The sequence below is a fragment of the Zophobas morio genome, unplaced genomic scaffold, assembly GCF_036711695.1.
Source record: "Zophobas morio isolate AGI-343-1 ecotype UQ-CSIRO unplaced genomic scaffold, CSIRO_AGI_Zmor_V1 ptg000024l, whole genome shotgun sequence".
NCBI classification, from domain to species: Eukaryota; Metazoa; Arthropoda; class Insecta; order Coleoptera; family Tenebrionidae; genus Zophobas; species Zophobas morio.
In genome coordinates this window covers 9,587,451-9,659,219 of record NW_026972129.1, presented here as the reverse complement: position 1 = coordinate 9,659,219, position 71,769 = coordinate 9,587,451, and the positions used below count along the sequence as shown (strand labels likewise).

General features: G+C 32.4%; 6 protein-coding genes across 6 annotated transcripts; 4 read left to right on the top strand and 2 right to left on the bottom strand.

Moving 5' to 3' along the window:
• Nucleotides 1-12,576: 12,576 nt before the first annotated feature.
• LOC135134942 (protein HBS1) lies at nucleotides 12,577-22,558 on the bottom strand. The gene is made up of 8 exons (XM_064063850.1): nucleotides 22,349-22,558; nucleotides 22,125-22,294; nucleotides 21,879-22,071; nucleotides 19,808-20,139; nucleotides 19,195-19,759; nucleotides 13,277-13,344; nucleotides 12,915-13,220; nucleotides 12,577-12,864 (listed from the first exon to the last, which is right to left on the bottom strand). The coding sequence occupies exons 1-8, from the start codon at nucleotides 22,389-22,391 to the stop codon at nucleotides 12,607-12,609; spliced, it is 1,935 nt and encodes a 644-aa protein (XP_063919920.1). The 5' UTR covers nucleotides 22,392-22,558; the 3' UTR covers nucleotides 12,577-12,606.
• A 193-nt stretch (nucleotides 22,559-22,751) lies between these two features.
• LOC135135154 (pyruvate dehydrogenase phosphatase regulatory subunit, mitochondrial) lies at nucleotides 22,752-34,711 on the bottom strand. Its single transcript, XM_064064151.1, has 13 exons — nucleotides 34,308-34,711; nucleotides 34,045-34,257; nucleotides 33,829-33,992; nucleotides 33,541-33,777; nucleotides 33,373-33,483; nucleotides 28,037-28,206; nucleotides 27,634-27,985; nucleotides 27,353-27,510; nucleotides 27,154-27,302; nucleotides 26,633-27,104; nucleotides 26,371-26,571; nucleotides 26,201-26,307; nucleotides 22,752-22,980 (listed from the first exon to the last, which is right to left on the bottom strand). The coding sequence occupies exons 1-13, from the start codon at nucleotides 34,550-34,552 to the stop codon at nucleotides 22,854-22,856; spliced, it is 2,706 nt and encodes a 901-aa protein (XP_063920221.1). The 5' UTR covers nucleotides 34,553-34,711; the 3' UTR covers nucleotides 22,752-22,853.
• Nucleotides 34,712-42,555: 7,844 nt separating this feature from the next.
• On the top strand, nucleotides 42,556-59,830 carry LOC135135156 (sensory neuron membrane protein 2-like). Its single transcript, XM_064064153.1, has 9 exons — nucleotides 42,556-42,681; nucleotides 43,404-43,561; nucleotides 44,972-45,113; nucleotides 49,905-50,171; nucleotides 50,815-51,026; nucleotides 51,462-51,658; nucleotides 58,101-58,219; nucleotides 58,679-58,804; nucleotides 59,042-59,830. The coding sequence occupies exons 1-9, from the start codon at nucleotides 42,556-42,558 to the stop codon at nucleotides 59,189-59,191; spliced, it is 1,497 nt and encodes a 498-aa protein (XP_063920223.1). The 3' UTR covers nucleotides 59,192-59,830.
• On the top strand, nucleotides 56,786-58,157 carry LOC135135157 (uncharacterized). The gene has a single exon (XM_064064154.1). The coding sequence runs from the start codon at nucleotides 56,981-56,983 to the stop codon at nucleotides 58,007-58,009; it is 1,029 nt and encodes a 342-aa protein (XP_063920224.1). The 5' UTR covers nucleotides 56,786-56,980; the 3' UTR covers nucleotides 58,010-58,157.
• Nucleotides 59,831-64,245: 4,415 nt separating the features above from the next.
• On the top strand, nucleotides 64,246-64,700 carry LOC135135586 (lysozyme C, milk isozyme-like). Its single transcript, XM_064064682.1, has 2 exons — nucleotides 64,246-64,634; nucleotides 64,676-64,700. Exons 1-2 carry the CDS (start codon nucleotides 64,246-64,248, stop codon nucleotides 64,698-64,700), a joined length of 414 nt encoding a protein of 137 aa, XP_063920752.1.
• A 326-nt stretch (nucleotides 64,701-65,026) lies between these two features.
• LOC135135160 (lysozyme-like) lies at nucleotides 65,027-65,523 on the top strand. Its single transcript, XM_064064157.1, has one exon. It carries the CDS (start codon nucleotides 65,057-65,059, stop codon nucleotides 65,483-65,485), a length of 429 nt encoding a protein of 142 aa, XP_063920227.1. The 5' UTR covers nucleotides 65,027-65,056; the 3' UTR covers nucleotides 65,486-65,523.
• The last annotated feature ends 6,246 nt before the right edge of the window (nucleotides 65,524-71,769 follow it).

The following is a 71,769-nucleotide window of genomic DNA, read 5'->3' as shown; positions in this document are numbered from 1 at the left end:
ATCTTCAAGTTCAGGAGCTCAAAATACCGCGCAAAACATTAAGCCAAACGTTTTATATTTGCAAACTCTAACAAATGATCATTTACGTTTAAATTCCGACTCTTTTGAAAGACCTTGTGATTTTTTAATTGATTCTGGCGCTGATCTCAATATCATAAAAATTAATGTTGTAACAGACCCTACTGTTGTTTACAGTGAAACCACATTTTTAGCAGGTATAAGTAATGAACCCGTACCGACTTTAGGTTATATCAAAGTAAAAGTTAATGATCAGTCAGATATTGTAAAATTCCATGTAGTAAAACCATCGTTCCCAATTCCAAAGGATGGTATTGTAGGAAAAAACTTTCTCAAGGATAATGATTTAAATTTAAATTTAAAAAGGCAAATTCTTTTTGATAGTAAAAGTCTAGATAAATTGGTCACAAGCAATAATCCTTCTACAATGAATTTTGAAAATGCTGCAGTAAATGAATCGTTTGATGTACCACCCAGATGTGAAAAAGTTTTTAAAATTAACATAGATTTGCCAAATGGTGATTACGTACTAAGTAATAATAATCATGAAAAATCGGTTTTAAATGCAGCCTCAATTGTAAATGTAAAAAATAAAGTTTCATACGTAATTTTATTAAATCCAACGGAACATGAGGTAAAAATTAATGCATTAAATCTACAAGTGGATCCTCTTAATTTATACAGTTGTTTTCCTTTAGCTACTACCGGTAACTCTCATCATAATGACGATAATTTAATTTCCAAAAAGCAAAAAGTCATGGAAAATTTGCGGCTAGATCATTTGAATTCAGAGGAACAGAGACAGATAAGAAATATTTGTACAGACTATTTAGATTTATTCACATTTAAAACGGAGCCATTATCACAAACAGATAGCGTGAGTCATACAATCCCTATGTCAATCACACAAACTCCCATTAAGGTCAAACCCTATCGTCTACCCCATTCTCAGCAATGTGAAATTAACACTCAGGTACAAACAATGTTAAAACAAGGTGTAATCGAACCTAGCTCAAGCGCTTGGAATTCCCCAATTCTGTTAGTACCTAAAAAGGCCGATTCTTCAGGCGAAAAGAAATTTCGAATTGTTGTGGATTTTCGTAAGATTAATGATGCTACCTTAGGCGATGCCTATCCTTTACCAAACATTACTGATATTTTAGACCAACTTGGCAGAAGTCGTTATTTTACCGTACTCGATCTAGCTTCTGGTTTCCATCAAATTCCCATGGACCCCACTGATGCTGAAAAAACTGCATTCAGTACCCCTTTCGGTCATTATCAGTACAAAAGATTACCAATGGGTTTAAAGGGTGCTCCTGCGTGTTTTCAGAGATTAATGGACAGAGTTTTGATTGGGATACAAGGCGTTAAGTGTTTTGTTTACTTAGATGATATAGTAATTTACGCTGAGAATTTGAAAGAACACGAAATTAAACTAAAAGAAGTTTTTAATAGACTTAGAGAGCACAACCTAAAATTACAACCTGACAAATGTGAATTTCTCAGAAAAGAAGTTAGTTATCTAGGTCATCTAGTTACAGATAAAGGCATTCGACCAGACCCGGCAAAAGTTAAAGCTGTTCAAGATTTTCCTGTTCCAACTAATGCAAAACAAATTAAAATGTTCTTAGGGCTAGCAGGATATTACAGACGTTTTATTCCGAAATTTAGTCACATTGCAAAGCCTCTCAATGACCTACTAAAGAAAGACGTTAGTTTTCAATGGACCTCTACTCAGCAATTAGCTTTTGAGGAACTAAAAAACATTTTAACGAATGACATAATTTTGCAGTACCCAGATTTTACTAAAGATTTTATTTTAACTACAGACGCTTCCGGTACAGCGATTGGCTCTATTTTATCACAGAAAACTGCTAATGGTGACCAACCTGTGGCATATGCTTCACACACTCTTAATAAGGCTGAATTAAATTATAGTACCACGGAAAAAGAACTTCTTGCAATTGTGTGGTCAGTTAATCACTTCCGACCCTATTTATTTGGTAGAAAATTTAAAATTGTAACAGATCATAAACCGTTAGTTTGGCTTTTTAATGTTAAAGATCCTGGGTCAAGATTAATGAGATGGCGTTTAAAATTAGAAGAATATCAGTATGAAATAGTTCATAAGGCAGGTAAATTGAACAATAATGCAGACGCTTTGAGTAGAATGTATCCCGTAACGCGTAACGGTAATAATTCAATTTTTAATTTGAGTCCTGATATTGCTATAGTTGATTTCATTTGTGTAAATAATGTTAAAACACCATTATCAAAACAAATATTTGAAAGATATCCGGAAGTTAAATTTCTTTTACATGAATCCTTATCTGCTAATAACAACGACGACATAATTCACTTCATTGAAAACGAAGATTTTAAATTTTTGTATGTTCTTATCAAGAAAAATGAGACGGATAATATCGAAACCGATGCATTAACAAATATTGCTATAAAACTTCAGCAGTACTGTATTAAAAATCGCATCTACAACCTTAGACTTTCCGAAAATAACCTCTTTGCATCAGAGCAATGGCAAATATTTAAAACCAAACTTAATGATGTTTTCCGTAGTCGTTCTTTTACATTGCAATTTTGTGAAAATAATAGGGAATTCTCTAATGAAGAAAAATTGGAAATAATTAGAGAAAATCATTGTTCGTTAATAGGGGGACACAAAGGTATTAAACAAACAATTAGGCGAATTCGTGAAAATTTTAATTGGGTAAATTTAAAAGTTGATGTGAGAAATTTTATTAAAACGTGTGATGTGTGTCAGAAAGTCAAAACAAGGAATAAAACTGTTAAACAGCCAATGATCATTACAACAACTTCAGATAAACCATTCGATAAGATCTTTTTGGATATTGTAGGTCCCTTGCCATTAACACACAATAACAATAAATACATTCTCACTATTCAAGATGATTTAACAAAGTTTTCGTTTGCAATTCCACTACCAAATCAAGAAACCGAATCAGTAGCGAAAGCATTTGTAGAAAATGTAATTTGTTATTTTGGGATACCAAAATCTATTTTAACAGATCAAGGAGCTAATTTCACTAGTCAGTTATTCAAAAACATTTGCAAATTACTCAAAATTAAACAATTACAGACCACGGCTTATCACCCTCAAACAAACGGAGCATTGGAAAGGTCACATCGAACATTAGTTGATTATATAAGATCGTTCATTGATAAAGACACACAAGCTTGGGATATGTTAATAGCGCAATCTATGCTTTGTTACAATACATCCGTACATAGTTCAACAAAATTTACGCCTTTCGAATTAATGTTTTGTCGAAAATTTATAACTCCTTCATCTTTTTCAAAAATTGAACCTGTTTACAATTACGATGATTATTTGTACGAAATGAAAAACACGTTTCAGAGAACTTGGGATATCGCGCAACAAAAAATTCTAGAATCCAAACAAAAGAGCAAACTGCAATATGATAAAAATGTCTATTCTGAAAACATACATGTTGGAGATCAAGTCTTACTAAAAAATAATGCCAGTAAGAATAAACTAGACACCAGATGGTTGGGTCCCTATGTTGTTCAATCCGTAGAAGATAACGATAACTTAATCATCGACAAGAACGGTAAACCATATCGTACTCACATTAATCAAACCCATAAATTCTTTTGATTCACTTTCACCAAACAAGTGAATCCCCTCTTTTTCCCCCATCATTTCAAAACACTTCCCACGTCACAAACAAACTCCACAAGCTCACTTCAAAGTTTTCATAAATTCGGTCGATTTACATTTTGACTCTTTCTGTTTTCGGAATAACCCTTTCTTGGTGTCCAAAGCGAATAACAAAATTCCATTTGTGACCACCCCTTTATACCTTTCGTTAATCTCATTTTTCATTTGCAGGGCCATCGGCCTTGTCATGGGCAATCACTATTATCAAGACGAGCCGTTTGCTTTTCAACCCGGCGTTTATTTTGAAGCCCGTGAAGAAGTTTACATTAGTAACGATAATTGGCAACTAATAATGTATACCAACATTTCTGAACTTCTAACAAACACAAATTTGGATAATCAATGGCACACTATCTCTGCAGTCGCATGCTCTAAAGTCCGTGATAACGTAGCTCTTAATATTTGTCAAACATATGAAAAAATTATTTCTCCTACATTTGATAGATTAAAAGAAAAGGTTAAAAATTTAATGGAACTCCTGGGAGAGAACAATGAACCATCTAGATTTAAGAGAGGTCTTGCAAATTTTGTTGGTGAAGCTAGTAAATTTTTGTTTGGTACTTTAGATAATGATGATGCTGAATATTATAACGAACAAATACGTAAATTTTCGCAACGCGAAGAAACCATAATGCAACTACTAAAACGTGAAACTCACATTGTACAATCAACTTTATCAAATTTTAATGACACTTTGACTCAAGTTTTAAAAAATGAACAAATCTTACATGAAACGTTAGTAGCCACTGTAAGTCAATCAAATAAACAACGGAAGGAAATAGATCAGTTAAAAGTAATCGAAAAACTAAATAGTTATTATAATTCTTTTTCGACCTTGTTATCAATTTATCAGTCAGAAGTAGAAAATTTAATGCAATCTGTTTTTGCTGCAAAATCTGGCCAGTTACATCCATCAGTAATAACACCTACCAAATTAATTGCGGAGTTAAATAAGGTAGTTCCATTTCTTCCTCCAGGTACACAATTTTGTGGATCCCTTGATGCTAACGACATTCATAAAATCGTGAATGTGGTTGACATGCATGTGTACTACAGTAAACGCACTTTAGTCTACATTATTGATATTCCTTTAGTTTCTCCAAATTCTTTTAGGCTATACCATCTAATACCTTTACCTTCAAAACAGACTGATAATCTTTTCTTATACATAGAACCAACTCATGACTATCTCTTAATTGATCAGGCTAAACAACACTATTTGCCAATTACTGAAAATCAAATAAACTATTGTAAGAGATTCGAAAATAACAAGATTTGTAAGCAAGAACAAGCTATATTTTCCTCGCACATGCATGAGTCATGTGAAATGAAATTGTTTTCTTACACCATAAGTATTCCAAAAAATTGTCAAACAAAACTTGTCCATTTAAATTCTAACTTATGGTATAAACTTTATAAACAAAATGTTTGGTTGTATACCACATTATCTCCTGAATATCTAATAATTAACTGTAAGAATCATAGCACCCCATTTAACATCAAATTGCAAGGCAGCGGATTGTTCAAATTAGATTCAAGTTGTAAAGCTTTCACGAGTCAATCAGTTTTAGAACCTAAGGAATCTTTATTGTCTACTGTCAACTTTAATTATTTACCACCTTTTACCTTAGATTTTAATTTGTGTTTAAATGAGACCAATAATGTTAGCAATAGTACAGACTTTTCCCTGTATGTACCTAGATTGTATAATATTCACAATTATCATCAGTTAAATTTAGCTAGCAAAAGTTTACAAGAAGTTTCCAGTTTAATTGAACAAACTGAACGAGAATCCAATTATGTAAATACCTTGTCTCATTACTCATTGTTATTTTATATATTTATACTCATTATAATTGTTTACATATCTTATAGATTTATTTATTGTTACTACAAGAATTGTAAAGAGGATAGGATCTCTAATCAAAATTCCGTTATAAATAATATTGTATCACACTGTTGTAGACGAAAGAGACCAAGCAAAATTCCAACCCAATTCCAGATGACAGAGTTGATGCACCATCAGTCTGGAGAATTGACGACTGATGACGATGACAATGAAAATGGCTGTCAGTCGCATTGTCAGCCACCCTCTACTCCAACTGGACACAGTGGACGGAAACAGCAAGAATTCAGCCCGCAATATAAATAGGATGAATTCTTTTCTAAGGGAGGAGGTGTTACGGACCTCCCATTTTTATTAAAAATATGTTACAATATAATCAATTAATGTTAAATCAATGTAAATCGAGTTCACAAGTTTCCACTGTTTGCATCTAGTATTTGTATTTGATAGCTGTAGTTCTCCGTAACTCATGTGACTGTTATCAGAGATCAAGTATTGTACTTTCTTTGTTTTCAAGACATATAAATTGGTGATCAGTGTGAAGACATTCAGAATATAAATAATTAAAAGTTAATTACTGTCGGTGCTGTTTTTGGTACGCCTGATCTTTGCGATCATAACTTGTCGACTCGTTCCTGAATAAAAGTAGTATTGGTGAAGAAGCTGTCTTAATTACTAAATTTTCCCTACGCGAATAAAAGTAACGTGGTGAATAAAAGTGTCTTCTAACAAATTGGAAGAACCCTTTTGTTGTGACCGAGGTCTACAACACGAATACTTTCGATTTTTTATTTTTAACCTTTTGTTATACAATTCCGAGGCTTTTTTATAAACATTATTAGTAAATATTTTTGTTCGCGTATCTTTACCGCTTAAAATTAAATTCAACCCTTTAACATAAGTAAATATTGTTAAAGAAACCATTTTGTCTATAATTTCTTCTTCAATTTTGTTTTTGTGCTCACAGGTGAATGAAAAATTAATGTGATATCGAAGGACAGTTAAAATTTTTATTTTAATATTATTTGCCGAGGTAATGTTACTTAAAATGATTTTGGAAATATTATATATTTTGTTGAGGTTTTTTATAAACTCTAAATTGCAATATGTTAATTTTCGACGTGTTGGGTTATATTCTCTTGTACTGATCAATTCATGGCATGGCTCATTTTCGGAATATTGACCAACTATGTGAGATTTACATACTGAACACTCTAAATTTTTTTAAGTTTTACAGATCCAACCGGACACATATCCAATAACGCTTTGGTGTAAATTTTTTTCTAATTCAAATGCCGAAAGATTTGATATGTACCTGTTGACATTAAAGGTTTCATAAAGAATTTCGTTGTTTTGATCATTATTATACACTGACTAATTTTATCTATTATTCCACGTACATTAAATAAATCGGGAATATTTGTACTTTCACAATTTGTACCTATTGATTTTGATCCACAAAAATTTCGAATTAAAAGTGATTTAAAATTGTCTATAAATTGTAAAGCTGTTGGATTTGTGGCTCGGCTTCTTTGACTTCGAATTTTTCCAAAATAATTTTCAATGACATCCTGATTTAGAGCACGAGGTCATCAAAATCTTATATAAATTTAAAAATCCTTCCAACGTTTTGATTCAATTCTTTAGAGAAGGGGGTAATGTTTTCTGTCCATTACTATCTACAAAATACATATTGCCCAAGTGTTGAATAGCTTCTTTCCAAAATTTTGTATGTCCCGAATTTCTGTAAACCCCACCAGAAAAAGGCTTTCCACAGCGTGGACGAAGTGTTCCTCCATTTATGCTATCGAATAGTTGGTCAAAAAATTTTATAATCCTTGCAGTTCCCAGGGCTTCTCGACTTAATTTGGTATTACCTATTAAATATATATATATTATACATCAGGTTATTACCTACAGTGATTTTACCAATTACCACTCTCAACTAATAGTTTTATAGTTGACGCCATCGAATGACTCAACACTTGAGTTGCATATGACACTTTCATTTTTGGAATTTTGTCTGGTATTACATGCAGGTCCGTAATTTTATACAGTGCTCTTAATTCGCCACACGCTGAATCATTGACATAAGCTTCCACAATATCATTTTGCTACTAAAATTTCGTCATTTACTTCCCAAACCAAATTCTTCGTTAACATATTGTTTCTTATCCCCTTTATCAAATGAGGCCCGTCATACAATGGTATAATTTCTTGTTCTTGTACTATAATTTTTCTTTCTAATTGCCGACTAGATTCTTCGTTAATTTTGAATGTTTCCTTTATTAACATATTTACACCTGCTTGGTTTGTTGGTCCCTGGTCACAAACTGTAGCGATAACGGTTAACCCACAATTTTGAACTTTTTGAATCAAAAATTTCAATAAACTGGCTATACGCGTAGATTTGGTTGTAGATGACGAAAATCCGCAATAAATAGGTTGCTGCCATTTCTTAAAAAGCCCAGCGAGAAAAAATACAAGAGCGTGATCCGCAATTTCTAAACTTTGTTCCTCACCAAAATCTTGAAATCCATAAAATTTATGACTACTTTTTTCGTAATCAATATGAGGCATTATGGCCATTTCATCAAAAATCATGCTACAAATTTTATCTCTTTCTTTCAATTTTAACACAGCTTCCCTCAAGTTATCAAACACTAATTTATTAAATCCAGGATTAATTGGGACCTTATTCAACATCGACATAACTGTTTGTCTAGTTGGAAGAGGAAAAAACTGTCTTAATTTTGAATAATCCCGCCCTGTGTATTTGTGTAAGCACAGTGCAAAAATTTTCTCTTCAGTGGTGTACCTGCGTCCTCTTGGTTTTACATTTCTTTTTCTCAACTGACTCAAACAAAAATTTATAGCGTCCTGTCCTAATACTTTGCTGTTCAGTTTCATTTCAAATTTCGAAAATATTTTCAAACGTTGGCGGTAAGATGCTGCTCTAATTTTATCTCTGCGATTTGGAGGTTTAAAGTGGGACGAACATGTGGATGAAGTGGCAGGAATCTTTCTTAGTTCAGGAGAAGTCCTGTTTTCTAAATCTAAATTCGGTATTATACTGTCTTCCAATATATTGACTTGTTCACCCGAATGCGTGGGCAAATCGCTTAGTGTATTATTAGCAATTTCTAAAAAAATAATTGTTTTGTATTTAACTACTTGGTTAAATACTTAAAGTTACCATTTGGAATCAGTATACTAGGCACAGCAATGTTCCGTAGTTGTTTACCGTTTAGAAAATCAGATGCGGTAAAGTGCAGACTACAAACCCGGTGTGATTTATAAACCTGCGTTGGATCTAGTGTTTGGAGCGCAGGATTTTGGATCCGTTTCAGCCATTCCCTGAACCGTGTTTGGTCTTTTAAGGGATTAGGAAACCTGTGCCCCTTAGCACCAACACTGTAGCACTTGTGGACGCTACACAGCCTCATTTTAAACAGCTAGTTACTCAAATAATAAATAGACAGAAGCACTGACAATGACAGTATTCAAACATTTTTTTGAATAAAAGTCAAATTCCCGGTTGCGCCAGCTATTGGCGTGGTGACGGTGCGCAAAAAAATTTCTTAGGGACTTTGCGTTCTATATTATGGTTTTATTTTATCTATGTACCTCTGCATAGATAAATAATACTACGTAAATAGAATGCAAACTCCCACTTGATTTTTGGTCCCAATAAACGCCCCCTGGTGCCTTGTGGCCGGTGCTAAAGCATGAACTACTAGATGCCTCATTGCTGCATATTTTATAATTAATATTTTATTTTTATTATCACTAATAATATCAAAAACACAGAGTAGAATAATATACAATTTATTAGTATTGTCTACGATTTTTTGACTTTAATTTTTTTTGGTACATTATACAAGCATTTTGATATAATGCATTTTTATGTGTGGAAACTCTTGTATCGCGACCGCTTAAAATTAAATTCAAACCTTTTACAAACGTAAAAATTGTTAAATATATAATTTTATTACATATTTCACTTTCAATTAATTCCTTATGTTCACAATGAAACGAAAATTTGACATGATGAGATACTATAAACGAAATTTTGTTTTTGATGTTGTCGAAAGATGTACAATTGTTTAAAATGATTCTTGAAATATTATAAATTCTGTTAATGTTTTTTATAAAATCTAACTTACAATATTGCAATTTTCTGTTATTACAATTGTATTCTCTTATACGTATTAATTTGTAACATTATTCGTCTTCCGAAAAATTGTTTAAAATTTGGGTTTTACAATATTCACACTTCAAATTTCTTAATGTTTTCGCAACCCAGCCAGACACATAACCAACAATACTTTTATGAAGATCTTTTTCTAAATTATATGGAGACAGTTTTGAAATGTACATATTCACGTTTAAAATTTCGTAACTCGTTTCATTTACTGAAGGTTGATTTATGTTTTTATCCACAAGTCCTTTAATATGAAATAAATCCGGTATGTTCGTTTTCTCGCAGTTTGCGCCCACTGAATTTGAACTATAAAAATTCCGTAATAATAGAGATTTGAAACTTTCCTTAAATTGGGCTGCCGTTAGATTAGTTGCTCGATTTCTTTGACTTCTGATTTTGCCAAAATAGTTTTCAATAACATCTTGATTTAAACATCTAGGTAAAAAATATTTGCACCTGCCCTGTTCTACTCAAATTGTATGTAAATCCACAAAACCTTCTAACGTTGCAATCCAGTTTTTTATACACGGAGGTACTACCATTTTTCCGGCCTCATCGACGAAATACATATCACCCAAAATTTTGATAGCTTCCTTCCAAAAATGTTTATGACCAGAAGATTTAAATACGCCCCCAGAAAATGGTTTTCCGCACCGTGGTTGAAAAGTACTGCCATTTACACTGTCGAAGAGCTTGTCAAAAAATTTTATAATTCGTGCTGTTCCCATTGCCTCCTGTGTTAAACTGCATTCGGCTGTAAAATTAAATTGTAAATGAATCTGTTAATTATTTTTAAATTTGTATTTACTAGATTTAACCAATAGCGTAATAGTCGATGCCATTGAGTGACTCAAAACTTGTGTCGCATAGCACACCTTCATCTTCTGAATTTTTTCCGGAATTACGTGGAGATCCGTAATTTTGTGTAGAGCCCGTAATTCTCCACCTGTTTGATCACTGTAGTACGCATCGATTATATGTTTCCAATTTGCAACCAAAATTTCCTCGCTTGTTTTCCACACTAAATTTTTAGTAAGCAGATTGTTCCTAATACATTTAATTAAATGAGGCGTGTCATATAATGGAATAATTTCTTGATCCCCTAATAAAATTCTTCTTTTAGGTTCCATCCCTTTATGTATATAACGTTGTTTCGACTCATTTAGCAGAGAATTTATAGCTGCTTGGTTTGGTTGGCCTTGATCACAAATTGTAACCAGAATTTTGAATCCACAATTTTGTATTTTTTCAACCAGAGTTTTTATAATAGTTGTCAATATGTAAGATTTTGTAGACGAAAAAGAAAATGCAAAGTATATTGGCTGTTGCCATTTTTTAAACACTCCGCGAATGAAAAAAACAAGAACATGATCTGCTATCTGTAAATTTTGTTCAAATCCAAAATTTTGAAATCCGAAAAATGTATCCCTATATTTGTCACAGTCTATGTGGGGCATTATGGACATTTCATCAAAAATTAATGCACATATTCTATCTTGGTTATTTAATTTTGAAGCAGATTCTTTAAGATTGTCGAAAATTATTTTGTTTATACCAACGTCTACTGGAATTTTGTTCAACATAGACATAATTGTTTGACGTGAAGGCAGTGCAAAAATCTGTCTCATTTTTCTATAACATCTCCCAGACTGTTTATAAAACATTAATGCAAATAATTTATCTTCAGTGGTAAACCTGCGACCCTTTGGTTTGACATTTCGTCTTTTTAATTGTGATAAACAAAAATTTATAGCATTCTGACTTAAAATTTTGCTTTCTAATTTTACTTCAAATTTGGAGTATAATTTCAATCGTTGGCGATACGAAGCTACCTTAATTTTGTTTCTACGGGCTGTACGCGCAATATTCCTAGAATTTGAATGTAAATTTAGTATTCGAGAAGATTCTTGGTTTAAAGTTTCGTTTAGGGTTTCTCTGGAATTTCGAGATACTTCAGTACAAAATTTTTGAGAATCCAGTATAGAAATAGGGTTTACGGGATCATGGGTGTGTCTTTCGGGGTCGTTCATATTATCTGAAATTATTGTAAAGATTATCTATGGCATTCACTTGCACACAAATATTTACCATGCATAATTTGAATTGTAGGAATAGCAGTATTTTTAAGTTTTTGATTGGGGCCAAAATCCGTTTCTTTAAAATGTACATCGCAAAGAAAATATCCATTTTTATATATTTTCATGGGATCTAATTTGCCTAAATTTGGATTCCCTGTCCGTTCCAACCAAATTTTAAAACGCTCGTTGTATTTGTAGGGGTTGGGAAAACGATGGCGTTTAATAATTTTAGTGTTTAGACATTTCAAAACACTGCATAGTTTCATATTTTACGCTTTGTTATCACGTATAATCACACAAATGACACTTTTATACTAATCATAAATGACATTAGTTTTTTTATTGTTTCTTAAAATTGGCTGTGGAAGTTGTCGCCAAGTAATTTTTGGAAAAAAATACTTTACTGCTATCAGTGCTATCTCTTATTATGTGGCCGGTACATAAGACACAAACCTGGGACACGCATTACAGCCGACTTTGCATTCTATTTTACGTAGTATTATTTATCTATGTACCTCTGGACAGGCCATAATCTTTATATGTACTAGTCGGCCATGGTTACACGATCACAGTCAAGGCCAAATTTTGAATTTTTAAATTTTTCGCGGGCCTTTCAAACTTTTTCAAGGTCAATTAGAGGCGGGAAGATTGGGTTATCACAATATGTTGCATAAAACACACAAAAGTAAAAAAAAGTTAAGAACACCACTTTAAATGTTAGCACATTTATTTCTTAAGTTTACAATACAATCTTCGTGATCAGCCCAGCAGCTATTGTCACGCCGCCTACCCTCAACATGAATCTTCCCAACTCCTTACAGTCACTGTATAATTCAAGCGCAATTGGTCTTGAAACTTGAATTTCGACTATGGCACTTGTATTGTTGCTCAAAAATCTTGGATGTTTTTTGACTACTTCTCCCGTGCTGCGATTCAATTGAGATATCAACTTCCTGACAACAGCGGGTTCCACCAAAGATTGATGATGCAAAATCACCTAAGAGGAAGGCTGCATTTTCATTATCCAATAAATTAAATTTAACTTACCGAAAATCCCTTGGTTATCGGGATAGTCAAATTGAAAACAACAATTCGTGCCTGGAATTTGGATGAAACTTGAACAGGATTTTGCGGGTCACATAGGACGTTTCCGATAGAAACATTTTGCATTTCTATGCCGGACAATGTAACCGTTGCTTGATCGCCAGCAAAAACAACTGTTTGAGATAAATCTTCGATAAAGAGTGATTTTACTACGGAAAGTTCTCGGTTTGGACACACCATAATTCGATCTCCAACGTTTAAGCTGCCGGTTTCTACTCTACCTGAGACACAAAAGCCAGAACCCGTACCCTAAACAAAGATCATTTATTAATAATTATTTCATCACTGTTAAAGCTTCACTTTACCTTAAATATGTCGTTGACAGATAGTCTAAATGGTTTAGATACAGGGCGATCGGGTGTGCGAAAATTATCTAAAAAGAATTTTATTAAGTATACCCTCATTGGAAATATTAATTTTTTTTTTCATTTTGCAAGAGACAAATTAATTAGAACTTAGTAAAATATATAGATAAATATCAGCAAACACAAACTATTTAATATTATTAAAGTTTTCTCTTAATTTGGTAGCGTAGCATTAACACTAGTTTTCTAACGATTCAGTTAAACGAAAATTGTTGAGACAACTTAAAATTTAACAAACTATATACCGTGCGATCAAAAAACAACTTAGAGTTGGCTGTGAGACACTACCTGTACAGTTACAAAAGGTATTTACTGTATAACTGACACATCGCGTCACAGTGTCAAAAATTAAATAATTACAGCATAGATCCATGCATTTATATTATTTCCACACCCTGTGACAAAAAGTAGTTCCTAAAGTTTATACTGACTTTAATTTACGACAAATTGAGGACAGCAGTCCCATCCAAACATTGACAGACAACGCCAACAAAGGTATTCAACTACAGGTAAAGAAGCATGTTATCCGTATGTTTCAAGTGAGTTTTCCATAACAAACCTTTGTTATGATGTCATCAACCGTTCTTAATTTGGTAAATAAAAAAAAGTTGCGGCCCGGCATTGATCCGAGGACTTGTCATCTTCGAAGCGGACACGCCACCGGTTGTGATTATGGACGTTCATATTCTACGTTTAACGAACAAGACGTGTTACATATGACAGAATTAGTGAAAAAATAGTTAAATTGCTCAGGAAGTAGCAAACTGGTTTTAGAAAAGGCAGGTCAATGTATTGATCAAATATTAACACCATGAATAATCTTGGAGGAGAGACTCAATTGTAATACTTTTCGTCAACTTTGCAAAAACATTTAATAGCATAAACCAAGATGCTCTCTGGGAGATACTTAGGAAATTGTGTTAAAATGCCACAAAAAATTATCCAGACAATAAAAGCATTATATGTATATTAGGGTAACGTGCCTTATCTTACACTCGGAAAGTAAAAATGAAGAATTATTGCTAATTTCAGAAAATAATTTATATAGTTAGGCAAGAAAGAGGCGAGATTTTGAAGTACAATTAAACAAATTCAATTTTTTAGAAAAACTTGGGACTTTCGCGTAATTATTAGCACTTTAACCTCTAAGACTATGACCGGTTGCTGTACTATAAAATGTCGTAATACAATTCTGATTTACTTGTGAAATTCTGGATGCCCAAGGTTAAAAACTTAAAGCGGATTCGTAACCCACAAGTACAGGAGGATGTTATTTTATAAAATTTAAATAGCATTTACTATGCAAAATTATGAGGTGACATCATCAAATTATTGATGTGAATGATTAGGCTAATTCTGGTTAGTGTTTTACCATCTACTCTACACCATAATATGTGACAACAATTGAAGTGCCTAAAATTATTCGTTAATAGAAATCAACACAGACGATAAACAGACAGACTGAAACGGGAGACCTATTTTTTTATTCTCTAGGGGATCATGGAAGGTCGAGAAAGTATGGACCCTAGTGCAATACCTCTGTAAGTTATGATTTATGAAATAATGTAAGACGATGACGGAACCAAATATTTTGAAAATTAGTGTAGATTCAAAAAAATTCAAAGATTGACAGAAGATATTGTGGGGACCCTGATGCCTCTGTTCTAAATTTTGTTCATTTACTAAGTGCCCCAATTTTTTTCCGATTTCGTTCAAAATCTACCCCTTAGGTCCCGGACCTGTGAAGAGCCTCTTCGAAAGGTGAGAAGCGTAAATTACAACATGAGAGATGATTTTCCATAGGGATTGTGGTGACCGAATTTGAATCAAAATTTCGCGCTGAAATTAATTAACAGCGGCGCGAAATCGCATTTGAATAATTTGAATTTGAGAAAAAAAACTCAATAAAAAAATCGTTAAACATAGGCAACCATGTGCACTTTAGCGCTTTTGGGTAGTGTGTAGTCCGCTTGAGATTTTAGTTAGAGGGTTGGTTAGAAGAGGGCGGTTTGGTAGAAGATGGCGTCTTCGTAGCGAGGTGAAAGCGTCTCTGTGTGGGAGCATGGTGAAAAAGACGCTGTAAGTTAGCTAGGTTAAGTTAATTGGCTTGGTAGTTAAAAAAAGGGAGAAAGCCTTTGTTTAACGACAATTAATCGTAACGACGACAACACCACCATTTTTCCCAACACGCGCAGCTAATTCTTGCGGCTTTCTAATCGGAAAAAATGCTAATTTTCGACCGACACTACACGTATTGTAAATTTGTTTTATTGGTTGTAAATTCACCGATCAGGTTAGGATTTTAATCGTTAACTCGTTCTAGCACAATTTAACAGACATCAGATTTGTTTAGACAAACACTTGCTAGGAGATTTCATGAAATTCACTGAGTCAGGACTCGTTTGATTTTGTATGTCTAATTACGAATAACGTTTCTAGATGCCAATACTGAAGTGTTACATTATAACACTTTTTAAATACTTCACACAAGATTGCTAATAGTTCATTAATGGCAGTTAAATCAACAAAATTCATAATATCGTGCACTGAAGGAGGAATATCACCATCACATCACCGAGAACTATTTCCTCGCTACGTCATATCAGCGAGGCATTTCCTCGCAACGTGGAACATCGCCAAGGCATTTCCTCGCATCGTTAAAAATTACATCACCGAGACGCTTACTCCTCGCAACGCTGACTGGATATTTTTGTGTTTATTTATCATGTGTTTTGTTGCTTTGTTTGAGGTAAACAGTTCACAATATAAACCGTCAAAACAAATTGTTATAAGTAACCAATCACTTGGATCAAGGCATCATTGAACATAATGTAAACTATTTGTTTGAATCGTTGATAAAGTGTGGCAAATATTAATCTCATGTGTTTTTTTTTTTTTTTTTTTTTTCCTAATAATAATAATAATAATAATTTTGTTAGCTTTGCAATTTTTCACCTCATACAATTTCTCTATCTCACAATTTTAACTTCAGTAATTTTCTTTGTTGTCTAATTTAAATTGAACGTAAACTTTCATGCTCTGTAGTTTCTAAACTCACGCAATATTTTATCTGTACAAGTTTATTTCACACCAGATCTTTTGTTTTTATAAATCTTTGGTAGTTTTTTTTATTTTGTAAATATTTTGTTGATTCATGTTTGCATCATATAAATTGTCTGATGTCCAATTTTTAATCTCAGATAAGAATTATTTGTTGTTTACAATTTTACAAGATTGTATGGCGAATTTAAATGTTGTTTATTGCTCTTTTTGAAACTTTAACACTTGTTCAGTTGTCGTTAATATCAGAGTTATCAGAATTGAACATATAAATGGAATTGAGGTTAAATAACACAAAAACACGTGGTGGAAGCGGAGTGCGCGGTTCCTAGTCGAGCTGGCGGATTTATCGCGCCATCTACACAAAGATGCAGGTTAGATGAGAATTCAGGGGGCCTTTCAATTTTTTTTCACAGGATCTATTAATACGCCAGTAATACATACAAGTTAAACGAGTCATACCGAGTTAACTTATTTTCTCCTAAAGTTGCGTCATGATTACGCCCACACCATAGTAAATGATAATATACATGAAGATTAAGCTAGCTTAAGAAAACAAACATGGTTGTTACCATTGCAATATGTACAAAATATAACAGAAGGTCAATGGGGGTTGATTGAGCGAGAAAAAATGAGGCCAGCACCGCAAAGAACAGACTCTTCCAGTACGGTACGGAGGGCCCGAATATAGCAGGAAAATGAACCGATACGGAGGATCGATGATCTGTTGGATTAGTTGCATTAGTCACAACAGTAAACGATCTTGGACACCAGTGGCGGCTGGTGGGTCAAAATTCCGGGTCGGCCAAATATTTTGAGTCTACACCTTGGTGTTATATATTTTCGTAATGTATGGCTGCTACTCATTAACCACTGACATTTTACGTGCCAGGATGTACAAAACATCTCAAATGTTTCGACCTGTTAAAATAATTTTTTATAGGAAATTGACAATGTCAGTTTGATTCCAAATACTATTAATCCTTAATTCTACTTGTTCTGCTTTATCATTAATTGAGAACCACCGAAAACATTATTTTTACTGAGTTCCGCGTCGACCGGCGGCTATACGGCTTGCCGACCCCGGACATCCACAATTAAATAATAATAATTAAATAATGACATGCAGTTAAAAAATATAAAAAAAGTAATAATAAAAGTACCAACTGTTAACTATCTTCATTTACATTTATTTTTTTTTAATGTATATGACAAATTGTCAAATAAATTAATTGAATAATTGAAAAATTAAAACGATTTAAAACTTTAAATTCGTTTCTGAAATATCTGAAAACGCTTAGATGCTAAAAATACAGAAAAAGCGCATTTATGTTGTAGCTAAGTTATGTTCGAAAAATAAAATTTTAGATAATTTAATGTAATTTTTTTCGTTTATTATTCATACACAGGAAAATGTATTATTAAATCGACAATTATTATTATTAAAAAAAAATAGGATGCACTGAAGAACATCGAAGCCGTTATTGTTTTGTAATTTGGTTAGCTATCTTAAATATTAAGCGTTTTAAAAACTAAATTCGCGTTGCTGGGTACGGCGAAGGAGGATTTCGCCGGACCTGGCACAACATACGTTCCGCCAGGTCTTTGTCTACTACAGTGTACTAGACAAAGGGAACGATGAAACCGTAAGCTGCTACGAAGTCGAAACATCGAGCATAATGCATTCCTGGGTACGGCGTGCCGAAATCTCGCCGGCAAAGCGTGTTTATCAGCATTTAAAATTAGCGACAAATGCTTTATTTTGTACCTACAATATAATAAAATATATTTTTAATATATATGATCTATCCTAACGTACATTCAAACTTTATTTCTTTTTTTATTTTCTAATTTCAACGCTTACTAAGTATTTTAAAATGACTGGTACGGCGTGGCCGACCCTGCCGCCCCTGACCAGCCGCCCCTGTTGGACACACTCCGCCACTGTTTAGCGATAGTTTCAAACCTAGAGGAGTGGTAACTCGAGTGCTTAGTCGTAAACGGTCTTTAGGTTTACATTTAGAGATTAACTAACCCTACTAGCAACAAGAATGATCTTAGACACACACTCACTGGATGGCCGAGCCTACTGAATTGAACTGATAAAGTCCAATTTCGTATCCTAGGGATTTGGTCAGTGGGAATGGTGTGAAGAATGCATAAAAATGCATTTCCAATTAATTTGTTGCCGCCAGATCAGTAATGAACGAAAATGCGAACACTGCACATTAATTGCTATTGCTATGAGTTGATTGGCTCGAAGATCCTCATATTTGGTAAGGCAATTTTCGTCTATATTTGGGGAACAAAATCTAGACAAAGAGATTAGTGCGATGTGATTATGCGGGGGCGTGAAAAGTAATACATGGTTTTGGTAGCTAGGCCACTTGAGCATGATTCCCGAGCTCAGATTTTTGACAAGAGTGTGAGGCACTTTTACGAGAGGCGAAGTTATTTAAAAACCGAATTTCCGATCCGAAACAATATGCTTCTTTGGAGTACCCATTCTATGCTCAAATTAATGTTATCGCTCAAAAAAATACTGACATTAGCAAAATCGATAAGTTAAATTCGTGTTTAAAGAGAAAACTTACCAGAAGGCAAAGATCAAAGATAATGGGATTTCTTAGTGTTGAAGTATTATTATTATTATTCTATAACGATCATTTTTACTTTTTTTGTATTGAAAGTTTGTCAATATGCCGAACTGACAAAAATGTTAATACTGAATTGTTGTCTATTGTGCAAAACAAAAAAAAATCCAAGTACTGCATGGAAATTGAAGAATCAAAACTTACCAATCACTTCCAATAGGCATGGTCCACTATACCACGTAAGCAACTCATTTTCAGTCGGCTTCTGCGTTAAATTTTGTCCAGTCAGTCCACTACAAGGAACAAAAGTCACGTCTCCTTCTCTGAATCCAGCTTGTCTGAGAAAAGTTTTAAGTTTTTGGGAAATCTCATCAAACCGTTCTTTCGACCACGACACTGTATCCAGTTTATTGATGGCCACGGCTAATTGAATAACGCCCAAAGATCTGACAAGAAGAGCATGTTCTCTTGTTTGGCCTCCAAAGTCAAAGCCAGTTTCAAATTCCCCTCTAGTCGCATCAACTACTAATAATGCCACATCAGCTTGTCCTGCCCCTGATATCATATTAGGTATAAAATCTTTATGACCAGGAGCGTCCAATAGAGTTACGTGTTTGGTCTTTGTCTCGAATTGAGAGCGACCAACATCCATTGTAATACCTCTATTCCTCTCTTCTCCAGTTTCATCCAGAACCCAGGCATACATGAAACTTTGCTTTCCCAGCTTTCTGCTTTCCTGTTCGTACTTATGCATTGTTTTTTGGTTGACCTAAGTAATGTAAAGTTACTAAATTTATTTTTAAGTCATTTCACGAACCTGTCCTAAGTCGTATAACAGATGTCCCATTAGCGTTGATTTTCCAGCATCCACATGTCCTATCACCACCATGTATAAGTGTTCTTTTGATTCTCCTCGTTCTTTCTTATACTGAGTTTCGATGTCGATTTTATTTTCTTTGGTCTTGCCAACTTTCGAATCTTCCGAAACTGCTTCAGTTTGAGAAATTACGGGTGTGCCTCTACCAGAAGCAGGTGATTGAGAACGTGGGGTTGTGTTGAGTTTTACAGTGTCTTTCTGACTTATATCGAAACCCTTCGTTACGTTTGTAGTTGTCTTTCCACCAGATGCCACCACTTTTATGCTGGGTACTTTAAAACCGACGAATAAAACTTAAGATTTTCGTGTGCAATTAATTTACAAGAGATTGATATAAAAGAAGTATGTCGGTGAATTACACGTTTTTACTTTTTCTTAAAGTTAAAATATTATGTACCCTATCCAATAATATTACCAACCATTTACTTAATTATAATTTTCAGAAATATGCACAACATTGTTTAACAATTTTCGTTTTAAACACTGAACAACTTACCATTCACCAAGTTATAATTAAAAAACTTTACTAATCATTAAAGTCTAGGTCAAAATTGATGTACAAGTTGTTTATAAAAACGATTTGCTTGTGACCCAATCATGTTTATGATTTCTAATGAACATAATTTCAAACGGTAAATATGTTAAACCTCTTACATTAAAAATTTCAAAAACAATACGAACATTGTTCTAAATCGACATTTTACAAACCAATATTCTTGAAGACATAATCATCTTTTCTGGAGATCAAATAACAATTTTTATTTAACTGAATATATACGACTTTGTTACGTATACGGCAGTATGTACAGTTATATCATTATAATCAAAATATACTAAAAACCGTGATGTGTTTAACTAGTTTTTACAATCATAGGCAAGCCAAAAAAATGTATTATCAATGAAGTCATATTTTAGCATTGCCCTAGTCATAAGTTATGTACGAGTCGGTACATTCACTATTAAATAATTTGTACATTTCAAGATGAGCGAAGAGATCGTGGAATTTAATTGACTAAATCTACACAAAACCTGAATTACCCTAATTATAAAAATATGTAATTACTTATTTCCATACCCTTTAAATTTGTACAAATAATTCTTATTAATGTAATATTATTACCTACCACAAAATTTACACCGTGAATTGTCATTTTGAACATTTACTATGCAATAATTACATGTAAAGATGATTTGTCAAATTTTCAAATGTTTCATAATATTGTCGTCAGGTGAAGGAGTAGAAAAATTAAATCTCGACAAACTTCTCCTAACAGCATGACTAGTTTTAATTTTTATCTTGCAACGTCTTCTGTACTTTAGGCACAAAACTTTTCCAAAGTGTGAAACTGGTTTCACGTTGTTTAGATACACATTTAAAACATCTTTGATATCAAAACAAGACTTGAGAACAGTTTTGGTCTCTAATTCAACATCACAATCAACAAAAGGAATTTCGAATTTTTCTTCTTTCAATTCGTGTTTGCTTTTACTTGGTAAACTCTGTGCACTAGGTGATTGTTTCAAAGCCACTGATAAATCTATCTGATATTGGTTTGATACAGAATCTACTTCTGATGCGGCAGGTTGAACAATTTTTAAATTATCAACGTTATGAGTTATTTTATCGATTTGGTTAGTACAGTCAAAAGAAAGCTTATGTTTTAGAGATTTACTTAAGTGACTTGATACCAAATCAGAAAGATTATTAAATTTTTTGCTTTCACCAGCAGATGAATCAGTTGGTTTTTTCTCAGAAAAATCTCCTATTTTAGGTACTGTGAATGTTTTTGACGATGTGTTGTCACTAGACGCAAATTTACTTAAAGAAGGGATATTAAATCGTTTTGCGGAAAATTTATCATGTCTCAATACAGGTGACTCGAAATTTGAATTTACACCATTCAATCTTGGCACAAAAAATTTTGAAGAACCGTGTGTAACACCTTACCTTCCAGAAAAAGAAAAAGAAAAAATAAATAAGATATTTAAAATATATTGTAGCAATCTTCACCTTTCTCCTTACGTTCTGTCTGCACATTTTTCATGTCAAGTATAGTATTGGTGGCCTTCTCAACGTCATAACTGTTTGAAATTACAATGTTTGCCAATTCGTTTTTTGAAATAGTTAGTGGTCCTAAAGTATTTTTAATTTGTTCTATGCACGATTCTAATCTCGCTTTATCTAAATCTGATAAATCGGTCGCCTGCAATTGATATTAATTAGCAAAGACAAATGGTTAAAATCAACCATTCATACCAACTCTGACTCATCTTCCTCTTGAATATCTTGTTCAGTACGAATAAATTCTCCTATTTTCGGCTGATCTCTTGAATTTTCTCGATTAAAAATAAACTGCCTGTTACTTGGTGAAATATAGTAATCATCATCAACAGAATGTCCATAAACATCATCGTAACCGTCGTAATCTACAAAATAAATCATAACATGAGCTAAGCATGATTATTGACGAACATCTGTACCTTCTGTGTAGTCCATATTTCGGACATCGCGGTGTCGTGACATTTTTGCCGAAATTAATGTGAATATTTACACTTTTAAATATAATACATGCTCAAATATACACTATAATGAAATAACGAGTTGTTTTATTCTACACCGTCTTCTCAGAGCGACATTTTGACGGATTTTTTTGTAGTGTTGTTGACGTTACGTCAGTACAAGTGAACTACTTGTCTTTTATGGGATAAAGAATCTACACACAATTCGTGAGATAATGCAACGCGGTATACAGAATAAACTAGAAACGACACTTCAATTCTCTGTAAACTTCCATAACCCCTCTACAAACATACAGGTGGTTTTAAAGCAAAATTTTAAATTACCTATTGGGTATTTGGATGAATATCTAAAAATAAAACAACCTAACTATGTATAGTTTATTTACAAAAAAACGCTAATTTTCACATATTTACAAGTAGTACAGTCGGAGACCGACAAAACAGGAAAACATGGGCAAGAAAAAGTTCACTTGATGGCTTTCACAACAATAATATCATCATGTTTATCTCTAGTCGCTTGATAAACGTCACGTTCTTTATCTGGGTACTTCGTAGGTAATATTGGTGAGTGAATATTAACTTTAGCATTATACCTGAAAAAAAAAGGATATTAATTTATCATGGTATCTTGAACTTGAAGTTTAAATTTCACAGTGAGAGCAAAAAAAAAACAACCCGTGGAACCGCATTTGAAAAATTAAAAATATGAAAAATCATTCAATAACTTATAGAATTGCGCATGCATGTTCTAGAATCTAGCGCGTTTAGAGAATTAGTGGATCATTTCTTGTTTAGTGAGTGTAGTGAAAACACTTATTATTAAAGATACGTCTAATTTGGTTAGGAATTTCAAAAAAGGGGAATTGTTTAAACAAAAATTAATCACATTCGAGGCCACAGTCCTCCTCACCGAGCGTAATTGGTGCAATATCGGTTTATGAATGATTTTTTAATCTCAAATATGTAGAACTTTGATTATTTGTGTATCACATGTTATTTTGGTTTTATTTTTTGTAAATTCACAGTACATTTTAAGATTTTTTTCTGTTCATGGTTTTAGTCTAGTAGGTACAATTTAACTACAATTAAGTAGATATGTATATAAAACACCTGGCAGAAAGTTCACTTATTCGAGTTTAATCCAGTTTAAATGTAAAGTTATTACATTATAACACACTTTATAACTTCTCACTCGAAATTTATTTTTAGAGAAATGACCTTGAAAATTTTCATCAGTCAAATTAATAACGTCGTGGACTGGTCATGTGGTGTTTAATTGGCGCATGCTATTTTTACTTCCCGAGCTAACGAAGTACAGTAATCGAGTCCATCGGACGAATTGCCACTTTCATATTTTCTCAACGACTCTTGAAGTCTTGACCTCTAGAAAAAAGTGGTCTCCCGTTTTCGTCCGTCTGTCTGTCTGGTGTCTGTATCCATTTTTATTAGACAAGTAATCTCCGAAACTACTGCAACGATTGTTGTCACATTTTGTATGTGTAATACGAATATCATATATAGTCTTTGCCATTTCTATTGAAACACCACTTGTTAATCGTAAATTTGGCAACGTTCATATTCAGACAATTTTCTAACTAAAAGCCGTTGTCAATCAACCGAAACCTGTTACCAATTGCTAAATTTTAAGCAAAATCAACAGGTGGTGTTTCAATAGAAATGGCAAAGACAATAGATGATTAAACGCTAACTAAAATTTGGCGAATCAACCCCACCACCTGACGTCATCTCCAAAATTTATATATTTTTTTAATTTGATAAAATAAAATGTGTGGTGTGTGAATCCGTGTCGAATTTTCACCCTAGACATCCCGAATTTTCGGAAACAATTTAAAACTGAATAATAATATTTTGCAATATAACTTTGAAACTGTTATCGTAATTATGGTAAATCGTTAAGCAAAATTTATTCCTTTAGCCCCTCCCAAAAGATTGATGACATCTCAAAATTTTGCTGAATAAATTTTTAGCATTTCGAAATTTTCGATTTCTCCTTTTCTCAATTTCTCTATAAATCGATTCTTTGCTCTTTCGATTTCTCGATTTCTCAGTTTTTCAATTTCTCAAGTTGTCGATGTTTTAGCATTTTTCAATTTTGGGATTTTTCAATATTTCGATTTTTTGATTTCTTCATTCAATTTTTCGACATGTTAATTTTAAGTTTTTTAAATATTAGATTTTTCACTTTTTTAATGTTTCGATATCTCCATCTTTCGATATTTCGACTTCTTGCTTTTAGATTTTTCGATCTGTTGATTCTTCAAATTCTCGATTTTTTATTTTTCGATTTCTCAATTTTCCGATATTTCAGTTTTTCGATTTTTTGATGTATTGATTTTTCACTTTTTTGATGTTTCGGTATCTCTATCTTTCGATTTTTCGACTTCTCGCTTTTAGATTTTTCGGCTTTTCAATTTTTCGACATTTTAGTTTGAGAATTTTAAATTTTGTCGATTCTTCAAATTTTCGATTTTCCGATATTTCAGTTTTTCGAATCTTAAAATTTTTCGATTTTTCAATAATTCAATTTTTGGCGTTTCGAACTTTTCGATTTCTCAATTTTTCGATTTTTTGATTTCTAGATTTTTCAAGTTTTCGATGTTTCAGTTTAAGGATTTTTCAATTTTTCGGTTCTTCAACTTTTCGACATCACGCTTTTAGATTTTTCGCTTTTTCAATTGTTTGATTTTTAAAATTTTTGATTTTTCAATTTTAAGTTTTCCGATTTTCCAATTTATCGAGATTTCGATGTATCGATTTTTTAATTTTTCGATTTATCTGGTTTTTTAAGTTCAATGCTTCAATTTCAAATTTTTCATTTTCGATTGTTCGATTTCTGGGCTTATCATTTTCTCAATCTTTTCATGTTTCGATTTCTATGTTTCAATTTTTCGACATTTTAGTTTTGGGATTTTTCAATTTTTCGATTTCTAGTTTTTTGGTCTTTCTTTTTAAATTTTGTATTGACGATTTTTTTTTTCATTTTTCGAGTTTACGATTTTTTTTCTGTTTCGAATGCTCGATTTTAAACTTTTTAGTATGTATGTATGCAAAGTCATTTAATAGACTATTAACTAACCTTGGTATGTATGTATGTAGAAGATACTTATTTCAATTTTTCGAATTTTAAAATTTTTCAACTTTTCATTTTTTTGATTTCTTTCATTTTTAAATGTTGGAAATAAGTTCCTCAACAGCTTATTTCAACAGTTTTTTCTTCTCAATAATGGAGGATTAAACAATTTGTCCTCCATATTTTGCACTTTGATTTAGAGATTCCTTTCCAACCTTATGATTCACCATTTTTTAATTTTTCGCGGGTTTTAAAATCTAACACATGTATAATTTTGGCGGGATGTTTGGGTTCATAAATCATATTTCAATAAAAAAAGTAATGTTCTTGCAAGGGTGTTCCATCGCCTTATAATTTTTAATAACTACTCTTAATACTGAAGCAAAATAATAGTAGTTCTAAACGTGTTCAAGGTTAAAAATAATCTTTTTGGTTAACTTTGCTTGTTTTACTCTGTACCATATATGTATGTTAACTTAATAAAGTTTTACATCAAAAACAGTTTGTGTTAAATTCAATTAAAGCCGATGTAACTCTTTAAAAATATCCAAAACAAGCATGGTACCTACTTGCTTTGACAAACAATTATTATTTGTTTATGAATTTTTATACAACGCGTTCCACAATAATAAGTATCGTAATCTTCTGAACACTAGTTTTTCGGTTGTCTTTTATTGTATCCAAATTTATATGTTTGTAATTTAGTTTATAAAAATACAGACCTTATTCCAGCTATATCCACTTCATAATCCCCATTCTGAACATACTCATTTGGTACTCTCATTAATTCTCCATTTTCGTCTGGATTTTCAACAAAACCTAAACAAACCTGAAAACCACCAAAAATCCAAGTCCAATTTAACTATTATATTATTGAAGCTATAAACATTACTTGTTTTTTAAATGTAAATCCATAACCAGTTGTGGTACACATTCCAACGTATCTCCCATCTCTATAAACTGGTTCGCCACCCCAAGGCCAAAGATCAGTCTCATGGCAATGATCATTTAATATCAATTGTATATACATTCTTTTAATGCCTTCCTCGCGTTGCTTCAATAAAGCATCTCTACCAATAAAATCAACTTTTTTCTGTAAAGCGTATAAATAATAAAATATATTAAATTATAAAGTGATCACAGAAATTACTTACATCAAATTTGACTCTCCACACTCGACCACACTCTAGAGGTGTCGTTCTTGTGTCTAAATCTTGTCCCCAAAAAGCGTAGAATTTTTCAACTCTCAATGCCCTCGTAGCATAATATCCTGCGTGTTTAATGCCATACTTCTCTCCAGCTTGAATTAATCTGGAGTATACGTGTAACGCAAACTCATTTGGTATATACAAAACGTAGCCCAATTCACCAGTATGTGTCAAATTCATTGTTCTTATACCATTTGCCAAACCAACATCCAACATTTTAAAGGTAAAAAATGGGAAATTTTTGGGACTTAAATCAGTATCAGTTAGTTCAGAGAGCAGAGTTCGTGTAAAAGGACCCATTATAGCTAAGGCTGTAAACATACTAGTAACATCAGATAACGTTACAGATGGAGGAAGATGTTTTTGTAACCATACTTTACATCTCGTTTGTTGGATTGTGGGTGCTATCATCATATAACTAAAAATGTGGATTAATGGAAATCAAAAGGTACCTAGACACCATTTACTGATTTTCGGATAGTCGCGCCAAGGAGCAATCATTTTCATATCCACCGTATTTGTTTTGCATTCCCGTGTGAATAATACTACCAATTGGCACATCTACATCATTTGAGCAAAGATATTGTAAAGCGTCAACAACTTCGTTTCCTTTAGACTAAATAAATATTCAAAAATTACGTAGCATGAGAAGACTTCGTTTCATACCCATAAATCAATTTTTGTGAAGGATGAATAGTCACTAATTCCTATTCTTTCTCTACACGCTGCGTATTCTTCGGCAACATTATCGAACCAAGGAGGTTTTCCAAATGTGTTTGTGTACGCCATTCGATTCGGGGTTGACCAATCTTGAGATTCTCCTTCTAAAAGAAAAACACAATGATATAGTTTTCATCAATATTATCTGCACGTCTGCATAAAAAAAGTAAAGCCTGCCACAATATTACAAAATATCAGATTTTTTCATCTCTAAATAATAAACTTGCCTGAAGATTGTCTTCTATCAAACCAAGCTGGTCTTTCATACCCCATGACTTGTCCAAAAACAGCGCCCGCTTCACGTAGCTTTGGATAAACGGGCGACATTCTCAAATTTCGACCAGTTTGAAATTCGTGGAAAGGATAACAAAGCCCATAATGCATTCCAGGCACCTCTTTAACTCGATCGCGCAAAAATTTTCTGTTATTATGCAAACCGAGAAAGCGGGAGACTTCTAATTCATACATGTCAAATGAAGTTTCTCCGTTGACTATAATTTCTGCAGTCAGTTTACCGACACCTCCTGCTGCAGAAATTCCTACCGTTTTCATTCCAGCGGCTACTAAATAATTTCTTATCTAAAATTGGAATTAATTATTGTTAGATCATAGTCCCTTGGTATGAATTACTTCAGGAGCTTCACCAACAATCCATTTGCAATCTGGACTAAAAGCTTCGGGACCATTACATAAACGGTCTAATATTGCCGACCCCAAGTGCGGAACTCTGTGAAGAAGTTGTTCAAGTAATATATGAAAATGATCCCAGTCTTCTGGCAGATATCTCTCTTTACTGCTTGCTGAAGTATTTAATCAATTATTAATTGTTAGATTGTCAATTTCAATTTAATTGCAGAAGACACACAAAACAACTACGATTATCTTCAGTTAAATGGTTGGAGCTTGGTACTTTTCCGTATCGAATTAAACGCACCAAAAATGACGGTATTTAATTTAGCAAATCAAAATATGTTTAATTCTGTTAATTTCAAACTTTCGTAAAATTACTGATTATGGTCACAATTATGCATTAATGTTTTGCGCAATTTCAGAACACTGATTCCCCTTAAACTGCAAGCTACTGCATTTTTGTTACAGACAAATAGAAAGAAATGATTCAATTTATAATGGAAGTAAGTATAACAATTAATTTTAATATTGATTATGTAAGGCTAATCACAAAGCGTAATGTACTACTAACTTTTAGATGACGTGATCAATTTTCCAGAAAGATAAATAAATACATTTTATTGATATTAGGGCAGAAAATAGGAAAGGGGTTTTTGACACGAAATTTTTTTAGTTTTGTAGGGTTGGTACCAATGTTTCGAATTTAATCAATGATTACACCTTTAATTTTTGCAGTATAATAGTTAAGCAGATATGCAATACGCTCAAAGCAATTTTTTTCTCCATTTGTAACTTAATTATATCGTGGCTATCATAGATGTCCCTCATCGGATGTCTAAAAAAAGATTTTTAACTGTTCATGGCTCTAATACAATTTAACAACAATCATGGAGAGTATTCCTATATAAAACACATGGCGGAAATTCACTCATTCAGTCTTCACTTCACAAAGTTCTAGATGTCTTCAATTAAGTGATTACATTATCCACAACTTATAACTTCTCACTCGAGATTTAATAATAGTTCCTTTATGGAATTTAAACTAATCTTTGATACACTTTGAAAGGACCTTGAAAATTTTCAGCAGTTAAATTAATAACATCGTGGATCGGGGAGACCTGAGGTTAATTTGTTTTTTTTTTTTTTTTGTTATTACTCGTGTATCATCGTTCGACAATCTGAATTTGGAGATTTTATTGTTGAGAGATTCTCGCAAACATGGGACGCGTACCAAACCCGCTTGATTTTTATTTTAACCGAATTTAGTATTTTTCTCTTGTGTTTATCTCCATATGCGCTTTGTTTTATGTAATGTTTGGTTCACTTTCGGTCCACCACGATGTGAACAGATATTTGATTTAATCATTAACTTTAATTAATGCATAATTTTAATTTAACCTCAGGTAAATTCTTGATATAGTGTGGCATAATTACACTTTGCTTATTCCTTCATCTGTAATTATAATACTCATTTTGCTATCGTCAAAATTCGGTAACTTTTTAACTGCGAAATAAACGCATAGGATCGAATGGCGAACACACACTCAAATTGAGAGTTTTTCTCTCCTAGTCGTTTTCACGTGAATATTTATCTGCAATACCGGATTTCCGACTGTTATATACTTGAATAGTCCATGAATTAAAATGGAACTTTATTTTTAACATGTTCAAACACACAACAAAATTAATTTATAAAAAAAATATGTTTAGTAGTTCCGGTGAGAGATTGGGATTTCTTGACAGTTGACATGTAAGTTGGCAGCAACCTAACACTACAAAATGCGCTGAAATTCCTACGCTATCGCTGTCTCTGTTACAAATGTAAAACTACTGAAGTTCCCTTACTGAGGTTGCCTTTTTTTCTTAATATGTATAGTCATCTTTTCACAACAATACACTTAAAACATGTTTAAAATGGTAAATTTGTATAGGGAAATATTGATTTTGCAATTACGGTCCGCCCCTCGGTCTGACAACCAATGAAAAATTCATCACGATTGAGATCGAGACGGATGGGTGGGGCTTCTCTTTTGGTTTTCTTTTTTAATTAATATTAATACATCTAGGGCCGGTTTATTGAAAAGCGAATTAAATATTTAATTCTCGATTAATTTAGCACAGGATTAAAATGAGGAATATGAGCCCATGATACGTTAAAACATGCACTTTGCGTATGAACAGACTTCAATTAAAAGTTAATCGCGAATTAACTTTAATTTCGCTTTCTATAAACCGGGTCTTAGTTTTCTTTGTATATCACGATTACTTAAGAACAATTTCACAAGGTAATTTCTGGTAGAAAAGTAAGGATTTTACAATTAAGCTCCGCCCCTCGGTTTACGACGAATAAAAAAAATCATCAGAATTTTGATGGGGCGGATGGGCGGGGCTTATATTTTGCCTATGTGTTAATAGTTATATGTACCCATCTTTTCACAACATGGTTAAAATGATACATTTTTGCAAGAAAATATGGATTTTGCAATTATGGGTCGGAGCCTAATTGCATATATCGATATTTCTTTGTACAAATTTTCTATTTTAAACATGTTTTAAGTTTCAGGTTGTGAAAATAACTCTACACATATTGAAACAAAAAGGCAAAATGTAAGCCCGCCCACCCGCCCTATCTCAATTCTGATAATTTTTTTTATTCACCGTGAACCAAGGGGGTGGAGCTTAACTGTAAAATACTTATTTCTTTACAAGAAATTAACAACATATTTTTAAATATCGTGTTGTTCAAAGAATTCTATGTATATTAAGAAAAAAAAGGCAAAATATAAACACCGCCCACCCACCCCATCTCAATTGTGATGATTTTTTTTATTCTTAGAAACTTAAAACACGTTTAAAATGGTAAATATTTGTAAGAAAATACGGATTTTGCAATTAGACTTCGCCACCCCTACGTCTTGCCAACGAATGAAAACTTCATTGCTATTCAGATCAGGGCGGGTATGGGTAGGACTTAAATCTTTGGCTTTAATTTTTTCTTAATATATGTACACAGTATTCTTTGAATAACATCATATTCAAAAACATGATTTACATGGTAATTTCTTGTAGAAGATAATAAAGGTTTTGCAATTAAATTCCGCTCCTTTGGCTTTCGACGATTAAAAAAAAAATCATCACAATTGAGATAGGGTGGGTGGGCGGGGCTTATATTTTGCCTTTTTTCTTAATATACGTAGTCGTCTTTTCAGAACAAGAAACTTAAAACATGTTTGAAATGGTACATTCTTGTAGACAAATATGGATCTTGCAATTAAGCTCCGCCCTTCGAACTGACAACGAATGAAAAATTCGTCACAATTTAGAATTGAGATCGGGGTGGGTATGGGCGGAGCTACATTTTGCCTTTTTTTTCTTAATATGTGTAGACTTATTTCGACAACAAGAAAAAAGTAATCCTCCACTTTTTTTCTACAACCCCTTTAAATACGGCAAAAGTTGACCATCAAAGTTACTATCAACGGCAACTTGGCAACGGTTCTAGGAGATATTTCCAATAATTGTCAGGGGAATACAAAGGTATAATGATAATAGATCGTTTTCTGTTATTAAGAGACATTTTTGTAGCAAAAAACATCAACTCGATGGAATTCATTTTCGTATCGTAAAGTTATGGCTCCTAAACGAAACTCACTACAAACATTCTCGAGTAATGTAAAACTTATTTTTCGTAGCGCTTGAGATTGCATTCAGTTTGAAATTTCAAATTTCGCGCGGATGGTACGCTTTTCTTCGCGCAGATTTTTAGTGACTTTTCTGTCACCCAATTTCTCATCGTACGTAGTATATCACCTATCACCATTTCTTTGAAAACACAATGATTTAACCAATCAATACTACTACTAAATTCTTCAAGTACTACTTTAACATTCTGAACGTATCTTTTCCAGACCATACTGTTTAAATTTGAATATAAGTAAGTCCGATCACCTGGAGACGCCTTTCGTGCCGTTGTCGCTATACATCCTCACGCTGCGTGATTTGTTTTCGCTCAAGTTTGCTTTCTCTGCTCGACTGCCACAGTTTAAATTTGCCGTCATACCATAATAATTTGAGTATTACCACAGGTATTACCATCCAATTATTTTAATGACGATTTCTCATTTTTTGCGTGTTTAAATTTGTAATATTAAAATATTTTTATCGATTTTTTATTTGATTTCACTTCTTAAAGCTGGACAGGTTTTTGTAGCTGATTTCCACAACAGGGTTCAATTTTGTTGACGATCACAGTTCAAGGCCAAATTTGGAATTTTTCCCGGGTTTTCAAATTTTATTGGCATGTCTAATTTTGTTGGGATGTTTGGGTTGGCCCAATTGAATGGTAATAACATGGATTAAGTAATTTTTTCATATAATTTGTAGAAACTGGGGTGTAGGTACTTATTTAGTAAATAATTTCCATTGTCCATAAAAAAATGACTATGCCTGCTTGGTAGTAACCTTGAACTGGGCTGGTTGTGAAACCATGTGAACTCCTATTAAAACCCTTACATTTTTTGGGGTTTGTGAAGAATTTTTGTCTACGTTTTATTCGAAAGATTTACATCTACAATTTTTTTTACAGGCAGTAGGTACTTTTAGATCAATTATTTATGTGTCTAATAATTTACATCAAAAATGTTTAGACAAAAAGACGTTCGTATAAATAATATAGTGACAATAAAAAAGGCCAAGTACGTACATCTGTTCTACATGGAAAATTGGTATTAAAATTTTTGAAAAATTTTTTTTATAAAGATGTAACTAATTATTACTGAGAAAGGAATAAAAAACACGATTACAACAGCCATGACTTTTTGAAACTTTGTCTTTGATAGAATTTTTTCTTAGATTGCCGTCGTGGAGTTTAACGGTATATCTCTATTTATATAACCTTATTTACCCGGGGGTTACCCTAAGAAGAAATTAGATTTGAACTATCTCAGGGTTATGCACTGAACTCCTTCGAAATTTTGACAAGAGGTTAACATTAACTCAAGTATTACAAAATATTATTACATTAACAGAACTTTATCATTTCTTTGACAAAATTGATGAAATCATCTGGAAAAATTATTGTACTTTAGTGACTTAATTTCATTAAAAAGAAGTTATACCAAATGTTTTTGCAAGATTAAGTTAATAATGTTTCATTTGCTTTCATGAAATAATTTTGGAAAAAAAGGAAAAATTAACAATCAAAAGTGTTAACTTCTTAGTAGGTTATCTAAAGCAATTTTTGTTATTAAATAACATTTGTAATTATTTTCTCCAAGGGTTTTTTACATCGGCACACAACAGTTTTACAAACAATGATAACAAATTCAAAAACTCACCTGGTATTTTTCCATCTTCAAAAGCAGGTTTAGCAACAGGTTCAAAACCGCCTGCTAACAACCTGCCCTTGTTTTCTCTAAAATAAATATAACCATCTTGATCTCGAACAACTGTAATTGATTTCATTTGAATAGTTATTTTTTTACCTTAAGTTGTTAAGCAAATACCTGGAGTCATCGAGTCCAAACCAGGAATTGGTTTAGTATGTAAATAATAGTGTTCAACAGCATGTAGAGGTACTTTGACATAAGGTTCAGAAAGTTGACCCACACCTCGAGCCCAGAACCCAGCACAATTAACAAAATATTCACAACTGATAGGACCTAAATCAGTTTCCACACCAGACACTTTCCCATCAGTTTGATGAATTTTTGTTATAGTACAATTCTCAACAACTTTCACCCCTTTAATAAAAAATATCAATAATAATTTTAATAAGTCAGTAAATAATATACCCATTTTTGATGCTTCCCCTACAACTGATATGCATGTTTCATAGGGATCACCTACTCCATCACCAGGAATCCAAAGGCCTCCAACTAGATCATCTACATTTAAAAGTGGACACTTTTCACGGCACTCTTGTGGTGTTAATAATTCACAGTCAATTTTCCAAGACCTGTAAGTGACTTATAAACAAATATAATAATGAGTGAATTATTTTCTTTTACACTGATTGTGCTTTCATTCGCCTAAAAACAGTCATTCGATCTCTAGTTCTTGCCAAATTAAGACTTCCACATTGCTTCCAACCAGTCGACAATCCTTTAGATTCAAGGTGCTTATATAATTCAACACTAGATTTAGTTAGTTTCACTTGTGACAAGCTTGGCTTAAACACTCCTACAAGACCTGATGAATGCCATGTTGTGCCTCCGCCAACCCTATAAAATAATAGCAAAATAATAAGAGCAATAATTTTTAGTTAACTAACCTATTTTGTTCTATTAATACAGTTTCGGAACCCCAACCTAACTTGGCTAAATGGTATGCTACAGATGCACCCATGACTCCTCCACCACACACGACCACTTTTGCATGTCGTGGGGGTACAATGGTTTCCAGAGGCCCACCCTCAACGTCGTAAACATTTTCTGTTTTTAAAACTGCAGTTGAAGATATAAGACGTCCACTTGGTGTTTTTAAATGATAAATATTTCTTTGGAACATACGCCACATTATGTGTTCGGTTTCTGAATGCTTTTAGCTGAGTTTCATTAGAATTTAGGAGGAAATCTTATGATCAACAGGAAATTATACTTAAATTATTGTCATTTGCGTAGGTTCTCACAGCTTGGTTTTTGAGGTTATATTTAGGTTTGTCTAATCAAGGTCGCATAGAGTATACAGTAGCATTTTCATTTTTCGTGCAAAAAATAAATACAGTCGACGTGACATTCATTGATCCGTACGCATACGCGTGAGTGTAATACATATGCTAATAACAATAACTAAAGGTCGGATCATGGTCGGATATGGCCTAATCCCTAATAAATAAGACTCCTTTATTAAAAAAAGTCAATTTGTTTGAACTGTCATAGAATATTAAAAAAAAATTAAACAAAGTTTACCTACACTGTGTAAAATCAAAAACAACAAATTATGGTTTAACTGAAAAAGAGAAGTTAAATATCTTATGCTACTCAGAAGAAAACCCAATGGTTACCCAATGTCTTCATAAACTTCATGATTCCAACTACATATTTTGGAACTTCAGGTGTGCATTTTTTTACATAACATTAGTTACATAATTATTTCCAATGCATTGACGCAATATAAATGAAATGAAATCAAATGTTCCGAACCAATGCAAATATGTATTTCAACATTACAAAAAAAAAACTAAGAAAAAAGAAATCTCAATTAAAGTAACTGGGTGCAAATATACAAGTTATTACGAATGTGTGGCAGCAAATTTAAATATGAACGAAACCAAAGTCTAAATCGGGAGTCAAAATCATAGATCAAAGAACTCCTCAATTTTCAGCTTTTCTGTGTGTTACGATATTCACGAACCACAACACATAATCAACCTCGCAACGCAAGATCTGTTACGTATTGACCGCATCTTCCACCAGTCCTGCGTACTGCCGGATCACCGATCAGCATATTTCGCAAGGGGGTAAGTACCCCAGCGAGAATGTAAAAACAAACGACCAGACAAACTCGCCCTAAAAACCCTTCTGCTAACATTGGCGCAATTAGCCGAGCAACTCCACCTCGTTCCTCGCTGCTCTTAAAAATAAATTAATTCAAGCGCAAAAATATTATTAAACGTCCAAGACAATTGTTAGACCCAAAACAAATGTAATACTTAAGTATAAACATCCAGAAACTTTAATTATATATAACTTGATAAACAGAAGAGCGAACCCTGAATAAGTGAACTCCTTAACACGTTATTTATCTGAACAATTTTATGACTTAATACGGTCTATTTGGCGAATTACTAATTTCATCTTTTTATGACTGGTAAGAGTATTATGTTACAACTTTAATTCCTCGAGTGTAAGTTACAACCCTTAGAATATGAACTGGTAGTTTATTAACATGTTTTTAATTAGACGTTGAGATTTTTGAAAAAAAAAAAAAATGTAAAACAACATTTTGTAATTTACCTTAATAGTAACTATAAAAACAACTGTTCTGAATATTGCAAACGATTTAACTTTAACTAAACATAATAAATCCCCAATTAACGTTTTTTTGTTTAGGGATTCCCTCTAAAATCTTGATGACATCATCTCAAAATTTTGCTGGATAAATTCTGTTTAAAATATACCTGTAAAATATGATGGGTCTTCATTTGCAGTTTGCCAGTGCGTTCATAACTTTTAGAATTGTTTATACAGCAGTTGCAAAAAATTGAATAAAAACAGTTTACTCTATTGATTAAATCTAAAACGGCTTAAGCACTTCATTTTCCGGAAACTCTGAAAGCAAAGCGTTGTTGTTATGAACAGGTATTTATTGTACGAGGCCAAACTTCCTCGGTATTATACTGTACCTATCCAAACGGATATAAGTGATATATTGTCCCAATTAAAGGATTTATTAAAAGAACTTACTTGAAATATACGCTTGTTTATTTGTAAGTACGTAGCCAACACCTATTCTCATTTCAGCATATAAGAGTTACCATTAAAAATAAAGTTCCTAGAATTAAATTTTAGGAGTATAATTTATCTAAAAAACTGGATTTGTTTGAATATCCTTCAAGGGCGAGGTAAGTTCTCCGATTTATAATATTGCAACCAGTGGCGGCTGGTGGGTCAAAATTTCGGGTCGGCCAAATATTTTGAGTCTACACCTTGGTGTTATATATTTTCGTAATGTATGGCTGCTACTCATTAACCACTGACATTTTACGTGCCAGGATGTACAAAACATCTCAAATGTTTCGACCTGTTAAAATAATTTTTTATAGGAAATTGACAATGTCAGTTTGATTCCAAATACTATTAATCCTTAATTCTACTTGTTCTGCTTTATCATTAATTGAGAACTACCGAAAACATTATTTTTACTGAGTTCCGGGTCGACCGGCGGCTATACGGCTTGCCGACCCCGGACATCCACAATTAAATAATAATTATTAAATAATGACATGCAGTTAAAAAATATAAAAAAAAGTAATAATAAAAGTACCAACTGTTAACTATCTTCATTTACATTTATTTATTTTTTTTAATGTATATGACAAATTGTCAAATAAATTAATTGAATAATTGAAAAATTAAAATGATTTAAAACTTTAAATTCGTTTCTGAAATGTCTGAAAACGCTTAGATGCTAAAAATACAGAAAAAGCGCATTTATGTTATAGCTAAGTTATGTACGAAAAATAAAATTTTAGATAATTTAATGTAATTTTTTTCGTTTATTATTCATACACAGGAAAATGTATTAAATCGACAATTATTATTAAAAAAAAATAGTATGCACTGAAGAACATCGAAGCCGTTATTGTTTTGTAATTTGGTTAGCTATCTTAAATATTAACCGTTTTAAAAACTAAATTCGCGTTGCTGGATACGGCGAAGGAGGATTTCGCCGGACCTGGCACAACATACGTTCCGCCAGGTCTTTGTCTACTACAGTGTACTAGACAAAGAGAACGATGAAACCCTAAGCTGCTACGAAGTCGAAACATCGAGCATAATGCATTCCTGGATACGGCGTGCCGAAATCTCGCCGGCAAAGCGTGTTTATCAGCATTTAAAATTAGCAACAAATGCTTTATTTTGTACCTACAATATAATAAAATATATTTTTAATATATATGATCTATCCTAACGTACATTCAAACTTTATTTCTTTTTTTATTTTCTAATTTCAACGCTTACTAAGTATTTTAAAATGACTGGTACGGCGTGGCCGACCCTGCCGCCCCTAACCAGCCGCCCCTGATTGCAACTAGTGTGTCACTGTGTCAAGTATCGTCAGAGATAATAAGTATGTATTAGAAATCCACATTATTTGAGTATGATTGTTGTATGAATTCTTTATCTATATATCATCTCAAATTCAGAAGATTTCACTTCTCTGGTAGCAGATAAAAATATTCGTGAAGCTTTCAACTGCATGACTCATAGGTATTCAAGAAAATATGTACCATTTTTAACTAGACTACAGTAAATTCATTTGACATGCACCTTGTAAAACTTTTATTACTTAAGCGGCTTAAGCCAAAGCACCCTTATAATAAGTCAAACCGACTATTGTTAGCTTTATGGAACCGAACCGCAAGGATTATTACTGTCCATTGATGCTATAATGGAGCTGTGAACTGAGTTAAGTTATACATATAATAGCCAGTTTGAGTTATAAGGATGCTTTGGCTTAAACCGCTTAAGTCATAAAAGTTTTACAAGGTGTATATCAAATGAGTTTACTGTATTATTTTACAATTTTTATTTATTTATTTTTTTTGGGTAAAACTGTAAATATCAATCCAAATTGTCTCATTTTTACATTTGGTTGTTAGAATTAAATGATTATCATTATACTTAGCAGTCAAGAATGTTTGTTCATATTAAGTGAGTTTGCAAATTTTAATTATATTTGAATACATTTAAATTTAATCTTAAATAATCTTCATACACTATTTTTTGATACTGTCAGCGTAGGTATCACAAGTGGTTTTTTAAATTTTTTTATTGTACCGATTTTGTGATCACATCTGGAAATATGGTATATTATCAAAAAAATAAATAAATAAATAAATAAAAAAATAAAAATGAAGTAACAGATAAGTTAATGCAAATTCTCAACCTTCTGCATTTATTAAATTAGTTCAATCTAGATTAAGTTGACAATTACAAAACGTAGTATCATGCTTATCAGCACGTATCGCTTATTAAGTGCACATCATTGGATGTAGGATTTTTTAGAAGTACATACATCTAATTTGGCACCAGTCTGATCCGATAAATACTGCACAATGAATGACTTAATGATATTAACAATGAGTTAATGATTTTGGAGCATTTAGTATATTGAGAAGTATTTACTATAAAATTACCCAACTTTTAGTTGCTATCTATATTGTTGATACAAATACATGAGAATTCTCGTTGTGTTCAAACTGCGAAAATTATTATAAAAAAGCAAGTGCAGCTGTGATTAAAAAATTAAAACCTCCAGTAATTATAAGTTGTTGATCCCTAAAAACCAACATTTTTAATATTTCATTACAATTATTATAAAATTACAGCATGCCATACATATTATTTGATTTATTTGTAACATATGGTCGACAAAAACACTTCTCTAGTGATTTTTTACTGTCACGACTGTATCGTTCTTGAGGTTATTGAAAATTATTCTACAATTCTATGCATTGCATTAGAGCGTAAGACCACTCATCCTTTTCTTGCTTGACGCCATTTTGGTAATAACTGTGGATAATAAAAATTGTATGTTCTGGCTTCTGTTTCAAACAATTTTTTTTATTATACTGAAAAATACAACTGCCACCATAGTTTTTTTTTTTTTTGGATCATTCTATTTTGGCGATAAATAGAGACAACCACCATATTAGTATTTGCTATTTTGACACTCTTAAATTTGTGGTGGGTTGTGGGTATGTTCCAAGTTTTGATTTCAACCTAAGAATTACTGCTTACTTAATGCCTTATCTGATTTCCCGCTAGTAGATCCAAATGTGCTGAGTTGTAATTAATTTTAAATAACGTGACAGTGAAACTTCGATTTTAGAACATTTTTGGTTAAAAAAAAAATAGTTTTAGAGCATAGTTCTTAAAACACCGTACAACTTCGGTCTTTGACTTTTTGTTGTATCTCTAATAATGAATGAGATATCGAGCACTCCGCGCTTGGTGACTCAGCATGTACATATATCGATATTTCTTGTATAATATGAAAATATTGGCTTCCAGTTTCCGTCTGTTGGAGCTTTTATTAGATAAGAAATTTCCCAAACTATTAACCTGGTTACTGTGAAATGTTAAGTGTACTTTATTTAAGGTTGCCATATAGATGGGAAAAGTACTAATAAACACTTGCCCATTCTTCCCTACCACAAATCTGATGACGTCATCTTAAAATTTTGCAAAGTAAATTTCTCTCTAAACATCCAGTCAGTTTTTGGAAGATTCAATAAAGAAATTTTAGTTAAAATTCCACAGCTAATAGTGTCTTACTGTCTTATCACGAAAAAAGCCGGCGTTATACAGCACATCTAACCTGAGATTTACTTGACAATATTTTGAAATTAAATCATCAGTTTTTTTAAAGTAGATGAATAAGCAACATTCAATTAGTGTTTTATCGCTTCATAATATTACAAATTACAATTCTGAAATAATCAGAGAGATGATTGTTAAAAAAGTTTATAACAAATAAGAGATTAGAAACCTGCATTTCTTACCGAAAAAACCATTTATGCAGTCTGAGAGAAAAAATAACACTTTTACAATGCTAAGGCGACAGGCTAGTAATAAAGTAACACATCAGCCAGCCGTATTCTTAGTAAATGGAGTAATTATTATGATCAAAATTATTATCTACTGCAAGTCATGTCAAGGAGTTCAAGCTACTTTGAAATTTAATCAGTCTGGTGCATCTGTGCGCATATAGTCGTTTATAAAGGTAAATCTGTATTATTTCGAATGGTTCTAATTTTTAACGAAGACAACAATGACAGTTGAAACTGGTTAACTTGCTATCAATTTAGCAAATATGGATGTTAGTTTTATGTGTTACATGAAATAAAATGTTACCATATGTGTTCAATAAAAACATCTCTACATATTCAACCAAAAGGGACTATTTAATGGGGCAAGGATTTTTTATTAGTAAAATTCAATTCCTTTCTATTCAAATTACTCTTGTGTGTTAACTAATTTATTTTTTCGTAGTGGAAATTAATAAGTCACTGTTATCATTTCTGGGATTACGAAAGTAACAATAATAAAAAAAAGAAACTACCTGTATACTGAACTAAGTATATTTTACACCGAAAATTTTAAAATTTGAATTTTAATTTTGTAGCAAAATATCATTATAACTTTACTGCAATACAGTTGTCAGAACTAAAAATCTAATAAAAACTGAATTTTCGTTCTTATTTCACTTGGAAACTTCAGAAAATTAGAGCTTTTTTTCAACTCGCGAGGAAGATAAAACTGACTTCAACTAAAAGATTTTGAATTTTATAGACAACATCATTAATAAGAGTCATTCATTCAATACGAGCACAAAATATTTGCGTATGTTATTATTTATTAATCATCGCACATTTCGAACATTAGATGACCATGAATCAAGTGTGGAACATTGAAGGCTAATTACAATAAAAAAATCCCACTTTGGCTTCTACACACGTAATAAATAACATACTTATTAGTTTTTTATTAAAAAATATAAGTTTATATTTGATTTACTATGATAAAAAGACGTTTGTGTAAATTTTAAATTCATAATGTAAATATTTATTCAGATTTCATAAAAATTTACAGCAGTGAGTATAAATATCAAATAATTATGTAGTGACTGCTGGTACTATTTTTGCAGTTGCTATTGTTTATTTTCATTTTCAATTTATTTAAATTTTTTGCTTCTAGTCTTTTAGATATTTAATGTTACTATGTATTATGACTTATGAGATGAGTCAACAGAAAATCTTTACAGATATTAGTTATCAGTACTAACACTACTCGTATTAATAACAGCAACAATATATACATGTATTAAAAATTTACTTGCTCACTTCAGTGTGGTTGAAGACTGTAGAGTTAGTATCACATTCCTAAATAAATTTTACTTTAGAGTTTTCTGTATATTTTAATTTAATTCGAAAGTAATTTCACTGATCAGTTGACCGCATATCAAACATTTATAAATCCAGTAGTTGTATAAAATATCTCTAATAAAATATGTAAAAATCATCGCCGGATAACTATGTGTATTGTTTGTTTATTTATGCACTAAAGATGCATATATGGGAATATTTCTATATGTCATGGTTGCAACTTAAATTTCAATTTTATGTTGTCCATAAATTTTTTATTTTGGGTTGCACCTTGAGGTGTACAAATGTTTTCATTATTAAACTTTACACCCTTGATCTGTTAAACGAATTTAAAATTTTTCAGCATTTTTAATGGCATACAGAAATATTAGTCCTTATGGTAATTCATTAAAGTTTTGATATTATGAATTTATGATTTACAAAGAATAATAATTTATCACAGTTAATGATGCGTGTATATACCAGTCATAGTTTTACACTTTAGCAAAAAATGTTATCGAAAAGTTCAAATTATTATCACATTTGAGTTACTTTTGAAGCTTATAATCCAATGTTTTATGAAGAAAATAACATTTGTCTCCGTTCATCAACGAAATTAATGAAAAATTAACTTCATTTGTTATCAAGATGTACTGCGAAAATAATACGGTCTGTGCTCATATATTTAACCATATACCAAGGTTAATGTTATTTGATGATTAAAATCATGAAAAATGACAATAATTTTCTGATGTTTCTAATTCGGTCAATCAGATATATACACTATGGTAATACATTTTTGATGATTGTGCTAGTGGAACTGGCAAGTGAATAACGCATAGTGACGATTAAGGTAGATTTATATAGGTAAAGTTAAGGACAAGCGACGATTCAGCCTTGAAAATTTGAGAAAACACATTCCAACATTATGAAGATTATAGTTAGCACAAAAGTATTAATTTATTGCGCTCTGTTTGGAGTTGCACTAGTGGTAGCGGGGGTAATTCTCGGTTACAGAATTTTCCCAATGATCGTAAGCAAAAAAGTTTGGGAGGTACGTATTCTTTTCTACAGTTTTTTGTAAACATCATCTTAAACTTAAAGCAACAAATATATCGCTAATTTATTAACAGCGTGGTAACAAAGTAAAACAGAAATTTACACATTTTTTTCTGTCCAAACGTAGAGGCAAATCAATCGAAAACATTAGTTTTTGATTACATGCTGTATGGCAACAAATATATGTAATTTTGATGAAAAAAATCTAGGACCACATTATTTTATTTTTCAATTTCGCATATCCGAAATATTTTGTGTTTCTTCGTATTCTTAAGTTCAGTATCTTGGTTGATCGTGCACATTACGTATTTATTACAATAAAAGAAAAATATATTTTGCTTGTTTTAACAACTAAATTACGTTATGTGTTTCATCTCCACTGATCGTTAAAATTGCTACCAAGTTACTTTGATATATATCAACAGAAAATATTATTAAAGCAAGAGGTTCTACAAAGTAAATCATCCAAGGTATGTCATTCTAAAAATTCATCGCGAGTTTGTGCTTTCTCTGTAAATGGACTACTTTTTTTATACAAAGTTATTAGTTTGTATTATTTTTAATTATTATTTTCTTAACGCAGTGATACGTAATTACAGCAAATTCCATATTGCAATTTTTTTTAAAAATTTGAATGTCAAAATAACACAAAGCACAATCTTACTGTTACGTTTAGAGACATATTTTTATATCTTACCTATATATATCGTATTGTAGAATGCTGTACTGAAGGAAGATACTCAGCAGTGGAAACTTTTTACAAAAATTCCGTTTCCATTTCAAGTGAAAATTCATTTTTTTGATGTACAAAATTCAAATGAAATATTACAAGGTGCTAAACCAATTGTTAAAGAAGTTGGACCTTACGTTTACAAGTAAGTATTAAAATCATTAAAGAAGAAACTGATTTTCTAAAGTTGAAATATACGCAAGTACAGAATTATGATTCTACAAACTGTCAAAGTGTCTAAAAGAAACTTGAGATACCTAGTTTCCATTTAAAAAGTCATCATTAACTCCAAAAATATCTTTTATTTTCAAATGTTTTACAATATGTAAGACTTATGTGATTTGGTTAACACGGTATGTGTTCTTTCTGCCACACCATTCTTAAGCAGCATGTAAAACTACTTATTCTCCTTATAAAACATGACTATCTACCTTTAATTATATACCTATAACAATAGTTGAAACATCAACAAACACAACGTTAAAAGATTGGATTGCAGTTTGACCTTTGACGAAATCAGTGCATAATGGGATTAAATATTGATTAAGTTCGTGAATAAATAAACCTAAATCGTCGATAAAATTTCTTCTTTTTATGAACCTTATTGAGTTCAGTATTAAAACTATAATTATGTTAGGAGCTTCTTCAGCTTAATAAATACGGATATAAATTTGTAAGTACATTTTCTTGAAGTGGAAAATAAAAGTACAATTGTGTAAAGTTTCGTTTGCTCTTATGCTGCTGCTGGCTGTACCGTTTGTGTGGAAAAGGACCCTATGGACATTTTTTTTTGTTCTGCATGAATTCCACAATATCCTTGCCGTTGCAGTGTCCCATTTCCAGTGCCATAGGTGTCCACTATTGCTGAAATTCTTCTTAACTAGTGTCCACTGTATTCTTTGTAACTGGGAAATTCGAAGTATAATACAGTTTCCTTTCCCACATTTCTTTTCTTACCTTATCTGTACATGCTACACTTTTAAGTCGATATATTGTAAAACATTTTTTTTTACTATATTAACTCTTCGTTACTAACTCTGTAAATTTCCCCGATGCCAAATAATAGAACAATCTTTGACTGACTCCTTGGGATGTTAAAACTAGTATACTACTAGTACAAACCATTATTTACAGAAAGCGTTCATTTCTTGAGCTGAGTTTTTTTTAAAGATGGAGATCCAGAAACTTAGTTATCTTCACCTTGTGTCTAACTGTTTTCTGTATTTGCAACATTCACCAACTAGGTAAAATATCCCAGTAAAACACATGGTGATTCAACAGTCTTTGATAAAGCAAATCTAAATTTAGTCGCCGTTTACTGCTTTCTAGCCACATTTGGTACTGTTCGATATCATCTTCATTGGCTTTAATTAAAAAATCTTGATAGAGACACGGCAAAAGTGTCTTTTTCCCAATTCCCTTGTGGCAATTTAGTAAATAGGAATAAAAAATAGATTTTCTATTCCGTGTCGATGCTACAAAATTACAAAGTTTTTAAAAGTAGAACGAATCAGTAATAAATAAGTAATCTATTTTGTTTAACTGTATTTTTCAGATTGAATAGATGGAAAGATGACATTGAGTGGAATGCAGACGAAATATCATATTATGATTGTATGAAATTTGAATTTGATAAAGAAGCGTCGGGTAGACTATCAGATGAAGATTATGTTACAATTTTAAATTCACCTTTTAACGTAAGTAATATACTCCTGCAAGAAATACCAACTCACACCGCTTCTCGGGAGGCAATAAACTCTTTTGCTCGATTTAAATGAGTGGGCATGGATGAGATTTTTGCAAGAATCTTGCAAAATGAATTAGAATGCCTTACTAAACCTCTGCTTCATCTTTGCGGAGCTTACCTCGTTCTGGGCTACATCCCTAGTGGCTGGAGTGACGTAAGATGTATCTTTATCCCTCAATCTGAGCGTAGTACTTATGGTTTAAACTTTAGACCCATCAGTCTAATGTTGTTTCCTCTAAAAGTAAAAGAAAAACTAATTGACAGGCAAGTTCGGGAGGAGTTTTCAGGTAATATGCATTTGAACCCAAACCAACATGCTTACTAGATGGTCTACTGAGGCAGCCCTGCATCAAATCGTTACGCCGATAGAGGTGGGCCAGGAAGGTGGATTTTACTCACTTGGAACATTCTTGGATATAGCGGAGGCATTTGTCAATGCAATTTTTGAGTCCACGTCTTCATCTTTGACCAAGTGTGGTGAGGATGTGACACTTGTTAGGTGGGTTCGTGCGATGCTTACCTAAAGATCAATCAGTGCGCATCCCCACTTTTATGGAATCTGATAGTAGATGACTCCGTAAAAAATCTTGAGGCTTAACACCTAGAGTCGTGCATTGGCTATACATCAGTGTGGTAATGCCGATAATCTCCTATGATGACGTTATCTGGTGGAGCTAGAGGTGAAAATCTAAGTTAAAATTCGTTTGGCCCCAACACAACGTCTGACCTGTCTAATGGCAACAGGTGCAATGAGAATCACTACAACGGCTGCCATAGAAAAAAATACTAGTCAGGTTGTCTCCTTTTCCTCCTCTTCGTCTGATTAGTAGAAAAACACGACAATGAAAACTGACCATGAGACTATTGCCAAAAAATCAACTCTGTCTTCATAATGATTGCAAAATTCCCGTTATAGTAACAAATCACTCACACGATATCTCCACCAGAAAAGTGGAAGGAACGTACTCAAGTCATGACCCAAGGAGGCTGGATCACTAGCTGTGCAGATGGTCTGATCTCCAGTAAGGGACCAAGTTCCGGCGTGTACTCTACCTAGGCAAATCTCAAAGACTTGATATCAGTGAGTAAGCACACCAGTGTCGTGTCTTCTCATGTAGAAATTTTTGCTTTGAATGTGTGACAGAATGTATGCACAGGGCTTTCTCTGAAAGGCGAATCTGCATTTTGTTTGGGAATGTCATTATCGAATACAGGATTTAGCGGAGCACAAAAAAAGTGGTGTTCAGCTGGATACCTGGACACATGGGCCATAAGGAAAATGAAAGAGCCAATGCTTTAACAAGGCAGAGCTCTAAGAGGAGCTTTGTAGGTGCGGAGCTGCCTTTACCAGTTCTTAAATGCGCCCAAAAGAGTGCATAAGATTGCCATCTTCGAGAATGGGACACCTCAAACCTCATGGTTGTTTATAAAAGAGGCAGTGAAGGGTTACTGAGACTGTAGAAAACATCTTAGAATTATATTGGGGATATTCAGCAGACACTGTCCCCTAAACAACCACATGTGCAGCATGCAGAATTAGACTCCAGAGCACATTTTGTGTTCTTGTCCGGCACTTACTGGCATCAGGAAAGAACACATGGTCTTCCAAATTTTGGAGTCACATGATATTCGAGCTTCGATTATTAATTGTATCCTGGATTTCATGAAAGGTGTAAGGTTCTTTTAGGACTCTATACTATGGGGGATAGCACATAATCGACCAGAAAGTCTTCGCATCCTATAAAAAAAAATACTCCTGCTTGTCGTCCAAAAAATGTTTATTGACCGCGGTCGAGCATTTGGACACTAACAAAATTATTTATTTGGGTGTAGGCCCATTTTCTGGAAAATGGAAAGCTGAACTACATGTTGGGGAAGAGGTAATAATTAAACACTCCTAACATTATATATTATATTACTAGCTGACCCGGCCACGCGTTGCTGTGGCTTAAGTAAATAGATAATTGTCAAATTTACCGGTATTTGGATCATACTGTTTGATATTAAGGTGATATTCATCTTGTCCTTGCCAAAATATCAATGGATATTGTAGTGCGTCATATGAACGGTGTAGATCCGAAATCGTACTGACAGCTGACAGTGTTGTCTCGCCGTGTAATTTTTATAGATCTTTTGTCAACTGGATCACCAACCATGATAACAGCAACCTCATCAACAGTTGGAGCGTTGAATCTACCAGCATGTTCACCTAATGGTACTTTGTCGGCTTTTATGACGATTTGATAATTGTCATTTTGCAGTCGTGGCGAAACTCTTTTGATCAATTGAATTAGTTGATTGTGATTTTCTAAAAAATTTTCCAATAATATCACAATTGCTCTTTCCTCTGCTTATACAGGCACCGAGTCGTCACGCGCTCTTCACAATCGCCCATAAAATAAATTTGAAGAAATTTCGGATTGTTATCAGGCATTGGCATCAGTGATCCGATTTTACCTGGCCTTGAATTTTGAATGTAGTTTCAAAATTACGTCCATCGGATGCACGATCGCAAATTTTAGTTGCCCCAAATGACGTCATTTGGAAGCAAGAATTAAATTTGCGTATCTTACGCAAAAATAATTTGGAATCATCTGAATTGCCATTTGCCAGTAAGAAGGGATAATAAAGGCTCCGGGGGAGCGGGTAGAGGTGACAGCACAACTTTTCCTGATGCGCAGCACATGCCGGCTGCTTCATTCCGAAATTTCAATGCCTGACAATATTGACATACTTTATCCATTCCACCGATAGCAATTTTTGAATGCGCTGAGTAGTTAATATCTGGTGCATATTCAAAGGCAAGCCGAACGAATGATGCACGTGTTAATGAGCGGCTGATCCGTTGCCTTTGTCGATCTAGTACTCGTACTGGAGCTATGTTTCGTTCTCGTGCCGCTCTTGTTCTCGTAATATTCTGTTGCCGACGTTCGTCACGCTGTTCTTGAGATTCTTGTGCACGACTTTCTGCAGTCCTGATTCTTTCAGCTGCATTTCTTGTTTCGATTTGTTCTGGTAATTGCTGAGCTCTTTCAACACGTTTGCGTCGTGACCCTTTGCTGCTCGCGTTGTTGAGGTTAGATTTTTTCGGTGGCATTTGACTGACAATAATAATTTAATCGTTTAAATATTAGAAACCCAGTCGAAAGGTATCGACATCTGTTAGAATCATTTGGAGTTAACAGATAATTGTGACTGTCAAATAATAGCAGACAAATAATTAGCAATAAATTAAAATTGCGACTATAATTTGAGATTTAAACTATCCTATTTCTCAAGTTGGATCGAACTGCACATGGTGTGCGAATTTTATTATAATCGGTTAAGTGGTTTAGGAGTCCATTGAGGACCAACATTGTGACACGAGATTTATATATATTAAGATTATATTGAAATATAAAACTACAATCATGATTATTGAAAAATGATTAAATATATATGTACCAGCCAAAAAAATAAAATAAAACATAGGGGTAAACTTACATACTAAAACATATATAAATGTGATACAAGCGCAATGCAATTGCTTTCTACTACCTCACTCTTATAATTTACGAAAATAATTTACTAAACCTAATAAAACTAATTCCAAAATTAAGCTCGCATGAAGTGCGAGGTTTCCGAGAACTACAGAAAAAGAATCAGAGAACGAGAACATGATCAAAATATTTTAAACTCAAAACAAAACAACAAATGTATAATCTATGCCAAAGAAATCAGATCAAAAACGAATTTGGTTCGAACATCTCTCAAAGTTCACCTAAAATATCCCTATTCCGAACTCTGAGCGTCGAATTCGGAAATTAATGAAACGTTGGATTAATATTCATTAAACGTTCGGTAATTTATCGGAAGAGCTCCTCCAACGACTTAAAAGCTGACACAAGACCAAGAATACCGCTCGAAAACGAGAACATCTGTTAAGGCTAAAAATTCATTCAAACCCGGCGCTATCTGTTCACACGAAGCGCATTGGAGACCACTGACAAAAATACATGAATTAGATACTTAATATGGCCGAAGTCAAAAATACATTGGGTTTTAGCACGAGAGTGAAGATAGAATCAAGCATCACTGAAGGTGGACTTATACAGACTCAACATGGAATTTTTCCAAGTCCAGCCTTCTTCAGAATCCAGCAGAAATTCGGGCAGCGATTCAAGTTGGAAGATTTGTGCAGTTCATATTATCAGCGCGACCAGTAGCACTTCAGACTTGACTGAATTTTCAGGGTCTGCCATCTCGCGCTTGATTTACGACTCAGAAATACTTGCGATTTAGACCGTAGTAGTTCCATAAGGGTTACGAAATTTTAGCGCTCGTAAATCAACCGAATTTACGAGAGTTCTTGGCGGTTAGTGATATTTGATATCTGCAAATTTGCGAAATATGATCTTACGTTCGGAGGTTTAATGAATGCGATTCCCCATTTAGATGATACACTCGTTTCCAAAAAAATTCGGACAAGATGAGGAAATCAGGTTCTCATAGATCAATGAAAAGTAATGGGAATATGACTTTCATGTCAATGTCATTTGCCCGAAATTTTTTGGAAATGACGAATTTCATTCTCACGGTCTGGGATTTTGTACAACGTGCTTTTATTGTGTTTTGCTCCTGAACTGTCTTTCTGACAACCTGTCACATGACAGTACGGAATATTTGATATATTTAGAATTGCCGATTAGTATTTAGGTGCTGTAACTGCTCTTACACTTTTATTTTACTTACTAATTTTTAGGCTCTCATTTTGGCTGTCGAAGAATTGTCAGCTTCAGCCTTAGAAACAGTTAACGACGCACTTCCAGATGTTTTTAATAAATACAACAGTCTTTTTGTAAAGGCAACAGTGAAAGAGTTACTGTTTGAAGGAAGCATATTCTGCGAAAACGGAGGTGAAGATGATTTTGCAACTAAAATGATTTGCCAACAGTTTAAAGCTAAAGCAAAAGTAGCGAAAGGAATGACTGTTATTGGTAAAGCTATAAACTATTCTTATCTGAATTTCGTGAGTTATTCGAAGTTACACAAGGTGCTTAGTTTCCGACGATCAAATAATTTGAAAATTATAACTCCTTTAAAAAACTATTATTGCAAAAGGAATTTGAAACAAAAAGCTGCAAATTTTATTAGTATTTTAATCACTTACATTACATTAAAATATACAGGGTGTTATTGAAAGGTACGGTACGTACAACAAAATGGACAGTTCTTCGCGAAGTCTAAGAAGTCGGAAAAACTTATTTTATGTTATCAAAATTATAAGGGGAAAATTAACCCTTATCCAACCTTTTTAGACGCTACTGAAGGATAATTAGGTAAAATTAATTTATTTTAGTAAATCCTAGCAACTGTAACAATAAAACTTTTGTGAAGACTAAATGTTGCTATAGAAACGAAAGATGATCTTTTTATCAGAGGCGTACAATGAATTTGGTCATAATTTTGAATAATTTTTATCTCTAAAAGGAGAACACTTTTACCTGAACTTTTTTTAACTTTTAGCACCCAGACTTCGAGACCAATTGCCGATTTTATTTTGTACGTACCTTTCAATAACAGGCTGTATTTAATATTTTCAAATTATTTCTTCGTTGATGGAAACCAAACAACAATATCTGCATTATGTCACAGATTAACACTATTTCCAGAAAAATAATTCACATCTTGGGCGGCTTACTATTAAAAGTGGTTTAAAGAATCAGGAAGAAACATCCAATTTAGTTCGATTTGACAACAGAACGCGTGTTTCTGTATGGGTTAATGAAAGTTCTGCTTGTAATGAAATTAAAAGTACCACAACATTTCGTCCGTATTTAACACCTGAGATGACATTTGACGTGTTTTCAGAGGATATTTGCAGGTTATTTTATTGATTTATTATTCCGAAGAACTTTACCTCGACTCGTTTTAAAGTTCATTGTCAAGGAATTTATAAATTTAAGAAAATGTCACCAGATTTAAATTATTAGAACCAGAGAAAAGTTATGCCGTGAATAATAATTAATGTTTTTGTTCGTATGGGATTAAAATTTTATACAGAGTGTCTACAAATGATTCATCTAGCATTCATTGGAAAATTTTATTTTTTTTAAACGTGATTGATGTTTATAAAATTAAGTTTGTTGTATAGATATAAGAATTAGTAGTAATATATTTCTGTGAGAATTAATATAGGTATAAATTTACATACATATACTTATTATCAGTGACATTGCACGAATTGAACTGCGAAAAATACATATAATTTTTATGTTTCAAATATTTTACTCTAAAAGTTTATTTGAATCAATTTTAGACGTTTAAAAATGGCGTATCAGAAAATTGAGACTGTAAAAGAAATACAAGGTTACAAATATGTTGTAACTAATGATTCATTTAATGCACCACAAGAAAATCAAGAAAATTATTGTTTTTGTGTGAATAGAAGCAGAACATTGCATGGTGATTTTGGATGTTTAAAAGATGGACTATTAGATTTGACAACTTGTGTAGGTAAGTTGTTAGAAATATGTATGAGCACATACGTAGAGTAGCATTTTGCACATAAGGACAAAATTTTAATGTTAAAGTCTACAAAAAATATTGTCAATTTATTTTCATTTTTAACATGTACCATATTACGATCTGAGGTCCACTTGCCTTTTATAGATACTGAGTCGTAACGCTTTACATTATGTATACAACCGGTAATTCAATTGATTTTTTATATTTATCTCTGGAGCTGCTACCAGCACAATGTGACTTTGTGGCACTGTAAATGAAATGATTTCAATATGTGGGGTCCCCCCTTGTAACTTTGGAACCTCTTCAGGTACAGCATTGAAATTTAAAATTTATGGATGAATTCTCAAATGATGCTGATTGTCATCACAGTACACGTTTTAATCTTGAAATGTCAAAATTATGACATAGATAAAAAAATTTAAATGGCATGGAGAATCGAATGATCCCTCTTTTTAAGAGCTTGTTTAATTCTACTCATGATATCAAAGTTAAAAAAAATATCGATACAAAAAAAACAAATATTTATTGGACACTTGTGTTATCTTAATAAATGCTCCACATGAACCTCGTCGACCCCTTGGTAGCATTAGCAGCTGTTTTTCTGTTTTATTTTAACAACAGTGTTGGAGAAACCCATTTGGAAGATAATAACATCGTCTAATTAGTGTATCGATTTTGTCAAGAACCAAGAAATAATGTGTAGAATTTTTACATGTGTGCACTTTGATGTCATCATTTGATTAGTTATTCACATGTTTTAAATTTTAATGATGTAATTGATGGTTAAATTTTATGATAAAATAGAATATAACACAATAACTATAATTATCCTAGATTTCCGGGAACGATTAATATCAGTTTCTATTTTTTGAATGGAATGTACATATTTTTATGTGCACTTGGTAGACATTTTTCTTGACTTGATTATAGTTCCTGATAAAATGTAATTAATCAAATAACGACTTAACATATATATCAGCCTCTAAACATAATAGAATACTGTTTATAATCCCCGGAATATCTGCTCTTAAAAAAACGTTTTCATTTAAACGTTTTCTTTGTCCCTGGGATAATTCCATTTGATTTTTCGAATCTTCTCTGTTTTTAAGTGAGGCTAAGTAAGATGTTAGCTGGTGTAGAATAGTACCGGTCGTCGAATGCAAACTATTAAAATCTATGTTATTCAAGCATAGTCATAAATAAGGTCAATTAGATTTAAGAGCTAATGAAAATCTCTTTGAATATTTGATTAAACAGGATTTATCATCAAGTACTGGTAAATTTCATATTTAAAGTAAGCAAAATCTTCGTCTTCTTTCATTGTAATATTTTAATATTTTTTCTTATTTTATTACCCAGGAAATTGTCAACCCTATCCATAATTAAATAAACGCACACATCAAACTGTATCACACAAAATGAATATTATTTAATCACCTTTATTACTTTTGTGTGAATAAATTAAAGTTCTAGTTTTCAATCCATTTTAATGAATGATTAATTTCGTGTTTTTTGGAGATTTTCAAACCAAAAAGAATACGAAAATTCTTGTTTTACTTTTTCCCCATGTTTATTTGTCTATAATCTGCCCGTGTTTTTCGATGTTCTTCGCGGTGGTGCAATGTTATAGCCACCCACTCCAGCCACAATAATAAGGTGTGTGCTTATTTGGAACGGCGACTGATTAAAAAACAATGGTCGAATCACAATAACAAATACCTAAACTCGTACTGGGAAATAAGGGGTATTCCCATTAGCATTACCACATATAACAAAGGCATAGATGACCAGAGCAAGCCATAGTCAAAATTCTTAATATGACAGTAATCATAATTAATTTAATTATTTTTCAATAAAAACTACTTTTGTTTAAACAGTTAGTTATTATTTATTTCTTTTTTATTAATTTAATGATTTTGCTTCATTATACTATCCACACTATATATTTAACGTTGCCGTTGGTGAGTATTTTTGTGGGATGTTTTATTTAATAAAAATATCTTAAATGTTTGTCTCATCCCAAAAATAAATTATTATCAACAAATAACTTGCAAATGAAGACCAAAAAAACTTGAATGTAACAGCTTAGGTTTGCATGTTTAATAGAGCCTTGCAGGTGTTAATTATTATTTCAAAACTTCTTTGCTTAGCAAACATTTATTTGCATATGCGTAGACAGTCGACTGTAATATGTACAGGATAACGACTTTTGCATTCCTCAGTATGAACATGAATGTATAAATTCTGTGTAAATGGTATCTCTAAAGTACGTTTTTGGTATACTAAAGTAGATAGAATGTATATAGACACTTTATATTTAACTATTAGTTATTAAACCTTTTGAAACTGATGCATAATAACTAAATATGATCAACGCGACTGCATTATTTATTCGCGAATAGTAAATCATACAATATTTTGTATGAACGAGACGGCAAAACATCATCTATATGTATGACTACTTTGAAATAAAATTAATTAATAAAATACCCGATTAAATTTGCCCTACGACCGAGCTCACGAATCTATAAATTCTGCCTTACCTATCTATACGCTATGGAAACCATTTATTTAACATCCATATATGTCAAATTAACTTTTATTTTGAGGAATTTTTTTAACTACCTACTTTATCTGATTATGTTTGGTGGTTGTTTATTGCTAATCTAAATTATAGTTTTCATATATTTTTTTCTAGCCGTGATATAGTCGCTAATTAAAGAAAGGGATTATTTGATGTTTCGGATACCGCTTTTCCATCTTCAGAAAATGTTTTCTGATAAAATTAGAAATGCTGCAAATTTAAAAGTTTATTTAAAACAATGTAAAGTGTAATAGTAACGAAGAATAAACGTTTTCTGAAGATGGAAACGGTGATAAAAACTGTTTTTTAAATTACGATCCCTCAAAATCACTCCAAATGACAACTACTAAACGCAAGCGCAATGGTCTTGAGTTAGATTTAGATATGCGAATATGAAGTAGAAGTAGGTAGGTAAAAATATTTGCTTATGAAGAACATTGTCCACCAATTTAAGTAATAATAACGAACAGCCTACTTTAAAAGATTTGAATTTAAAATAAAATATGTTGTTAATTATTATTATTATACATTTGTTGTGATCAAGTTTAAACAAGAATCCATGTGGTTAAGTATCTGTTCATGTGGCAGATATCAAGCTGTGTGAAAAAAAAAGTTTCTTTATTAGTATTATTTTCCTCATAAATAAATTTTTAATTGTGGCATTATGAAAAGAAGTGCCCTTCAATTGTGTAATGCTGTTTTGAAAAAACATTTCTAAATATTTAGTATAAAAATTATTGTTGCGAATTAAAATTATGTCTTTTATATAAAAAAATTAGTTTCTCATGATGCGACTCAAAAAAATCAAAATTATTGTTATTTCAACAGAATTTTCTTCGCTCCTGAAGTACAATCAAGCAAATCCATTTTCTAAGATAACTATAAAATTTGGGTTTGCAATTTTTTTTATTGTTCAGTCTCTCTAAGTTACAAATATGCTTGCAGTGCTTTATAGCAAGTATTAAACACTGGACTTTTCGGTGCTTTCAGGCAACTGTGTTGATATTGTTTGGCCTAATAACCCTAGATGTAAGTCATTGTAAGACTGGCTAACCTACTGCTCTCTCTCTTCCCTCTCTCTTTAGTTTTTTAAATTTCAGTGTGTTACAGTTTCTATACAAAATTCGGCTTGCATTTGAAAAACAATACTTTCTTAATTTGTATTCATATTATTTGTTATCGAAGAAATAGTCTTACAACGGTTACTAAATTCTTCAAAATGTTGATTACAAGTAAATTGTAATCCGATAAAAAATACCTCATTCTGTACATGGTTGTTTGCTTTGACTGACTCTTGTTGCGGCTATAGGAAGCAGTAAAATAACCATAAAAAAGATGCTTTAGTTGACCAATATAACCAGACATTTAACCCCATTCCCTACTTTAGTTGTCTACCAAGTATTCCAAACAAACTCATTATTTTCTATATATAGTAGTATGCAGTAATAATACTGCAACTCGCTACATTCCAATGGAGGAGGAATATTTTCCAATAATTTGAAAAATGAACTAATTAATCACAATCATAAACAACCAATAAAGTTTAAATGTTTCGATAATTTCTTAAATTTTAAGTAAATTGGTACCAATTACGAATGCAAGTTTTTAATAATTTAAAAAATAATGATGTAATAAATTTGTATTACCTACTTTTTATTCGTGAGTCCATTATACTTCCACCATAAAACACAACAATGGTTTACTTTGAGTGGATAAATTCCTGATAAATATATAAATAATTGTTTTGCTCATTTATCATAACCACTTAAATTACTTGTACATGTACTCGAACAATAATGCATATAAATTATATCTGAATAAAATCATCCAGATAAATACAAATAGTAATAAGTCAATACTACTTGCATGTAATGTAAATACTATCAAATACGTGTTTTTACGTATTATGAAGAGAGTGTAACCAAACAATACAACATAAACTGTAGTTTATGTTTTGTACCTATCCTTGAACAATAGAATAAAACAAACAATAGAGTCAATAAAATAAGATAACGCATTATTTTAATATAATTTTATCAGTATTAATAGTCATGTAAAATTCATAAGTTTTTATGTTCCATTAAGGAAGGAAATATCACATGAATTTATACATTTATTTGCGAATCTAACACATAATAAAATTGTTCGTGTCAAAAGTGAAGGTTATCCACTGTTTTTCAGTTTTAATTGTATGATTGAAAATTGAATTGTTTTACAGCTTTGGTCACTTAATCCAGTTTGATCTTAACTTTGAAAAGTTATTTTAGATGAGATTATTAAAAATTAAATTGGTTTCAACAACTTTGTTTACTTAACTGCGAGTAATCACTACAATTGTTCGTACTCAGCCGCATGATTTCGTAATACAATCACTAATAAACTGAAAGCAATGCCGCAAAAAATAAATAAATATTCTTTTACGAGCGTTAACTTAAATACAATTTATCATAAATAGTAAATTATTAATAATCACATAACTTATGAATTTGCATAGAAAAGATCACACCTTCTACTGGCAACTGAGAACATCTAATTGAATTCTCCGCTTACTTAATTACCTATAATTAATTTTTTCAATCGATAACTTCGGAGCGTTTCCGTAATGTAAATGAGTCTTCTTTTCGACTTGATAATCAGTGTCAGTAATCTTTAAGAGGAACAGGTCTGGGTCACTGCAAGATTTCACTATAAAACGCACGTTTACCTTCAACAGTTCTCAGTTAATAATGGCATTACTTTTAATACTTTTCGCGTTGGCCTTTAGCAGCTTCATTGCTTATTGCAAAGTGTACGATCGGTGTGAATTAGCACTCGAATTAAAAAATGTTCATAAATTCCCCGACGACCAACTAGCTACTTGGGTATGCATCGCAAAACATGAATCAACCTTTAACACATCAGCTGTTAATCAAGGTAGTGGAGACCATGGTTTGTTTCAAATCAGCGATCTATATTGGTGTTCACCTCCTGGTAACGGTCATGCTTGCAATGCACCGTGTTCAGCGTTTGAGGACGACGACATAACCGACGACATTGCTTGCATCAGAAGAATATTTAGGGAGCATTCAATCCTATCTGGAAATGGATTTAATGCATGGGTCGTTTATTCGTTGTATTGTAAACATGATGTTTCAAAATATGTTGAAGGATGCTTTGATAATGAAATCTATGGTAGTCAGACGACTACCTCTACTACAGCGGAACCTGAAGACGAAGACGATGTTTATGAATTTCCACCTTTGCCAACACCTCCCAAAAAGACGAAAATACAAAAAGAACCTTTCAAAGCTGTTGTATCTTCTACTGGACGACCGAAAACGGTATCTGCACAATACCAAGAAGCTTCTAAACTGTCTACATATTCGAAATATTCATCAGTGACGACAATCAGGCCAACAGCTAAGCCTTTTGTAACCCTTAAACCAACGAAAGAAGCAAAAGTGTTGAGAAACTACAAACAAAAACCGTTTTCTACTTTTAAAGAAGATTTGTTTCTGAAAAATAATAATAGATTATCGACTTTACGGCCTCCTGTAAAATTCAGTGATTCGACTCGATTACGTTCCACTGCTAAGCCATATTCATTTACTACTAAATTAAATGGTTTTCGAGGTTCAACTACACTTAAACCGTTGTCATTTATTTACGAAAATATTCATTCGGATCGCAAACGAGAGCAAAATATAGTGGGAAAAGAAACTGCCCAATATTCATTTTTATGGACAGCAAATGGTTTCCGAATGGTTAAAAATTAGTTTTTTAGACACATTATAATTAATTTTTACGTATTACTAAGAACTGCCAAATAATTTTAATTGTGAATTAGTTTTAAGTATTAATTTTAAGGTGCTCCAGTTTTGTTATCATTCCCTCATTTACTGTATGGTGCTAAGGAATACATGGATACTGTGGAGGGCTTGGATCCTAATCCAGAACTGCATGAAACATTCGTCATACTTGAACCGGTAAGTCAAATTCGTTTGTGTTTAATTGTCCTGAAATAGTGAAAATACTTAGTAAACTGTAGGCAGAATTTTTACTACAATTTCATGGCAGGTTATCTGTTAAAAATTTAGACTAAACTGGTTTACCAAACAAAAGTACAAATACTTGTAAACTAAACTTTTATACGATATTACTATCATTGAAGTAAACATTACCCTCTATAGATAATAACTTTCGAACTTATCAAACTAATATTTTTAAATATGTTGTCATGTGAACTATACGGTTGTAGTTATAAAGTATTTATAATTTTTTTTATTTCGATAACTTTATTTTAACGTTTTTTTCCTAGGATAAAAATATATTTTAATTTTACCTTAATTACTTTCGTAGAAGAATTAAGAGAAAGAAAATAAAGACAATATACCTGTCCTATAAAGCATTTTTTTGCACTCATGTACATGTATTTTTTTTTTTAGATCTCTGGAGCTCCCTTAAAACTTGCAAAAAGAGTCCAATTCAATATGTTCATTAGGGCAGTACCAGATATTATTAGCATTGAAAATGTCACCAACTCTGTGGTACCAATCTTTTGGATAGAGGAGGTAAGAATTAATAAGTGCCAAAATTCATTTCTTTACATTTTAAACGGTAAACAACGTCTTTATATGTCATGAATGACTTTTTATAATAATTGTTAACTGAAATATAGTATGGTTTTAATCGCCATTTATCAAATATATAAAATGATTTAAAACTGTTTCTCAAACGATTTCAGTTAATGATAAAAATATTGGTAGTATCGTTAATAGGTTGTTAATACTAGATATATTTTTTTACAGTCAATGATTCTTGATGACCGTTATATTGCTATAATAAAAGATACTCTGTTGAAAAATTTAAAAATTTTGGATATGATTAAGTGGGGAATAATCGGACTTGGAGGCGTTGCTCTTGTAGCTCCAACAGCTTTGATGATTTACAAAAATTAAATTAGGTCAATGTTTAGGAAATGAAGTTTCTGTGTGTACAAGATTTATTAATGTGTAATTGTAATATAGGTTATTATCTATGAAATGACAAACAGATGTTTATGTATTAACTATAATGTATTTTGTATGTTCAAGTGATTTATTTATATGCACCTCAAATGAAGTCAATTGTATTCATAATACGTTTTATATCATCTAATCTAATGGATGAGTTCATACCTAGTACAGGAGTTTGTACACTTCACAAGGAACATATACTTGCTTGGTACATGCTTAATTTAATGTTACTTAAATTTTGTATGGTAGTAGAACTAATTTGTAAATAGATCTTTACTTGCTTTCACTACCTCTTGTGTTTGGTACACTTGTATCTGAGTTCTCAACCATTATCTTTTTTCAAAGTTTACTATATGTAATATGAAGATATAACAAAGTATGTTTGTTTTGTCAAAGAAAGCACCTTTTAATAGTTGTTCAGGTTATTACAGAGTTATGAACCACCGTACATGTTAACTAAGAAACATTATATCCAAAAGTCCTTATTCATAATTAATTAAGATCTTATGTATAGATAATTTATTTAATATATTTTTCAAGTTGTTAAATGAAATAATGTAATAAATAACATTCTAATTGTAAGTGTGCATATGTGTATGGTAAAATAAAATTTTAAAGTATACTTTTATTAATTTTTCCATTTATTGCATATAAACATGGCTATGTTTCTAATATCATCGACATAATTGTCCTATTTCCTATCTTGTAAGAACAGTGTTCTGAACTTGCTATTAACAATGGGAAATAAGAAACCCAAGAAAAGCAGCTGCCACTGGATGATCAATTGAAATATAGGATGTTCAAAAAATGGCCGAAGTTCGAGGAAAATCATAAAAATTCTTTACGTCAATTTGACATTTATTTAGAAAAACAAAATGTCGATTTAGACAGATCGATCAAAAAACCTGAAAATTTAGCCAGTGATCAGATTCGTCCTAAAATTTTTTTTTTGTAAAGCTATGAAATGAAGAAATCTATGGATAAAAACATGATTAGATAGATATTTTGAATATTAAAATATAGTGAAATTTCAAAAAATATATTTGTATAATAGCTACATAAACTTTGAAGGGCTATCTGCTACGTTTAAACAAAAATTTTTTTTTAAATTATTTTTTCTCTGCTCTATAAATGGTCCTGAGCAATGTGTCATAGAGTTGGTGTCCCATTTTTTGAACATCCTGTGTAAGATAATATGTCGAAGTATCAAATTCACACGAATCGCGAAGTTTCCGAAAACAAGCAAAATAATTAGAGAACGAGAACAAAATATAAAATATTAATATAATTAAAGCAAAAACTATGTATTACAAAGGAATCGGATTAACAGTGGTTCGGGTTCGGAAGCCTCCCAAGACCCAAAGTCCACCTGAAATATCTACACGTTGCGATCTTAAACTACGCTTCCAAAGTTAGGTATATTGTTGAAAGATATTTTTTTCTGATTTTCAAAATTTTTGAGCAGTTTAATTTGAATTAATTAAAATATCCCAACATTTTTTAGCGCAGTCTATATATTTCAATACAAGATTAAAAAAAATATAAGAAAAAAAAATTCGCATTACTGAAATTGACATACCTAATAAAAAGAAAACTAGCTTTCTCCGGTAAGTACTTAAATCAACTGAAACAAAAAAATGTTTTCGTCTTTGTATTGTAATACTGCTAAGTAAAAAGAGTAATCTATTACACAAGAGAACAAAGAAAAATTGTATGCGGCATTAGTTTGATTGTACTTTTAGTTAATGCTTTTGTTATAAGTAGATAGTAGTATGATGTGAAGTCAAAATATTTGAAAGGCCCTAGTTCTTTCCAGGTATTGGTTGGTAATCCATCATCAACCCTACAGGAAAAAGTTTGCGGTATTAGGTCGGATTTTTTTCCCAGACAGTTCTTAATTTCAAATAAAATTAAAAGTAGGTGATTATTTTTTATTTAGAAAAAATCGTAAATTTATAGATAAGTAAAAATTTCCGGACTTCTCGTAGTTCCTTGACCTCGTTTACCGCCTCGGTTGGAATTTCTATCAACATCCGGAAATATTTAACTGTTCCGATTAATTATATTACAGAATTTACTATTCTTGCATAGGCATTTGGACATATTTCCTGACGATATCAGCGAATACAGCGAAGAATAGGGAGAACGTTTCCACCAAGACCGGTGAAAAAGCAATAGGATTACTCTTGGACTTTACAAAGAGATTATTATGATCAGAAATACATATGTATTGCTGAAAAATCCTACAAAAACCGTGTTTCTCAGTTTTTAAAATTAATTAATTAATAACAATGCATGTCTAACATTGCAGTTTAGTTTTAAAATAACAGTGTTCGTACATTTATTATAGACTTTTGTTCGTATAAGCAAGTTGCACTTACATGTCTTAAAAACTAGAACCAGTTGAGCAAATTTAATATTTTTTTCATATTCAGCAGACTTAAATACTTGGTTGCCTCAGGTTCACTGTTCCCCGGTGTTATCACATTTTTTTTTGCATCGACGAAGGACTGATGACTTCGGGAAATTAAAGTGATATATTTTTTTATTAATTAATTAATTAACTGGTTGGATGTGGTGTGAACTTCAGTAATTATTGTTGTTTCGTTTAATCGTTAAATATATACAATTCAAGCGGTGACATGTAGATAAAAACTTAAAAACACAAATTCCAAATATTATTAGCAGAGTGAACTTTATATCTATATCTTAAAACAACGTTCTCAACTTGAGGAGCGTGACCCCTTAGGGGGGCGCAAAATAATAAATTCTCAGCTATGAATTTAAAACTATTCTGATTTTAGACAAAATTAAAAAGACTGTAAAGACATGAGATGCGAAGAAAAAAACAATTTCGGTTCAATACTAAAAGGAAACACTTAACTTTAGCAAAATGTAAAGTTGCAGAAGTAAAAAACTTCAATTGTCTGTAAGTATAAGGCCGTACCGAAAACATCTTTGTAATTCTCTGTGTAAATAAATTAGACACATAAATTTAGTACCGAAACGAAATTGGGTTATCCTCGATCTAAATAAGAATTATTTTTAAAATGTTATTTCTCTTGACGTTTTTTCGTGATTTCTCAGGAAATTGTGACACAGTAATGCAACGTAAACATAATTTCCAACTCTTGGTTAAAAGAACGATGCCGAGGCAAAAAACCCGAATGATGTAACTTATTTACTCAGTAAACTTTTTCACTTCAAAAATTTGTGGAAGGTTATTTCGACAGAAATTCCTTCGCGTCTGAAGTACAACAAAACATATCCATTTTATATTTTTAAAGGAACCTCTATAAGTTAAAATAAAGATTTGTATGTAACGTTAAAGTAAATAAAAGAAGCGTGCTACCCGCATGTTTCAAATGAATATTTCTTTTACAAAATTTTGTGTTGACGTTATCAACATTTTGCACATGTATCAATTTGACTAGATGTAGTGTAATAATAACAGTACTGTAATCCCAAATTTTCGGGAAAATTAGTGAGTCGTTTTTTATTTAATCAGTACAATTAATTTTTTTTTTTTGGGTCACTTGTATAATTAATCTTTAATTTTTAAAACGATGAGTGCACTGATAAACCGCAAGTCTAGTCATAATCTTTTGCATATTTCAGGAAGGATTTATTCGTCAAAATTTTGAGATGACGTCATCCATTTTTTGGAAGCGAATAAACGAATAAATTTTAATTAACGATTTAGCATGATTACGATAACCTTACAACGTGTGCAAGATTTCAATGCATTCAGTTTTACAGTTTGAAAGTTAAATTACAAAATGTTACATAATTTTAATTTTTTCCCCAAAAATCTGCATTTATATTTTAAAATTAAAAACAAATTTACTATTGTAAATTTTGGAGATGACGCCATCCCATTGACGGTGGGGATGATTAGCTAAATTTTGGTTAACATTGTACAATCTGTATGATAGTCCTATATACCTATGCATATAAAATTTGACAACAACGGTAGTTTTAAAGATTTATCTATCTAACAAAAATTGACATAGACAAACAGACGACAGACAGACAAAAACGGGGGACCACTTTTTTTCTTACTCTAGGGGTCATTACACAAAATATAAAATTGGCAAGTGGCTCGATGAGCTCGATTACTATACTACCCTAGCAGGAAGTAAAATTGCTTGGTAAATTAAATACTTCAATAAAATCAAACATTAAAAAAAACTGTTGCTTATACATCAATTATTTGCATTAATTTTGTTCCGTTATAGAGAAGTGTTTCAAATGTTTATCGAAACTATACCGTGGAAGTGTCGTTAAATACAAACAATGTGTATTTGTTGAAATTTTCACTACCCCTAATTCTCATTAAGTTTAACATCAACTGTAGCATGTTATTTAACGTGAATTAACTATTAAATGTATCAAATAAGCAACAAAAATGTGACTAAGATTTCTAACATTTCTTCAAACATAGGTGTGAATACTTAATATAATATCTTAATGTTCAAATAGTAAAGGCAAAATATCGTCATTTCGTTCTTGGAAAATTTTCATTAGCTTCCTTGTTTCCAAATTCTAAGAAAAACACGACTTCGTAATTATGATAAGTGTAACTTTGTCTTCAGTACTAAAAATAATTTTATTATCTTTGCATAAACACACAATTTAAATAACAATTTGTAGCCATAAATAAAATATATAAGTATATGCATAAACTGCATTTATTACCGTACAATATTTTCAACTTAGATATTACTGTAACAAATAAATATTTTATGACTGGAAAATACCACCACGAGGAAAAAATAATGTAGAAAGGACAAATCGTGGTTCCTCGAAAAGAGCAATAACCGCGCATAAAAAAAACACGTATGTTTGTATTATCAGATAATGGCGGGAACTCCGACCACTATCTCTTTTATTTAGCTTGACACTTCTGCACATGGAAACCACTACAAAAAAAAAACCAAATGAAACGCATATAAAAAGCCTATTTCTTTTCGAATTTACACAATTAAGTTTTAGACATGAATCAGATTACAACATTGTTCGTGCTGGTGGTAGTTTTGCTGTGTGGCAGCAAACTAGAAGCAAAAATTTTCGAAAGATGTGAACTTGCAAGAGCTTTGAAATATAACTACCACATTCCTGCTCATCAGCTGGCGACCTGGGTGTGCATAGCAAACTACGAATCGCACTTCAATACTGGTGCTATTAACACTCAGTCTGGGGACCACGGAATATTTCAGATTAGTCAAATCTACTGGTGTTCAAATAGCAACTCGCCTGGAAAGGGTTGTAACAGTGTGTGTTCAAGATACAGGGATGATGATATACGAGATGATGTGGCCTGTATTAAGAAGGTTTTCGCTGAACATCAAAGACTGTTTGGAAATGGTTTCCACGCATGGACAACGTATAAATATTGTCAATCTAACGTTAATCAATTTATTGCAGGGTGTTTTTAAGTAATGTAATTTAAGAATAAGTCTATTTATTGCATTGATATTATGTACGTTTTATTCTTGCTTAGTGCATCAAATAAATACTTCTCCTTTTGTATACAAAATTAATATTTTTACGTAGATAACAATAGCAAGGTACTTTGTCATAGTCAAAAATAAGCTCTGATAAGAATATGAAGATGTTCTACATTCATAAGTGTTGCCTATTTTCGTAATATTATCAAAGGCAAGGATTTTGATTTGCTTGTCGTAAACACTTCATCTTTATATTGTTTAAAATAGATAAACAAAAGGCACTTAATAGTTTCTCGACAGTATAAAAGCTGCTGAATGTAATTCAGCAAATTAGTAGTATTTGGCTACCTTGATCAAAATGAAACTTCTCCTAGCTTCTGTTCTATTAGTCGCTTTTTTGTCTCTCAGCGAGGCGAAAATTTTCGGTAAATGTGAATTTGCCAACACCATAAGGGGCTTTGGTTTCCCTGAGGGTGAAATTTCGACCTGGGTATGTATTGCCAACTACGAATCTGCTTTCAACACTGATGCCACTAATACCGTGACTGGTGACCATGGAATTTTCCAAATAAGCCAAATTTACTGGTGCTCTACTGGTGACAGTCCCGGAGGTGGATGCAACAAAAGATGCGCTGATTTCCACGACGATGACATTAGCGACGATGCTGTCTGCGTTAGGGTGATCTTTAATGAATTCGTGGGTATGACTGGAAATGGTTTCGATGCTTGGACTACATACGCAGCATACTGTAACGGAGATAACTCTGGATGGCTGGATGGCTGTTAAAGTTTAAATAAATTTTCTATAGAAAAAACTCCCTAAAATGATTTCCTGATTTTTGTAACCCATTAAGACCGACTAGTAACAACTTTTCTTCTTGCTCCATATTGCAGATTTCTGCATTTTTAGTTTATTTTAACTGTCTTTCTGAACCTTATACCTATTTTTGAGCCAGGTGTCAGTTTACTAAACCCTTACGCCGCCCCCATACAACGCCAATGGGTTTTCTCGAGGGCATTCTAGTATGTACGGCGATGATGGGTGACTCATCATCGGTGACTGCGGCCGGGCAGCGTTCGCATAAAGAAAAGCCTGGAGCGAGTCGTCGGTGGTCTTTATTGCGGGGTCCAGAAAAACCTGGAAGCGACGTTTACGTACCATCCAGAGGAAAGTATGGGTTTAAATAGAGGCCACCTTCGGGGACGGATTATTCAGTCTGTTCAGTCAAGACATAGTTCAGTCAAGTAGTGCCGGAATTATTTTGTACATGGTCGCTGTATAATTAGTCATGTAAATTTGGAGAAATAAATTCTTGAGTTTTACCCACGACGATTTTAAATACCCTTCCAACGTAACAATATTTTCTATTAAGGATTTATTACTACGAAACTAGTGTTCCTATCAAGATCAACTCAGTCCTTGTTTGAAATATAATTTCGGAAAAGGAATTTCGAAGATCGTTATCAGAGATTTTTCAGGTTCGTTTATCGATGGTAAAGTCTCTCAGCGCCAGTGCCCACGTGTTCATCGGTTTAATGAACACGATTCTGACGGTAACTTTAGATACATTTGGCAAGCTCCCGTTATACTGTGACAATCTGGACCTGACGGTGGAACAAGATATGAAATTTGTATTCAAAGATTTAAACACTCCGAACATCCCCAAAGCCCTCTCAACTGAGAATTTTGGTTTACACATATTGAATGGTTCGCAGTGTCATTGCTGGACAAAATTACTCAGAAATTAAAGTGCAGCTAAAAAAATGACTTCGGAAGTTGTCTAAGATATGATCGCTAGGGTCAAAGTCGGTTAAGAAAAGTGGAATAAAGAAAACCTTTTGCTATATTGTAAATATTTTTTAAAAAGCTCAATACATTCGTTAGCTGAATGTTTATAAACTAAAAAAGTCCCATCATGTACTTTAGTTAAACCTACCCATTAATAAGAGTCATAAACTTATAGTAATAGGACAAACGTCTTCTTTCTTTGAATACATAGATAAATTAACTCTGATTTTCGAGAAATTTCTTTGCCAGAAAAATTGTGTTGCCACAACCCAGGTATTCTAACCTTCTAGCACGGAATCGGTTGTGTAGTAAGTGTCTATGTTAAATTATAATATTTTGAATAAAAACATAACGTACATACATAAGGTAAAAATACATGTAAAAATCGCCAAAAAAAGACAGACATTCAGAAATAGAAAATCAATTTTTTATATTCTAAAAGTTATCTAATTAAAAAAATTGTTATTTTGTACTAATACGTCTGATTATTTGGAAGTCCAAACCAGAAGTTACTTCCACCAGTTAATCCACTGAACATAATAATATCGATAAAAAACAACAACAGAAAAAACAACGACTGTAGAATTCATAGACACTGATGAAGTTTAGAAATGCTTGGGCTTGAATACAACTTCAAGAATTATAATAAGAGAAAAGGCTACAAAAGTTTCAAAAATGCCGCAATAAGGACATAGTCGTATACGCGAACCCACTTATTATATTCATTTGAGATTATCAATTATTATAGCTCTAATGTACCCGAAGAATTAACGAATATGATTCAATATAATATAGCGTTTATCTCCACTACACCGAAAATACACTAAATGTTTGTTGACACGTTTCGCCAACAACATTGGCATTATCTAGACAAAGCTAAATTAAAGTTATCAAAAAGGCTCCTGAATATGATTCAAACAAAGTGTCCAAACTTTAGAAAAAAGCATCACACACCCATAAAGAACATTTTAATTTAAAAAGAAGAGGCTAAATGTCCCCTCTTACTTTTGATGTAGACGACTTATCTAATGAGATAAGCCGTCTATTTCGAAAATACCTATTTATTTATCGTAAGTGGAGGATTAACAAGACTGCACGTTTCACATCCAAAATTTTTCACTTGAAAATATGCAGCCAATATTACTAGAATCTGTAAGTTCCAATAGATTGATCAAAGTTGCTTATGATATGTATAATGTATTGCTTACACGAAAGTATTCAGGCGTGAAAAGATAAAATAAGCACCCTGTACGTTTTTTAATAAAATTTCAATAACAGTTACTATGCCCACTTTTGAGGTGACGTGATCAGTCTTGGCAGGAATAATGAGACATGGAGGTAGAATTATATATATCAACTTTTTAGACCGTAGCAAGCCATGAAAAACTAGTAACTGAGTTCATGTTCAACATTAGAAAGCTAAAGTTTTTTGTGAAAGACATTTTTTATGTTGATCTGAGTTGCCACCTTAAATATCATCAAGAAACATTAAACTAATTAATTAAACACTCAGAACTTGATAACTTGAAAATAAAGAACTTTAGTCTATGATCAAAATTAATATGTATGTACAATGATAATATCCCAAGCAAAAAAGGTATTTATTCAAAAAAATATAAAATAAATCTTGATTGCAAAATATACTTTTAGGTTGATGTTATGCATGTAGGTTGTGCTCCTGAGTCAAGGAGAGTTAATTGCAATTAAAATGGCAACTAATATAATAATAAAAATAGTAACATAAAATTGATAATTACATATCCTTTTTACTTGCCAAGCGCCTTGTATAATTTTATGCTTTTCTACAGCGTGTACCTTTGTACAAACGAAAGTCTCAGACCACACACCTGGGACTAAAGTGTAGACCTTCTGTCTCAGCTTTTCTGTTGGCAAAAGTATTAGAAATTTGTTAGATCACCCCAATAAAAATTTGATGACATCATTTCAAAATTTTGTTAAATAAATCGAACTTGAAATTTGCACTATAACTGGTTTGTTTATTTGTGGTTTAATAATGTGTCCACATTTTTATTTTTAACTACAGTGGCGTGGTAATAAAAATATAAAATATGGTGACAACTGTAAAAACGATTATATAATTACGGTGATTTAGTAGTCAGTATCGCCGTATATCATGCGAAGATCAGTGTTGGATTTACCACTAGATTTTTTTTAAGTACAATAAATTTCAAATCACTACTATTATTATTGTATTCTTTTTGCCAGGCACATTTTATAATGACGTTATAACTTACATGGGTGTTGCAGGTCAACATAAAGTACTATATTCAAAATAAAGGTTTGAATTTTATTTTAATTAACATTTTCTGAAATAATATCATCGTTTTGGAGAGGACGAATAGTCTTATTAAATATTTTGGAATTACTGAAACAATGTTGGTAACCCTTCAAGAAATAGGACTCATCCAGTTTGTTGAACAACTTGTAAAATTTGATTCTACAAGTTTAATTTTTTTAAACAAAATATCCTGTAAGATATGCAACTTGTACATTAGAATTGTATTCAGGTGTGAATACTTGACAACAAGTATAAACAGCGTATTTTCTACTTTTTGTAGTCATTTTGTACAGATTTCACCAATAGAGTGCGCTCATTTTACAGTTCTGCTAATTTAACTACTGTCAGTGACTATGTATTTAACATCTATACTCACTGCTACTGTCTTGTTTTAAAACATTGTGGACCAGTGACGTGGCAGACTGGCCATTCTTAAAATAATACTGCTAACTTATAATTTCTATACGACAATATGGTTCAAAAATTTTTTGGCAGATTTTGTCTCGATCGTGGACATAAAAACTCAATTTCAGTGAAATTATTTTTTCTTTTCATCATTTATGTTTGAATTCCACCATTCTCTGTTTTTTCTAAGAGCTACGATAAAGGCGTTAATGATTCAATTAAAATTATATTGTCAAAAATGACAAGTCACAATGATAAGTCAAAACCTTCTATGATGTATCTAAACTTTTTAACCAAAATAACTTTTACTTTTTAAACCACAAATTAGCAATTTATTGCAAAACGTGGTAGTGGAAATTAAAGTAGAACCCTAAGGCTATTTCCCACGCAAAAATCATCTCCGGGTTTTCAGCGGAACAAAAGTTAACATGGGGTATAAAATTTAACAGGAGAATCCTTATTCGTTATGGCTACTTTTAAAAAAGATGCACTGTACATGTATTTTCTATGTTAATTAATTATTACTGTAGAAAACAAAATGATAATGAACCGTTAATAAAATATGTCCAGAAAGCAATTAAATACACGCTGCTTTGAAATGTTTGCAATAAAAAAATGGGCAATAGCTTACAATAACATTTATTGCACTGTGTAAAGTTCACGTTCCTAAGTGGTAACAATGTCTAGAAAAAAATATTAGAAATTAAATATAAATTGTTATACACGCCACTGGTAGTGTTTCTTGACCTACCATAACTACTACAACAAATGCCACCCCGAACGATTAGTATTAAGAACCAAAAAAGCGGCGCACTGATAAACAACGTGCAAAAACACATTAATTGCCAGTCATGTTTCAATTGGTTGCTGTCGTGTGCTCGGTTAACATCTTTAACAATGCTGAATTTTTCCAATTCAGAGCGTGTCGACATGGTAATGCTTTATGGTGCGGCTCATGGAAACGCCAGGTTGGCCCGTGAATCGAGCGCTTTCCAAATTGCACAATTCCGTGTGCGCGAACATTTACATCAGTGGTACTGCAAGCTGAAGAACAAATTTTGGAACGCGTGGAAGAAGAGCCCGACATCAGCACTCGCCGACTTGCAGCTGAAGTTGGAGTTTCACAGTTTTTAGTGCGTCTTACATTAAAAGAACAAGGCCTACATCCATACCAAGTTCAAAATGTGCAAGCTTTGGAGCCTGCTGATTTCCACTGCGAATGGTTGTTGCAGCAATGTCGTGAACGCCCTAATTTTTTAAGTTGCATTCTGATTACTGATGAAGCAGGATTCACTCGCAATACTGTTTTCAACAGTCACAACACTCACACGCTCGTCAAGAAGTACTATTTCAACGAAGGTTTTCCGTAAATGTGTGGGCCGGTATCGTAAATGACCACTTAGTTGGACCTTATGTTTTACCAAACAGATTAAACGCGGCACAGTACCTCGAGTGTTTAAACAATGTGTTGGAAGAGCAACTAGATGTGGAAGGGCCTCTAGATGAACCAGTTCGCATGTGGTATTTGCATGATAGAGCACCACCACATTTTGCTAGGTCAGTAACTGAATGGTTAAACAATCATTTTCCTAACCATGTTCACCCGATCTCAGTCCGTGTGATTTTTGCCTGTGGGCTTGGATGAAACAGTTAATTTATGGAAATCAATAGTGTCCAGAAACTACCGAAGAGCTTCAACAACTAGTGGAAGTGCCAGCTGCTGCAGTCCGTGGAACTCCCGGAGTTTTTTCCGTGTAAACATGTTGCGACGTACTCAAGCCTGTATTGGTAGTCAAGCATACCATAAAGCTTTACCAAAAATCTGTCCTTCGCAGAACCACTATTTGTTTCTACAACTAATAAACTTTCGCATTGACCTTCAACGATGAACGAATACGCGAATGAAAGAATGATAACTAGGAAAAAGTGGGTTTTACCTACTTTTAACTGAAACTGTACATCGTTTTTATTTCAAAGTTTTTCCAGCTACTGTTTAAAAAGTGGATCATTGACATTGCATCACCTCGTGGCTCATTTTGCCCCTTTTTTGTTTTTTCTATATTTCCACATTACTACGGTACGTGATGCCGCGGTTACAATTATTGCATATATGTATTTCTAAATCACCCTGCATATTAAACTCTATGATGATTTTTAAGCCAATGTAATATTGTTACGAAATAAACCCATACGCCGCCCGGAACGACGCCTATGGGTTTTCTAGTATGTGCGGTGATGATGAATGACCCAAGCCTGGAGCGGGTTGCCGGAAATCTCGATTGCAGGGTCCAGAAAAACCTCGAAGCGGCGTTCACGAACTACCCAGGGGAATGTCATAGTTTAAATAGAAGCCACCTTCGGGGACGAGTCAGTCTTAGTCAACGAGTGGAGTCCAGGCAATGGGAGAAGTAGAGTCTAGTAAAATCCATTCCGAGTCGGACTTATTCTGTACATAATCGATGTATAGTTAGTCGTGTAAATTAGGATAACTGAGAAATAAATTGTTGAGTTTTACCAACGCCGATTTTTAATCACCGATTATCGTAACATTGATGTCGGAAGTGAGATTTGAAATTAA

What these genes read in the sequence shown, in the direction of transcription:
- LOC135134942 (XM_064063850.1), bottom strand. Translation starts at nt 22,391, where the DNA reads ATGTCACGACACCGCGATGTCCGAAATATGGACTACACAGAAG. An exon ending in AAATATGGACTACACAGAAG is followed by an intron (nt 22,295 to 22,348) that starts GTACAGATGTTC and finishes TTTATTTTGTAG; the next exon opens with ATTACGACGGTTACGATGAT. An exon ending in CTGTCAACGACATATTTAAG is followed by an intron (nt 13,221 to 13,276) that starts GTAAAGTGAAGC and finishes ATCTTTGTTTAG; the next exon opens with GGTACGGGTTCTGGCTTTTG.
- LOC135135154 (XM_064064151.1), bottom strand. Translation starts at nt 34,552, where the DNA reads ATGTGGCGTATGTTCCAAAGAAATATTTATCATTTAAAAACACCAAGT. An exon ending in AGGGGAAGCATCAAAAATGG is followed by an intron (nt 33,778 to 33,828) that starts GTATATTATTTA and finishes TTTTTATTAAAG; the next exon opens with GGGTGAAAGTTGTTGAGAAT. An exon ending in TTGTTGGTGAAGCTCCTGAA is followed by an intron (nt 27,986 to 28,036) that starts GTAATTCATACC and finishes TTCCAATTTTAG; the next exon opens with ATAAGAAATTATTTAGTAGC.
- LOC135135156 (XM_064064153.1), top strand. Translation starts at nt 42,556, where the DNA reads ATGAAGATTATAGTTAGCACAAAAGTATTAATTTATTGCGCTCTGTTT. An exon ending in TAAGCAAAAAAGTTTGGGAG is followed by an intron (nt 42,682 to 43,403) that starts GTACGTATTCTT and finishes ATCGTATTGTAG; the next exon opens with AATGCTGTACTGAAGGAAGA. An exon ending in CATTCGTCATACTTGAACCG is followed by an intron (nt 58,220 to 58,678) that starts GTAAGTCAAATT and finishes TTTTTTTTTTAG; the next exon opens with ATCTCTGGAGCTCCCTTAAA.
- LOC135135157 (XM_064064154.1), top strand. Translation starts at nt 56,981, where the DNA reads ATGGCATTACTTTTAATACTTTTCGCGTTGGCCTTTAGCAGCTTCATT.
- LOC135135586 (XM_064064682.1), top strand. Translation starts at nt 64,246, where the DNA reads ATGAATCAGATTACAACATTGTTCGTGCTGGTGGTAGTTTTGCTGTGT. An exon ending in GGTTTCCACGCATGGACAAC is followed by an intron (nt 64,635 to 64,675) that starts GTATAAATATTG and finishes AATTTATTGCAG; the next exon opens with GGTGTTTTTAAGTAATGTAA.
- LOC135135160 (XM_064064157.1), top strand. Translation starts at nt 65,057, where the DNA reads ATGAAACTTCTCCTAGCTTCTGTTCTATTAGTCGCTTTTTTGTCTCTC.